Source organism: Adiantum capillus-veneris, chromosome 13 (assembly GCF_014529385.1).
Source record: "Adiantum capillus-veneris isolate H3 chromosome 13, ASM1452938v2, whole genome shotgun sequence".
Classification (NCBI taxonomy): domain Eukaryota; kingdom Viridiplantae; phylum Streptophyta; class Polypodiopsida; order Polypodiales; family Pteridaceae; genus Adiantum; species Adiantum capillus-veneris.
Window position 1 is genome coordinate 56236282 of NC_140943.1, and position 72089 is coordinate 56308370.

The 72089-nt window shown below is 42.3% G+C and overlaps 1 protein-coding gene across 1 annotated transcript; it reads right to left on the reverse strand.

Annotated features, from left to right (window-relative positions):
* Positions 1-27139: 27139 nt before the first annotated feature.
* LOC147444043 (uncharacterized) lies at positions 27140-33578 on the reverse strand. Its single transcript, XM_086526785.1, has 4 exons — positions 32782-33578; positions 31784-32152; positions 29778-31689; positions 27140-29697 (listed from the first exon to the last, which is right to left on the reverse strand). Exons 1-4 carry the CDS (start codon positions 32890-32892, stop codon positions 27350-27352), a joined length of 4740 nt encoding a protein of 1579 aa, XP_086382911.1. The 5' UTR covers positions 32893-33578; the 3' UTR covers positions 27140-27349.
* Positions 33579-72089: the final 38511 nt, after the last annotated feature.

Consider the following 72089-nt stretch of genomic DNA (forward strand, 5'->3'; position numbering starts at 1 on the left):
AAATAGTTTTGAAAAGAAACTAAATACTTTTAGTTTGCAATCTTTTGCAAGCCTTCCTGAAACGTTTGAATCACAATAATAGGTGTAACATTGATCACTTCTAGATACAGACAATAAAACTTTTTCATTAACAGCTTATAGCCTTTCTATATGTATAAACAACCATCTGTAATGTTGTTTAGCAGTACTTGTATCTCAACAAGTCATTCTAAGTATCCGACAATTTCTAGCTACAAAATTGCTCCTGATACGTATTGTTAAAAATGGTCTAGAAAACAGATGTGACCAGCACTTAGGGACTTTGTCGTGGCACATAATTGACATAATGGCGCCAGTGTCAGTCCAAAGACTCATATTCTCCACATGTGGAATGTGTCTCGTATAAGGATGTGTGAAAAGTAACATCCTTCAAGTACAAGACGTACTTGTGTGTGGAGATAACTACAGACACTCTACGACGGGAGTGAGAGGGACTTTGCAACCTAAGCCCGTGAATTAGAGTCTACGTAGTCAAATCCCTTGATAAGACTTCATTGTAGAAACTGCTCAAGTAGGAGATAACGGTAACCAACATAGTTAACCGTGTACCGATTGAGTGGAACCAATTTAAATAGTGTGTTCGTCTGCGTGGTAGATTGCGGAATTCTTTCCTTGAAAGTAGAACTGGGAGAGATCAACTGTGATCCTTAATGCAGATCAAACTGTGATCCGTAATGCCTATGGGGTGATGTAGCAAGTTCTCACTGGGTCTTACCCCAAAACCGTATGTCCATAGATACTTTGTAGTGCTATAGAGAGAGCAGGAGACGCACTCGAGTAATCTACCGATCCCTTACAACCATGTTGTCACCCCTGATTGCTGCGTCTGTACTCCGTGGTAGAGATCAGCCTTAAACATCCGTAATGATATCTGTAATGACAAGATGCTTGCTTGTCAATTAACGTCAATGTGTACACCACTGGGTAGAGCTGTTCGATCTTGAGAACAATCATCCAAGGAATACCAACAAGTGGATCTTATCCTAGATTTTAGCAATGGCCCGTAGCCAGCTTGCGTGGTTCATAGCCCGTATGGCAATGAGTGTTCAATCAATAAACCGATGAAATAAATGTGAATGGCACCTTGCCCAATTTGTAGCTGATAATTGTAGAGCATCGTGGATCAGGAGAAAACATGAAACAAACTTCATAGAAAATTTTCATGTTGTACCTTAGAAAAAGAGGTGAATAACGAACAGAAGAGCATGCTGAGCTGAGGGACTTTCCTGAAATGTCTAGTTTGTGTGTGCCCAGAGCTTGTGCGCTTAGACATCTTATGCCTGACTGGCAGCTTATCCTATAAGCATGCAACTATCTGACTGTATGATGCTCGCCTCGCAAGAGGGAACACAAGTCAGATGTTGATTGTCTACCGTGTATGGGTTGTGAATCCAGTAAAAGTTTTGAGGTTGTTTTGTGTGCCTGGATAGAAACCGAAAATTAGGGGAAACGATGCATAACTAATAGTGTCCTTGACAGAGTGATTTGTAAGAGCGTACTGAATACCATCTGCGTAGCATGCCTTGCATACAAAAACAAAAGCCCATGGCTACCGTGATAACCGTTGAAGTCAACATCCTAAGTGCCTTGCACCGGTTAGACTAGTAAGGATTCAATGAGATGATATCCTGAATAATGTAGGTGCCCCAAACTTGGTTGCCAACTGCTCTTGTCGTCGAGGTAATCGGAGTACGAAGGAAAAGCCTTATGGCATGTAAAGTGGGTCAAGCATTTGGTTTTTCATAATACTATCCAAGTAAATGTGAAGCGCAAGTTGTAGGACACGTGTATCATATACACCCTAATTTAGTGATCTTGCATGCATCTCAGAATGTTTTCGGCAGATCATATAAGCCGAGATGATGTGACTAGTCATACCCAAAATGACTGTGGCAGAAAACAATTGGGGTTTAACAGTACCCAATTCAAAAAAAACGTACAATATGCTGAATATTCCATATTGAAGTATGAGAAAATGGCTACACCTAACATATTCAAAAAGCCATATAACTACCGTGCCGTGCACCAAATCTAGAGTTTAAGTCAAAGCACAAACTCATGCATCATGCTAAAGTTTTCCAACATGTGGGCACTGCTTTTTTTGATGTGTTCCTAAGCAAATAAAGCATAATTTTTGACTTTTTGCACATTGAAATTCAGATGGTGATAGGCGCTTCTTGACCACGTTGGTCATGCCCCGATTTGTTCCGACAACCGAAGTATTGTGGACATGTTGGACCTCTTTGGTCATAACTGGTAAATTGGCAACCCCAGCAACCCCTTGGGTTGCTAGCAAGTGGAGAGCTGATTCTGGTAGCATTCTATAAATTAGTTGTGTAAGATTTTCTACTTGTGTAACCAAGATTTGAACCCTGACAGCGAGCTTGCGAAATCGGGCATCAAAAGTTTTCCAGTCCTGTCGAGTGAAAAACTCCCTGGCATCTAGCAATTGACTATCATCCTCTAGAATATCCAACACGCTTTGTGGAGGAGGGGTTGACAAACGAGGAGACAGAGATGGATCACCTGGGTTCGCACCATCCATCCCTGTTGCTACAAGGGTACTCTCCGTGAGAGTATCCGGCCCCATGACATCCACAGGTGGAGCCCATTCGATATATTCAAAGTCAAACATGTGTTGATCGTCAATTTCCGCACTCATGGAAAATCTGTGTTGTGCGAATAAACGAGAAAATAGTACCTTGGAATGCAATAAAAACTCGTAACCGTATCGAACACAAAGATAGTTAGCCATGCTAACCTCGCTTTGATTTCCAAAAAATACTCCCGTAGTCGTAGTTTGCACTATAGTCGACAATTAGCCGTGCTAATTTCGTTGGTCGGCGAAGCTTTGAGCAATCTGTAACTCCGTGAGGTTGGATATTGTTTGAAACTTACAAGCTGTCGTCGTCAAACCTTGACGTCCTTCAACGAAGCTATGGTTACCGTGTCCGATTGCAAGAATTACAGCACTGTAGTAAATTATGCTTGGCTTGCTCGAGTTGCTCGGCTTTTTGAATTTTTCTGGCTCGAGTTGCTTGGATTGCTCGAGTTGCTCGGCTTGCATCACCGTAGTTTCGCCGGCAAACGAAGGCTGGCTTGTCTGTGGGAAGGGCCGCCTGTAGCGGCCAAGGCCTTCAAGTAGTGGCCAAAGGGCCTATCTAATGTGAAAATAGCGTAAAATTTGAAGCTCCCAAACGCAAGCAGCGGGTCGACGCCTACGGGCTTGAGCAAGACGATGGTGGGGCTCGCCCCTGCTGGCTATGGCTGCAAGATGGTAGCGCACCCTTCTGCTGTTGCATGGCGCACCCCTCAAGTCCGGAACCTCTCTGTTTCCTGCACCATAGAGTGGTTTCCAAAACGGGAAGAACTGCCCGATTTGGCAAAGGAGCCCGGCTAAAATTGGAAAAGGGCTTAAAAAGCAGCGGTTTTCACAAAAGGGGCATGCTTTTAGGGGCCAAAGATGACCACGCCTAGAGAGAGGGTGGAAGAGAGTCCCAAGCTCTGATACCAGTGTAAGAAACTAGGCAACTAGGCTCTCCTGGATCCTCCTCCCAACCTCCCTTTATAGGTGGCTCCTAGCCCCTTGCCCTAGACGGATCCCCTGTCCACACTGCCTAGCCCGTCCCTTGGCCTTAGTCCTTGCCTAGTTTCTTAGGGTACAGGACCCGTGTCCTGACAGCAAGTTTTTTTTATACAATGCTTAACATCATGAGCTTTTGCTCAAGAGGCACTCCATACCTAGCTAGGTACGATTGGGGGCGGGGGACCACCGGGCCAGCGGTCCCCTGCCCTCAATCGTAGCTAGCCCTATGGTCCCTTGCCCCCCATCGTACCTAGCTAGGTATGTGGTGCCTCTCTCACAGAAGCTCATGATGTTAGAGGTAAGTCGCAATTAGTACTAGTTCACGCACGACCATGCAACATGGGGCATAGTATGCATTGCATGATATCCTTAATCCCAACTATTTCTCTAACCACCAGCATTAAGCCAATCTTTACTTTAGTAGTCAAACACAATAGAGCCTCAAGGGATCCACTATACAATCATGGTAATATACCACATGAGTTCAATAGGACTTGTTGTTTAAGATCTTTAAAATCTATTAATTCATCAAAAAAAGAGAATTCAATCTTTTAATGTCTATATTTTAACGGAGGGGTTTTGTATGTTTGGAGAAGAGGTCTATTACATTCATGGTCAATGCCTATATTTGTGGGTAAGAGAAATCTACACACCCACGTCTACATGATAGTGCTTGTAGTGGACAAAACCCCTTTGCCTCTTCTCTAGCTGTAGCATTTCACAGCATCTTAACATCTTTGCACAATAGATCTTTGTTCGAGGGATTACTTAGCACATTACATGTTGGCCTCCATCTGAATATCATGCCGTTGAAATCTCTCCAGCTTAAGGTCGCATCCGTAGAGAGGAAGAGAGGGATCACCGTCGTCTAACTCTAGTTTTTTTACCGTAATCTCGAAGGTAGACTCTAATATAAAAACTCAATCCAAAATCTAATCTTAAATCTAACATAATTGAACATGTGGTGATTCGCGGCTAATTGAATATGGTTAGTGTCCGTAGCGACTTTTCACGTTTAACCGTCGCACTGCAAACATTGCTAATGTGAAGTACCTCTTGTAGTGGTTATAGTTTGATGGAACAAATGTTGCCAAAAGATCACCACATGCCTCCAGATCTTTGACAAGCTAGATTGTATGTCACTGCACTTGGAATGGAGTATGAGTGCATCCACGTGTGCATCAATGATTGCATGATATACCACAATGAGCACGCACATGCTACCTCATGTCCCATGTGCAAGGAAGCACGATACAAGACCTGAGTGAGCGGGGTGCATCTACCCCACAAGGTATTGATACCCCATTGAGACACTTCCCTTTAATTCCTCCCATTCAACACATGTTTAAAAGCAGATCTATCGTGGAGCTTCTTAAGTGGCAAGCCAACCATCGCTCAAATGATGGAATGATGTGTGTCCCTTCCGATTCACCTGCATGGAGGCACATCGAAACTCAATGGCCAGAGTTTGGGTTGGAGCCTCGACACTTGAGGCATGGGTTAGCAAGTGATGGTGTCAACCCCTTTGGCACTAAGTCTATTTCATGGAGCACTTGGCATGTGGTGATAGTCAATTACAATATTCCACCATGGGAGACAACCAAGAAGGGAAATATACTTCTTTCCTTGCTTGTGCCAAGGCAGTACAAAGTGTCAAATATTGACGTCTACTTCGATCCCTCATCGAGGAGTTGGAGGAGTTATGGAGAGGCATTCTTGTTGTAGATGTCTCACTTGCAAAGGGGGGGAGAGAAGCCATTGTGAGGGGAATCCTTATGTGGACTATGGACGACTATCCTGGGCTTGGAGAGATTTTTGGTATATCCTTTCTCCTCTCTCTCTCTCTCTCTATCTCTCTCTCCCTTTAGCCCTCCATTAGGAAATTTTGAAGGTCATTTGGAGGGCCTTCTAAGAAAAATAGAATTTTGACTTTCTCTCTCTAAAAATAGGTGTGGTAAAAGCAATTGTAAACTTGGAATAACCATTCAAAAAGTGCACTTACAAGTAGATTCTTGCTACAGTGTCATAACAGCCGCGATGATTGAAGAATAAATCATTTTCAGTTGCATTTAATGAACGTCCTAGAATTGGAGGGAGTTTCCTGTACATGGAATGTATGACTAAAAGAAATAGGACATATCCTTCTAAACATGCTCTCTCCTTACTCTCTCACTGTTTGTGCACTGACCTCAAAGAAATCCTCCCTTTCTGGCCCTGTTGCATACATGGCTTCTTCTTCCACCCCCACAAATGTCCTCCTTAACACTAGTTCTGTAATCGGACACTCAAATGTCCTGAGACACTAAAGTGTCTTGTTTTTCTAGCAACTTGTCATAATTATTTGGTGAATCTAGGAAAACAAATCATACGTCAGTTCATATCTTAGGTCAACTATGAGGTGAAGAACATAGTCAAATTTTACTTTTGCCAAAATTTATACCAAATTCAGATTATAATGATAAGTTTTAAGATGAAATAATCACAGAAATTGAGTGCAATTTTAACAAAAGTTTCATAAATTGAATATAACTTCTCATTAAAATAAGATTTTGCATCGATTTCAAGGTGTATGGATAGCATAAAACTTATTTTAGCAAGAAACTGAGCTTCATAACCTAGTTATGGGACTAAATTTTTGTTATAATCAAAAGACCAAAATATTGAAAATGCTGACAAAGAGGAAAATTTTGGTCTTTCAAGGCCTCTTTCATTAACATGATGAGGTTATGGAAGAAAACCTAAGGTGTATAATGTTTGAATAGGTCAATACCCATCAACTAAGCATTTTTCAAGGGTTCAAACTCATAGGCATCTTGTAATTGAAGCTCATTTTAAAAAAATTATAGTGCGTAATTTCTTGCAAAAGAAACATTACTATGAAAAACTAATGAAAGTGTGTATATAAATCTCCCAATTGTGTCCATATGAGGTATTTCTATAGAAATAAGTGAAATGAATGAAAAAATCCAAAAGTGAACTTTATTTTAAGGCTTTTCTTTAATAAATAAAAAATCATAATTGCAACATGCACAGTTTTTGGATATGTCATAAATCACCTGATGTGGCTTGCATAACCATTAAAAAGTATCACCTTATGTAATGGAGTCATAGATCTAGTATATATGCATCATAAAACATTGTAAATTTAGATGAACTAAATGTTTTTTGTGATTGTTGATTGAATTTGTGAACATTGCATATTTGACCCACAGGACTTTCTATATTTAATTCTAGTTACGAAGAATTTTTTTTTCACATGACAATTGCAAAAATATCAAACACATATATAAGTAGTTACCACGGATTATTGCATGCACCCTGCTCATCTTTTTCTTAGGCTAGAGTAGGAGTTTTAATAAAGCATTGAATGTTGTTTTGCATAGGTTCTTTTCATGAGTGTAGTTACTATTGAGGTTATGATCAAATGTCAGGACACCGGCAAGGCCGGACTAGACAAGGGCAGGGCCGGGCTAGGCGGTGTGGAATGGGGAGTCCAACTAGGGCAAAGGGCCATGTCAGGACACCGGCAAGGCCGGAATAGACAAGGGCAGGGCCGGGCTAGGCGGTGTGGAACGGGGAGTCCAACTAGGGCAAAGGACCAGGGGCTTGCCTATTAAAAGGGTGGTTGGGTGGTGGAATCTCAGACCCTAGTTTCCCTTGCTCTTACACTAGTATCAGAGCTAGGGGAGAAGGAGCCATGGAGGAAGGGGGGAGGTTGCATGAAAGCATGTTGGTTCTCTCTCTCTCTCTCTCTCTCTCTCTCTCTCTCTCTCTCTCTCTCTCTCTCTCTCTCTCTCTCTCTCTCTCTCTCTCTCTCTCTCTCTCTCTCTCTATCGAAGGCATCTCTCTCTCCTTCGTTTTCAGCAGCAAAAGAAACGTGCATGGACTTGCCCGCAAGCCATGGGGTGCAAACGGCTATGCAAGAAGGCGATTGTGCAAGTAGTCGGGGCCGAGGCACCCCTGCGTGTGCAGATGCCCTTGCTAGGCGAGAAGTTCGAGGCCATAAGCACCACGTGCAAGCCCGCTTAGCGGGAGGAAGGGGAGTCGACCTCCACCATCTTGAGCGCAGATGGGGTCTCTGGCTTTGCACTGAGCTGCTGAAGAAAACCCGTAACGGGCGCGCGGCTGGGGGAGCAACACAGCAAGCGACGACAGCCTTACCTGCTTAGCGCAGGCGGCCACCATTGCTGCAGGTAATGTTGTGTGTATTCTTTCTTTTTTGTTGTTGTTTTTGCATGCGGATGCCCATGGGCGACCCTAGGGACACCCTAAGCGGTCCATCCCATGGTACGAAGTGGGAATCCTTGTCGTTGTCGATTTTGGTTGAGCACATGGTGCAGAACTTCATGGTCGACAGCGGAGAGGGAGCTGATGTTACAGAAAATTAGCTCCAATAGTGGCCATGCCGCAGATTTATTAAAAAAAAACCACCATACTCGTGCCATGCAAGGGCTTGCAGCTAAGGGCATGCAGGTCGTGCTATGGAGGCACACTCTGATCAACCACGGATCTTGTCGAGGTTACCTTGAAAGAACTCAGCGGGGGATGAACAGTTTAACACAAACCATGTGGAGTATCCACAATCATGCACAACATGCAAAGCACAGTTTGCAAGGCATGTAAGGATGCACATCAGCTAGAGGACATCCGACAAACTGTCGATGCTAACACCATGTCTTTTGGTATGGGGCACTTTTGGTCTGAAGGATGCTCGAAAACACAGGCACTGTGGCTGATACGACAAATTTCTCGAAGGCATTTAGCAGGTAAATAATACGAGGTAAATAAAAGATTTCAATACCGCTTTGTTTTCCTCAAGCACATGTTGCATCAAGACACGAGCAAGGCTTCTGCAAACTGAGTTGTTATCAAATTTTCTTGCACGCATGGCTTATCCAAGGCATGAAAACCTCGCACGGTTGGATCATGTCAAGGGTGGCGTTTAGCAAACTTTGGTGGTCCAAAGACCAATGATTGTTTTGATGACCAAAATCAAGCAAGGCTTGAGTAAGAAATGCTCTCGTTTCACAGTAAGGCTTCTGTCCATGCCTACCAAAGGTTAGGGCATGGTAGTGCTAGGGAATCTCATGGAGATCAGCACGGTCTGTTGCTAATTTGGATGAAGGAGGCAGGAGGTGCTCAACAAGACCAACCATTAACGACCATTTCAAGATGCTGTCACGCAAATTGTTAGGGCTTGTTTTTCTCGACATCACTCGAGCAAGGCTTTGTCTCCGTAATCAAGCCCAGTAGGCACGAGGACATTTGTCTATGAGCAAGAGTATCTGTAGCTCCGAGGCATGGTAGCATCCAAAGTGGGTATTCTAAACAGTATCAGGCAAAGACAAGACTTCCATGTTTGACCTCTGCTATGAGCATACAAACTTGGGACGGACTTGACAATATGCCAGCAAGTTATTTCATGAGAAACAGACGAGTGTATATGATACAAAAAACATATCACACTCGTGTAGCAGATATGGCTATGAGCCATTATTTAAGCGAGTTATCTTCCACAGAATATCGGGCCAACTGGACACGGCAACGACCAGGTTAGCCAAGTTTAAGTTTTTCTTGTTTTTTCCTGTTTATACTTTACTTGGCAATTATTGCCATTGTGCAAAGCAAAGTGCTTTGGCAATTTTATAGGAAACAGGGATTCAGGGAACTGGCACAATAGGGAATATCAACTTACAGTATCCCTACCAGCCTAACCTGTGCAAGGCACTTCAGAAACCCTACCAGTCTAAACTGTGCAAGGCACTTCAGAATCCTTACCAGTCTAAACTGTGCAAGGCACTTTAAAATCCCTACCAGTCTACACTGTGCAAGGCTTATAGTTTTGGTTCTCACAGTTGAGGCCATCACTCTCCACAAGGGCTTACAATTCTGCATGCAAGGCATGCTAGGGTGATGGATTCAATTCTACCGCTTCATGCATTACACTTCCGCTATCACACTCACAACATTGTCAAGGACAGACTAAGGATGGATTATTACTATGATTGTTGGTTGCTATCAACACACAACAACACTAAAAAGAACCTAATATTTCGACTTATTTCACAGGCAAAGTGCCATTTCAAGTCATTTTTCTAAAGTCACGACCCCATACATGGTAAGAGGGTCAAGCTGTGGCTTATGTTTTTTGTTCCCTCTCTCGATGAGAGTGGTATACAGGCAGATTGTTGCATGCTTATAGGATAAGCTGCAAGTCCGGCATAAGATGCATCAGAGGACACAGATTGGGCACAACATATACAAACTCGTCACTTAAGGAAAGTTCCTCAGCCCAACATCTTCTCTCTCTTTCTTATTTCTCTCCATGAATAATGAAAACTTTCTACGTAGTTTTTGATACCTTTTTTGTTTGGGCGTCAGCATGAGCCAAGGTGCTTTAACTCTTAGCTAGAAATTGGGCATGACGCCCTCTACATTAGTCTTTATCGTTGCGTCAATTGAACACTAATAGCCATAAGGGCTATGAGCCACACACGCTGACTAAGAGTCGTTGTCAGATCTCGGGTATGACCCAACGGTTGGCATTCCTTGGGGGATTGTTCTTAAGACCGAACAGATCTACCCATTGGACTACACAAGGACGTTAATGGACAAGCAAGCATCTTGTCATTCCAGAGGTTTATGGTGTCATTTCTGCACGACATAGTTTCAATGAGACACTCAAGTCGAGTCTTTGATAACCACAAACTCAACTCGTGTGATTTCTACCACGGATTTTATATGCAACATACTGTTGCGACAGCATGGCTGCCCATAAGAGCTAGACTTCCACTTGTGTGGATCTCCTGCTCTCTCTATAGCACTCCGAGTGTCTATGGACGCATGGTTTTGGGGTACGATCCCGTGGGTGCTTACAAAATCACCCCATAATCATGGAGGATCACAGTTGATCTATTTTTGTTATACTTTCAAGGAAATAAGTCCACACTATACCACGCGGTAGCAGACGAATTCACCTTCTCAAGTTGATTCCAAATCATTCTGTACACGGTTGACTATGCTGGTTACCATTACCTACTCATCGAGAAGTTCCTACAAAGGGTCTTACCAAAGGGTTTGATTACGTAGATTTTAATCAAAGGGTTTGGATTGCAATGGCAACACCCAGGGTTTCCGGTGCAATGTTGCTTGTTTTTTCCACATGTGGATGACGTGTTCCTCTGTATTTCAATACGGGTAAGTGAACATTCATTTTAATCTCCAGGTACGCATCTATTGATTTGGTGTTATTCCAGTTTTTAGTATGCATTGCTTGGTTTTTTCAAGTCGTTTAAATACGTTTGAACAAGCACGTAGATATATATACATACTAGTAGACCTAAGTAGAGGCTAGTAGTGCCAAAGGTCAAGTGGCACCTCTTTAGATATCATCACAGTCTCAATCTTAGTAAAACCAAAGGTACGTTACGGTAATCCATGCATGAGTGGATCAATGACCACAAAGCCACGATTAAAAAAAGGACTATACCCAAGAGGAATCGTCTAACCTTTGGGTGCTATGCTCCCGTACTTAGTGCCTACATACATGCATAAACAAATATATATGTACACACAAATATATATACAATTACGTAGATGTAGCCATCATTTTGAGTAGAGATAAAGAGTTATGGTTGTAAATGTAACCCCCATGTAGCCATCATTTTGTGTTGTGCGTAGTGCGAGAGTGCTCCTACTTCTGTAGAGTGTTGTGAAGAAGAGATTCTTTATTGTGCTTCTTGCACAGTATCTCTTCACAGCAGCTCCTTGTTCGAGGGATTACTTTGCACATTGCATGCCTGCCTCCATTCTGAGGTACCGTACCGTTGAAAGCTGTCCAACCTAATCCCTATTTCGAGGAGAAAGAGATAGGAAGAGAGAGAGAAAGATAGAGAAGCTAAGGAGAAGAGAGTAGAAAGTAATTTTTGAATTCCATGGCTTCACATAAAGAAGGTCTTTTTCATAGCACTCTACAGAAGCAGAAGCATACCCGCACTGCGCACACCACAAAATGGTTGCTTTGCCTACAACCATTGCTCTTTATCTCCCTATTTCTCCCTCTATTTTCTCTCTCTCTCTCTCTCTCTCTCTCTCTCTCTCTCTCTCTCTCTCTCTCTCTCTCTCTCTCTATCTATCTATCTATCTCTTTATATATATCTCTCTCTCCCTCTTTATCTCTCTCTATTTCTCTCTCTCTCCCTCTTTCTCTATTTCTCTCTCTCTTTCCCTCTACCTACAACCATTTCTCTTTATCTCCCTATTTTTTTATCTTCCTCTCTCTCTCTTTCTCTCTCTCTCTCTCTCTCTCTCTCTCTCTCTCTCTCCCCATGGATATCTCTATTTCTCTCGCTCCCTCTATCCGTCATTTTTGAACTCCATCTTGGGGACGTAAAAAATATCTTTTTCAAAGCACTCTACAGAAGCCTCTGCACTCTCACATTGTGCATCCCACAAAATGGTTGCTTCGCTTACAATCATTGCTCTTTACTAACTTGCAAGGTCACATGCACAAACGGCTTGTCCGCGAGCCGTTTGCACATGTGAGTTTGCAAGCAACTACATACCTAAACTCATGTGAGCTACATGCAAACTACTCCGAACATAACCATAAACCTAATTCTAAATTTAAACCATAATCTTGAAGCTAAACTTAAATATAATAACTTATAAATCCAAAATCTAATCTTAAATCTAAACCTAAGCTCTAATTACTAACTATCTTCAAGTATCCTTAACTATGCTCTAAACCTTAAATATACAGTTAAATCCTAAACCTAAACCCAAAGCTCTAACATTAAATCTAAACCTAAACTCTAACTTTAATATAAAAACTAAATCCATACCTATGACTCTCTCTCTCTCTCTCTCTCTCTCTCTCTCTCTCTCTCTCTCTCTCTCTCTCTCTCTCTCTCTCTATATATATATATATATATATATGTGTGTGTGTGTGTGTGTGTGTGTGTGTGTGTGTGTGTTTCTCTATCTCTCATTCTCTCTCTTTTTGTCTCCTTCTCTCTCTCAATGTATGTGTGTTTGTGTCTACGTGTGTATCTCTCTCTCTCTCTCTCTCTCTCTCTCTCTCTCTCTCTCTCTCTCTCTCTCTCATACTGAAGATATATTAATTAGTTGACAAAGCCATTGAGCTTGGGAGAGCTAGATGTCCACGACATTGATCGAGGCTCCATCAGAGGATCGGGACTGATCTAGCGCAATATGGGAGACGTCCAGTATGTCTATTTACAAAGGTGGACATTGACGAAGCTCTTGAGTCTTCACTGACCGATGCACTGCTTTCTCAGACAACGCAGACATTAGATTAGATCCACAAGAATTTCATCGGATTGGTCTCATAAATCATTTTTGTATTTTGAAGACGTGTAATATAACATTTCATTTTATTTCTCTCTCTCTCTCTCTCTCTCTCTCTCTCTCTCTCTCTCTCTCTCTCTCTCATTTCTTTCTTTAATTTATTTATCTCTCTCTCTTTATTTCTCTATGTCTCTCTTTATTTATCTCTCTCTCTCTCTCTCTCTCTCTCTCTCTCTCTCTCTCACATACACACACACACACACAATGTTTGTGTGTGTGTGTGTGTGTGTGTGGGGGGGGGGAGAGAGAGAGAGAGAGAGAGAGAGAGAGAGAAAGAGGGGAAGGGAACATGAGAGAGAGGAGAGGGAGGGAGCATACTTGGCTCTCCCTCCTCTCCTCGTGTGTGTGTGTGTGTGAGAGAGAGGGGGGGGGGGGGATTACCTGTTTCACAGAGAGCGTCAAAACTCAGATCTACAAATCTAAATTTTTGGCGCTCTCGAAGTACTTTTACAGGGTCGGCGTCGCTATATAACAAAGACTATAGCAACGCCGAGACTTTTCCACATTTATCGCACTATGAGCATCCCTACGTTGAAGAACCTTGCCGTCACCTAAATCATTGGCAACACAAAAAATTTATCAGTATAAGAGAATCTTATGGTTTTCAATAAGGAAACTCACAAGATATAGGCTACCACTTGAGGTTGGAAATTTTAAAGGACAACCACCATCGAGGAAAAAATAAGCACAAGAACTATATAAAGGAAAAAAGTATGGTTGTTTTTGTTGTAAGCAATCAAATGCTCATTACACAAGAGAGAAATTGCATGTAATCTCCACCAAATGATTTATCTATTGTGAAAGTATCACCTTGAGGAGAGAGATAAAAAAAAGTGTCCCTGGTGAAAAGTGTTCGGCCTTAGTGAAAAGTGTCCTAGTAGCGTCTCAGAGGAGAGAAAAATCACAATGACATGTAGGAGTATTAATGCAATCTAAAGCTTGATAGCTTGAGCCAGAGGTGGATGGAAATTACAAAATTTCAAAGCTAGAACAACGTAGATAAAGAAAGAAAAAGTATCAATGCCAAAAAGAGAGGATCAAAGCTTACCGCTTCCCTTCATATTCAACCACCTTGTCTCTAATAGGGATGACCCAACTCTATTGCTAATTTGCTAGCATAGGGAGTATACATCTTCAAGTCCCAATAACATTGACTACAAACTCTACTACAAGGAAAATGCATAATTGGGCATGCGAGAAGATATGCAACACTTGACGTCAAGACAAACATATTATCAAAAATCAACTCGCATGTTTAGTACATACGCAACACACGTGACGTCTTCAAGCCAAAATAATTGCATCAAAGCTTGCCACATAAATCATTGGTAGCACAAAAAATTTATCAGTGTAAGAGAAGCTTGTGGTTGTCAAAGAGGAAACTCACAAGATATAGGCTACCACTTGAGGTTGGAAATTTTAAAGGACAACCACCATCAAGGCAAAAATACCCACAAGCACTATACACAAAGAAGCAAAGAAGTACAAAGGAAAAAAGTATGGTTGTTTTTGTCGTAAGCAATCAAATGCTCATTACACAAGAGAGAAATTGCATGTGATCTCCACCAAATGATGTACCTATTGTGAAAGTATCACCTTGAGGAGAGAGGTCGTATGGAAAAGTGCAAGTGTAACCGTCACATTCAAAAATACCACAGGCTATGGTTAGATCATGCATTAGCAGCTTCCTTCCCTTTTTGTTCATAGACTCATCAACTGGCACTTTCAAGGATTTTAAGCCGAGCATATCATTTTGCACTTCAAGGGTCGATATGGTTATCTTCCCTCTCTTCCAAAGCTCTCGGTTGGAATTTTTCAAGAATATCGAAAGAGATGTACCAATGGCAAGGAAAGATGGTGAGATGGATTCAAAGGAAAATTGTGAGTGGGATCACCAATGTGTATTGAAATGACCTCGGCACATGGAAATCCATGGAACCCACGTTTTGGTATGTTTGCTCGTAGTAGAGGATGTAACCTTTTAGAGTGGATATAGCACATAGCTGTTGATTAACGACAGCCACACTTGGTTTCCTTGCATCCATCTTGAATAATTCCGATGGCCAAAGCTCAGGTGCTAGCTTCCATTCTATATGTTCTGTGAGTGGATCCCATACCTCCCCTGAATATTGGGGATCATCCATGCCCATGCTTCGAAAGCCCTGCGACCAATGGAGCAAGGGACACGAGACCCCACCCAAAACATAGATTTTGTCGTCCAAGGCTACAAGAGAAGCGTAATGGCGCTCTTTCTGTAGAGGTGGTAGACTCTCCCATTCAAGTTTGGTAGGTGCGCACGTATCATATTTCTCAACACTATCGACCTTTGCTCGTGAGCAGCTGGTCTTCCTTACAGCTTCACCAAAGTTGAGCCTGCTTGCTTGTCTTTTGGGTCCAATCAAGTACCAGTATGATCTGTCCAATGTAATCCCAGCAGCACAGCTATTAAAGACCTCATCGCCCAACATATCGAGAGGGGCCACGTCCCATCGATGCCATTGGCCGGTGACCAGGTTGAAGCATTGCAATACTATGGACCTGCAGGCTTGATAAAAGGGGATGGAGGAGGGACCAGGGGTCTCATGCAACACCAGGATATGGACATCATTTGTTTCTACTAATTTCGTTGGGAGAACGTACTTTATCTGCTGAAAAGACTGCACGACAAAGTCGTTTGGCACATGCTGGAAAGGGGCCGGGAGGTAGAGGAGAGAGGATCCACCAACGCTAATCTCATGACTCCCTCGGAGCTCGGGGTGTCGCGTACAAGTAAAAGGGGCTGGCAAACACCAATCGATGCTCTGAGAGCGATGATGGACTGTAAGCCAGACGGCGAGCGCAAGGCGCGGCTGACAGCCCCGAGAAGGGGAATCTTCCACAAGGGAAGCCTTGCTAAGACGGTGAGAGCAAGCTCCTCCGGCAAGCCCGGCAGCAACGTCGTCGTCAGCTGCTCCCTGACCCTAAGATTTCTTCGTTTATCGTTTTATACGCAGACCTTGGCCAATTTTAGCGTGATCATTATTTATTGATACACCGTGTTTTGCACAAAGCATGGGTTTTAATCGCCACCGCCCATGTCACCTATGTTGGGACATGGATTTCTTCGCACTGTAACTCTGCCAAAAGAGACGGACCTACAAAAACCCCCACCATGTTCTTGTGTTTTAGCAGCTAGAAGACGAATCTGCTAGCGTCACCTCAACCCCATCCTTGCAGAGTGCGAAACGTCTCTAAAAGGATGTGAGTGCTAGAATGGAATTGCTGAGCAAAGTTATAGAGCCAACGAGGTTAGGGCTAGGAAGCTTGACTTGAAGGCTTGGAAAAGTTCTTGACAAGTTTCGTGTCCAAGATGCCATGTCATGGAGTGCATTGATTGCAAGATATGCCGAGCATTAGAAGATTTTGACAATCACCATGTGCGGGATGTCGTCTCATGGATTGCAAGATATGCAAGACAAGGTGGTCAACATGTATGCCATGTGTGGTGTACTTTTGAAAGCACAAGTTCTTCACAGAATCACATATGTTGTTTGTTGCGATGCATTATGCACAACAAGGCGAATGGGGAGCAAGGATTTCACTCAGTTAGACTCACTCTCTATAACTTTCATCCCTCCTTAACTTAAAATTTAGCAGGACTTGGTGCCTCCTCACCTTGTTGTCCATGTGTAAGACCATAGATCCCTTGGAACAGAGTCAACGGTGAACACTACAAAATAATTAGCAATTTAGCATTGCTTCATAAGAACAACACTATACTAGCATGGCTTCTCCTTTTGGGTGTTTAATGGTTTTGACAAACCTACAAATAGGTGGGGCAAATGCTTCAATTATACGGTATCTTTATAAGATATCTTTGATATTAGAAATGAAAGTTGAATGAAATGCACATTTGGAACACTTGGTGTGAAAACCCCAAATTCACACACAAACTATGGCTTGATGAGAAGCCAAATAACACGTGGTGTGCCAACACTACCTGGTAGGTGCAGTTCACAGAGCCCCTTGACTGACAGAGCACGAGTCCGGGCGGACCAAAGTAGTGTTTTTTTTACATATGTGTGTGCTTGCACTCGCAAAACAAGAACCAACTCACATTGGCCTGGTTAGCTTAGAAGGTCGAATCTGAGCGACGACATCAGGAGATCGAGTTTGGTTGCTCGTGAATGGTCCTTTTCCTTGAAAAGATGGGACCTTTGAGATGGAATCTATGGAGATTCGGGCTATTAGAAATGGACTAGAGAAAGTAGAGCCAAATAAATATGTAGCTATGATATGTAGGAGAATATCCTTTAATTTGTTTTTTCTCTTTTGGTGCTTTTCAAAAAATGGAAAATTGTGACATTTATGCTAATGACAATATTTATGCTAGAAGAAACCACAAACATTGAATGCATAGGAGTAAAAAATGAGGATTGCAACACGGACCCGTGTGGAGTGGATTGGCTAGATCATATGAGTCACTACTGGAAGCCTAGTGATGGGTACGATTCGTAGGAAATTTTAGTCTCATAGGATTGACATCCAAGCAGCCTGGGGAATCTGAGGATGAACCAAAACTGCTCTAAGGCAATCACCACAAGCATCACATTCGACCTCAAATGGGTTTGAGAGATCCGAAAGCATGAGGACTGGCTGGGAGGTAAGCTTCTCTTTGAGCTTGTCAAAAGCATTTTGCTCCTTAGCAGTTCATAAATAGTTAGCGTTCTTCTTAGTTAAGTCATATAGTGGTCCTCCTATTTGAGAAAATTTTGCTATGAAGCGTCTATCGTATGCACACATATAATAAAGCTTCTTAGCTCATGTAGATTCCTTGGATTAGGCCATGCTTCTATTACCTCTAACGTTCGATGGATCCATACGGATACCATCTTGAGAGATAATATGACCTAGGTATTGAATCTCTTGAAGGAAAAAATCGTTTTTCTTTTGGTTGAGAAAAAGTTTGTTCTCTCTTAGTGCTTGAAAAAACACTTGGAGATGTTGCTTATGTTCCTCCAAAGACTTGGAGTAGATGATGATGTCATCGAAGAACACTCCAGGGAATTTGCGGTAGGGTCTAAAGATTTTCTCCATTAGAAGATTGAACCTAGCTGGTGCATTAGTCAAGCCAAAAGGCATGACTAGATATTCATAAAGACCAAACATTGTGCAAAACGTGGTCTTTAGGATATCTTCATCCACTATCCTTATTTGATGATACCCACTTTTAAGGTCAATCCTACTGAAGTAGGTAGAGCCTTGTAGCTTATCAAATAGATCTTCTACCCGAGGCACGAAAAATTTGTTTTTGATAGTGATATGGTTTAGTGCTCGATAGTCCACACACATACGGTATGTACCATCTTTCTTTTGCACTAAAAGGAGTGGAGAACAAAAGGAAAAGGAGCTAGGCCTCACCATCCCTTTGTCAACCAATTATTGTACTTGCCTCGTGATCTCCTCTTGTTGAGCTTGAGAAACTCAATAAGGAGGCTTGTTAGGCGGTGAGCTTCTTAGCAGGAGCTCAATTTGATGGTTATCATCCCCTCGTTTTGGAGGTGAGTCCGTAGGTATATCATCAATGAACACATCTTGGAATCCTTTTAGAAAATTAGACAAGTCTAACTCTTCTTGATTTCTACCATTTATATTTGATGAAACATTAGGAACTTTTAGAGACTCTTTGAAAAATCATGTATAGAAAAACTAATCTCTTCATTGATTTATCAAAAGCAGGAGGATTTACAAGTGGGATAGTACGACCACACTCACTAGCATCTATATACATGTCCTTTCTCCTGTAGGTGAAGTGGATTCTCCTTTCAGGGAACTTCATGTTGCAGCCATGCGATCAAACCATGGCGCCCCTAGGATAGCATCCTCATGTTGGAGAGGAGAGATCAAAAAGTCTTCTTTTTCAACATAGATTTGGACATGAAGCCTCGACTTCCCAATCAAGCTATCCCTTGAAAGTTGTGTCAACCATTACAATATCCCCCATCTCAAAAGCTTGAACGCCCTACTTGGCGGCCAACTCTGTTGATATGAAGTTGTCAGTAGAGCCAGGGTCAAACAGGATGAGGCATCATGCTCCCTTACCTTTCCCCAAGCATAGGAGCACCATAGGAGAGAGATGATCCTTTGCAATGAGCATCCTCTTTTGGATCTTCGATGGTGGAAGCCCTAGGAGTCTCATTTCGAGCATTTTTCTTGAAACAAGAACGATAGCCATGTCCTTTCTCCCCACACTTAAAACACTTATGGTCCTTGCAAAAAGCTTCAAGATCTTCAGGAGAGTTTGTTTTTGCCTTTGTATACCCCCTTCTCCTTGGACTGATTGTTGTTGTTGTTGTTGTTGGAAGTACCTTGGGAAGAATTTTGGGCATTGGTTTTTCCCTTTGCATCCTTTTTGTCTTTGTTTTTCATGGGCTTGACATTTCGTCGAGCCCCTTGTTGGAATTTGATGTGTGAAGCAACCATGGTGTGATGGATTACTTCGGTGATAGAACTGGGCCGTTGAGAGTTGACGTATTCGGTCATCTCTTCAGGTAATCCCGCACAAAATTGTTGCTTTTGCTTGGCGAAGTCTATCTTTTGGAAGACAGTAGCCTTGAGATGTAAATCCCAAAACTTTTCTTCGTATTTGTGGATAGACTCATGAGAGAGAAGCTTCAAACTGCGCCATTTGGTAAGCACTTTGTCCTTTGCATTGCTTGCAAGGAATTGCTTCATGATGGAAACTCGTTGAGTTTTCCATGTCTTTGGGGCTTCGTCGTTTGCCACGAAGGCTAACCCACCATTGATGAGCCAATTTCTGGAAGTGTATAGCTACATGGCATAGCTTGGAGGACTTCATGAAGCCCTCGTCTCCAAAGGCCGCATCAAATTGTTGGATGAAGGCCAATATTTTGTCAGTGGCACCAAAGGTGCCATCATAGGTAAGAAAAGAGATACTCTTTCCTCCCTCTTTGAACTTCTTGAGCTTTTGTGACCTTCGCCATGCAGGGTATGTATATGGTTAAGAAAGGATTGGAAGATTTTGTATCAATTATGAAAAATGATAAGCACAAACGTTATGTATGGCTGAAAATTATGACACCAAAAAGAGAACTCATTGTTTTTAGCCAATTGCTACATTCCTCACGATTCCCTCGTTTATGATTGCATAGATAGAGATCAGTCATTTTTTTCTTTAGAGGAGGATACTGCTTATTTTAAATGCAAAGGTGATGTTATTCCCTTTGGGGATATGTAAAATCACACAAAAACATTGCAACATGATACTCAACAATTTGATATGCCATACATTTCAAGGGAGTTGAAGGAAGTTCACTTATATGATCGCACCTCAATGGATGAGAAAGAGTTGGATCACTATGGAAAGCTACTTTTACACATGTGTAATAGCATGGGTATGCTCATTGCCAATGGTGTATCTTTGTGGAGTGGAACCAAGGGATTTACATGTAGAAAATATAATGGGGATAGTGTGATTGACTATATGATACTCTCCAAAGCCATCATATATCACATAAAAAAGAGTTTTATGCTTGGCCAATGGGCCCCGGAATCGGAGCATCGATCCTTATGTATTGACCTTGCATTTGGAGAAGCAACTAAGCATGATAATCTCAGTCAAAGGGAAGAGAAGTTATCACTATGTATGGATTTCAAACAGGCACCTATGTACATTGAAATGGTTGAGCAAAAGTTATGGATGACAAAGATTCAACATGACGCACCATTGGAAAGTAAATGGGAAGCTTTCAAGAAAGTTATTTGTTCTTACGTCAAAGCATTTTCCATGATATCAACAAAGATAGATCACGCAAAAGGTGGTTTGATAAAGAATGCCAAGATGATTGAAAGTCAATGATAAAGCTCGATGCAACTATGGACAAAGAAAACTATCAAAGTCATTTGCATATATATAAGGAATTGATTCAAAAGAAGAGAAGAAGATGGGAAGTAAAGCAACAATTGTTTCAAGTCTAAGAAAAGGCACATGCATGTGGAATATTCTTTAGAAGCTTGAGGGGCAAGCGGGTTTAGAGTTTTGGTAACTTGAGTCTTGTGGATATGTACACACATTGTAGGCAACTATATGAGCAACCAAATGCTAGAAAAAATCCATTTTATGGTTCGCTCCAATGTATGCCCTCTTTTTTTACTATTGAGGATGTGTGCGATGGGCTCAAAAAGTTGGCCACTTGCAAAGCGGGAGATCTTTAAGGTATCAAGCCGAAAATGATTAAATGGACAGGAGATTTTACACATGAGTGGATGTGTGAATGTTAAACCTTGCACTTCAACATGGTATGCCTTATGATTGGAGTACTAATTGGGTCAAACCTTTGCATAAAGGAGGGGATGTAAAGAATGTAATTAGCTACCGAACTATAATGAATAAGTCTCTTATGGCAAAGTTATATGGATGCATAATGGAGCTAAAATTGAGTGATTGGATTGAAGAGAATGGCATGCATGCAAAAGGACAAAAGCGTTTTTGTCAACGCCATAGCACCATTGATCATCTTGTCACTCTTCGTGTTCTCATGGAGGAAATTCGTTTGAAAGACAAGCGATTGTATTCTTGCTTTGTGGACTTTAAGAAAGCCTTTGATATGATTCCACGTAAAAATTTGTGGAGAATGATGGAAGAACTCCAAGTACCAAGTGAGTTTATGCTTTTGGTTTCTCGAATCTATGAGAAGGTGATGTGTCAATTGCGCATGGAAAGAGGAATTTTAGAAACTTTTGCAAGCACTATTGGGGTTAAACAAGGATGTCCGTTGTCACTAACTCTTTTTGGTCTATGCATCGATCCATTGGAACAAATTGTTCTTGACTTTATGCAAGAAGAAGGCATTGAAGAGGTCATTTGCAATGCGGTAATCATGCTTTTGTTGTATGCGGATGATGTAGTGCTTCTAGCACACATTTTAGAGGACGCACAAAAGCTTATGGCTGTCCTTGAGAACTTTTTCTTGCGTAGTGGGTTGATTGTGAATAAATCCAAAACAAAGGTTATGCTTGTGAAAATCAACCATAAGGAGAAGCCATGCATTGTGTACAACAATGAGACACTTGAAGTTGTTGAGAGCTTTAACTACCTTGGCCTTGAGGTTCCGGCCAATCACAAGTGCATGTGTGCTATGCATCATTTGGAAGCGGGAAAGAGAGTGTACTATGCATTTGAGAACATGTGTAATGCAGGAAACATCAAGTGTTGGGTTCCCAAGAAGTACCTTTTTGACACATTAGTGACACCGGTTCTTCTTTATGGAGCGGGAGCATCTCAAAGTGTACTTGGAAAGACTTTGAGAATGTCCAAAGGCATTTTCTTACAAATTTTCTCCAAGTTAAGACACAAACACCACATATGCTCATACTTCTTGAGTCGGGATCTCTTCCAATTGAGGTTATGGGCATGGAAAGGGTTGTGGAGTATATGATAAAGATGCGTCAAAACCCATCACATCGACTTTCTACAATTGCATAGGAAGCAAGCAAAAAAGTTCAAAAGACACATAAAAGCAAAATCTTGAGCACGGGATGGATGCAAGACATAAAGATGTGGTTTGGGAGATGGGGTGCAATACACTTGCTACATGATGCCTTAATTGACTCCAAGTGAATGAAGCATTTCTACAACACCAATGTATTATGGCTTGGGAGAAATCCGGTGGGTTACGCTTCATACATTACACCACCCATATTGCCCCCAACTATAAAACCATGTTCTTCACTGAAAGAGGAAACCGTACATGCTTGAGCCTATCCCCTTGTCAACAATACGCACTATCATAGCCATTCGGCTTAGCTCCCACTCCCTTCGATGCGAAACAAGGTATTGGGGCAATGGAGAAGAGTCAAATCGATTGTGCATATTATGCTCACTACAAGTTCGAGAGTCTGAGTACCACACACTACTAGAATGCTCAGGTTTTGTTCACATCTGAACTTGCCTCCCTCACATAATATGCCATGACTTAGACCTACACACTTTCCTCTCCCAACCACAGTGTGGGCTCTCCATTGAGACTCTCATCACCACAATTTAGGAGCATTGAGAGTCACTCATCATCCATACACATACTACATCACATGTAACTTCGTTCCCATAGGTCATAATTGACCTCCGAGGACGACAATAAAATCTCTCTCTCTCTCTCTCTCTCTCTCTCTCTCTCTCTCTCTCTCTCTTCATAATCCATCACTTGGCAAGAGAGGAAACAAAACACTTACTAAATAAAAAGGACCACTTATAATTAAAATGGTGACCCTTCTTCAATAACAAATTGTCATCGGCTAGCTCCTCCTTTATCTCATCTAGACCAGGATGTTGTCGCCTTTTAGTTCAAGCTACCTATGGAGTCCATCATATCTCCTACCTCTTCCTACGCCCTAATATGTAGCCCCTTCTCTCAAGCGGCCCATCATCCACAGTAGCTCCTTGCCCATGGCCTCCTCACCAGCTCACCATCTCCTTGGTAGCTTTCAGGCCTTGAGAAGCCCTCGTCCTTGTATCTCACCCTCGGAGAGCAGCTCTTTCTTAAAATACTCAGCTTCTCATGTGGATCCTTTCAGCAAGCTCGCTCTCTCTCTCTCTCTCTCTCTCTCTCTCTCTCACACACACACACACACACACACACACACACACATTGTACAGGTTATGCTAGTTCATTCACGTGCCTGGAGTGGCCCCTCTTTCTAAAATTTCCATTTGCTCAATGTTGCTCAACCTTTTCCTCCAGGGTTTTTGGATACATACAAGCGTCCATAGAGCCGCTCGTTCAGGAGTGAGCTACATTGCTAGGCTTTTGGCAGTTTATGTATACTATATGTGGTTTTTCTACTAAGACATTGTCTGTTCATGGTTTATGCAATTTTGTGAGATTTTTGAAATTTTTCTCAAGATTCGAGGGAAACTTTGTCAAATTTTGCTCAAGATTTCAGGGAAACTCTGCCAGATTTTTGCCATGCTTTGTATATATCTACTCTCTTATGATTTAAAGGTTGAGCGTGACTCCCACGTTGACAGTGATCCAGTTTTTTATTCACTTTGACATGTTTTGTCAATTTGGACACAGAAGTGTTCTTGCATCCACTCTCACAAGAGTGAGTTGAGTATATTAGTGTGACTACAGATTACAAGCAGTCACACGCTTTACAAGTTCTACAGGTTCTTGAACCATCGTCAGATTTTTGCAAACAATTTTCTTGTGAGATGCATTTTGAGCACTATGTTTGCTCACTTCTTGCGTATATAGTTATGCACTTTATGCTCTGTTGAGCTATTTGTCCCAAATTGGTCTCACTTGGTTTAGTGACACTATTTATGCTTACATATTGTGGAGTCGTTTTATGCAAGCATTGGTTTTGATGTAGTTGATCATGGTTGTGATCGTGTAGTTGTCAAGTGATCTCCCACTTTGTTGCCATTTTGGCATGGTTTACGGATGAGATTTTTGATGAGATTTTTCTTGAGTTTCTACTCCATTTATAGGGGAGACTGTCAAATTTACAACGGGGTCTCGTAGTTACCGATATATATGGTGCTGGCATTGTGGTCACACAGGGCACATTAGGTGCCAGTGTTTCAAATGTATGAGATAGCAATAGAGATGTATGCGTGATGAAGATGAGGTATTGACACACGCTAGAGCGGTGGCTTGTGTGGTGTCTAAACCAAGAGTTGCAACATAAAACTCATCTTCATCTCGTGCTTCATCTCTTCGCCATTCTCTGTCCTCACATTGGTCCTCATCTCCAACCATGTCTTCATCTACAACTCCATCTCTTGTAAGTCTTAACTTTAATTGATGCCCATAGTCCCGAATGGCCGATGTAGTTGAAGAATGTTTTAAAAGTGGTTCTACTTTTTTTAATGAGCCAGTGTGTGACACCTTGAAGCTTCAACTCTCATCATTTTCTCAAGCTCCATATAAAGAGTACTCGATTTGCTTCAAACCTTAACAAATGGGACCTCAACAATGCAAAGTATTTATATCTTATTGTTTCATGTTAAGGGAAACTCATCTCTGTCAAGCTCTTATCGAATACTCTACATGTAATTGTGCATCTACCTTTAGATGAGTCCACCTTCTAATCATGTGTTTTCCTACTTACAAAAGACAATGTTTCTTTTGTCTTTTGTGTTCTATTTTTATTTGCAATCATTCTATTTGATACGAGTGGCCCAAAAAATACTACTATTACACACAATTAATTAAATAAAAATTTTCGGCACAAGTCTCTCTTTATAAAACACTCGAAGTTGGGTCATTCATGTAGCATATATACCTATTGTCTAAAATGTTCCATGTTCACAATGACTACAAAAATGCTTTGGCATGTATAGTTTGCTCTCTCAAGAGGATGCACCTATATTCCCAAAGAAATATTTCATCACCATGAGTCAAAGACACCTTTTGGAATACGCAAGTCTATTTTACACTTTGTATCTTTTGTGCAAAATAGTAAATTTGTGATTCGAGACAACAATCAAGCACAAAAATACTTGCGAGTCTCTCAGACGAATGTGCCCATTGTGCAAAAATCTGAAATCCATTATTATTGGAAATATTTCTTGTTAAGAGTAGTCAAACCACCCCCTCCCCCCTCTCTCTCTGTTTCTCTCACTCAAAGTCAAAGCTAGTCAAGTCAAAGTACAAAACCCGTTGGATAGATCTATGAGATCTCTTAAGATGGTTCCTCAAAATCTCTCCTCCCTCTCTCTCTCTCTCTCTCTCTCTCTCTCAAGCAGGTGACAGATTACTTCCAAAACATCACCCCTCAATAGAACAAAGGACATGTCACTTTTAAGTACATAGGACTTATAGATCAAATTACATGCCTTGACTTGAACCAGCAATCACAGACGAATATATCCCAAAGATCAGGACATCTTCAAATAAATACACCAATATATGACCAAGTACACTAGAGATAGTGGCTGTTCCGGACTTGCCATAATGTATCTGAGAGCTCAAACATTGTTATTGTGCAGACTTGGCCAAAGACACGATAGCTTCAGCAGCTGGTCCATGCCAGGGATGCCTGCCAAGGGAATTCCCATATCAATGCTTGTGATGCACATTCCAAAGGAAACCCATGATTGTTTCTAGTTTTCTTCCAAAACAGTTTAGGTGCACCTGCCTGACTCTAAACCATAAGTCGAATACAGACCCTTTCAAGTAAACCCTTACCCAAATCAAGCAAGAACATCGTGAACAGCAAAGAAATACAAATCAATTAAAATTGTGCAAGGCTGCATTCATTAGTCAGTTAATGCAATGACAAACATCTTTTGGGAAACCACCAGATGACCTGCCAAAAACAATACAAAACCCTGTTCAATACTTGAGAGTACGAAGTTCCGACTCCTACCTTGATCTTGTGGCACCTGAAATGCACTCCAACAACAGAGAAGGCTTTCCTTCTACAAGGCAATAGCAAGCAACAGATGACTTAAATGTGGCCACTTTGTTCAGCTATTCAACCAGAGAAATTGACCCTGGCATGTCACTAAGAAAAGGTTTTCAACCAGAGAAATAAACCCTGCACATAACAAAGAAATCCAGGCATCATGCCTCCTAGGATTGCCATTCATACAAAGTGACCAACTTTGGGACTTACCAGCCCTTTCTTATCCACTCAGATTCAGATCAGGTAAATACATCCTTAAGCATTGAGCTACAACTAGCAGCAACAGTATACTTGAGTAACCAACCGCTCAAATAACGAGCTCACGACTCATTATGTCGACTACTATAGAATTAAACCAGCTTTACATGTGAATCACACACACACCACTTCAATCCAATTCCTTCCGTCTCTGCTTTCTCATTTACAGAGAAGCTCTGTTACAAGATTTTCACAAGTTTTAACAGTGTTAAGAGCTGTTTCCCAAGCAGCCTGACACGCTGCCTTGTCTACTTCTTGCCCCCGCTGTGAGAAAACGCCTTGAGAGGGCAGGGGTAGAAGCAACTCTGTTAAGGGGCAGGGGTAAGCTGATGTGAGCAGGGATGGGGTTAACCCCAACTGTGCAAAATGTACCTTACTTAGCTTGTCCCCAGGCTGCATTGACGATGAGATTAGAGAGGGGGGGAGGGGGGGGGGGGGGGGGGGGCTAGGGCTTCCGAGCCACATGCACGCACATCAAAAAATGTAACCTGCAATTTTAACATTTACAGTGAGATTACATACCTAACAACAACTATAACCACCACCTAGGTAGGTATCCAGAAACGTGTGTTGCTCTTTACTAGAGCAATGAGGAATAGGCTATCCTGAATCTGTAATGGAAGCCCTATCCAGAGGTCAATTTGGCGCTTATAATAACAGCAAAATACAACCATGAGGAAAAGGTCATTCCCGCCATGCCATCTGTTTGAAGTTGGATCTGAAAGCATCAAATCCACCCTCAGGCTCTTTTCTTTTAACAGGCCCACTCAAAGTCCCAACCTGTTGATATTGTAAATGCCCAAAACTGGGCCCTGTGCCATACCCTTCATCCTTGGAATCTAAATCTGCCATCAAATCTGCATTCAAGTCGAGAGTAGATCTTGCCCGAGAGACCATCACATCGCTTCCAGGAGCCTCTGCAATGCTGCCCCCAAGGTAAGGTCTTCCAAAGGGTGACATGACAGCCCCAGCACTTACCAACTGCGAAGGAGAGGTGGTTGGAAAAGGAAGGGTATTGTTCAGAGGAGCATTGGACGCAGAGCTTATGTTGTATGAGGTAGAAGTGAAAGGAGGGAAACCTCCTCCAAATGGGTATCCTGCATGTGGAAAAGTGGGTGGAGGATACCCGACATTTGAGCAAGATATGGGTGCCCCCCCTTGATATGAATTACCACCAAATTGGCTGAAGCTATGACTGGTGGTAATTGCAGATTTCACACCTGGTGCTGCTACCACAGGATATGGTAAGTCTGGCCTACTAGTTGGAAATGCTGGAATCATCATTGCCGCAGGCATAGTAGAACTTGTGGAAGTATACCATGGAAACACATTTACAAAGTCTTGTGGTGGCCTTGTCTCTGCAAATACAGGCAAGCTTGACTTCATGGGATTCTTATTGCGCGAAGAATCCTCTTCAACTCCAGCCTCTTCGCATCCAAGCCCATCATTCAAATCAAAGTCTAGCATAGCACGGGGAGCCACAACTGGCAACCTTCCATTACTTTGTGGAAGCACAGGGCTCTCATCACTTTCATCCACCCTGTTTAAATCCAATTCTGGCCTTGATGCTGCTGGTCCATTACTTACAACATCAGCTTCACCTACTGAAGCTAGATTTGTTTCCTCCATTACTCTGTAATCTGCCACATTCAAGTCTATATCCAATATGCGTGTTTGCCTCCCATCTTGATCATTTACAACCATAGATTCCATGGCACCAGTTGTATCAAAAGCTGGTTGCATCGTGTCAGCCAAGCGGCGTGGTTCAGCAGGTCTGAAAGCACTAGTAGCAGCAGAGCCTTTCCAGCCGGCCTCCACTTTTGGTCTAGAGATATTGGAGGGAGGAATGAATGAACCTTTCGTTGCAGAAACAACAGCAACTGGAGCTGCCAACGAGCTTGAATGACCAGGAAAACCTGTACGATCAGGCAGAGGCGCAGAAGGACCAGACACAGGCACAGGAGCTTGTGCCACACGATCATGAAATCCTTCCTCCGTTGCAAGACCTTCGTTTAAATCAAAAACCGGCCACTCAAAAACTTCCTTATTCCTATCTTTGGGCAAAAGAGGTTCCTTTTCTGCTCCACTTGCTTCAATTGGTACTGAGCTTGCCTTCGCATCTACAGAAAGCTGACCATCAACTTCTAATTTGCCCACATCACTGACACTAGCAAGCGTGTCAGCTTCAATCTCTGAATCTGGTTTTCTATTTGCATCATCCTTCGGACAGTTATACGACACATCCAACAAATCTTTCTTCACTGGAATAATACCATCTAAATCCCTCTCTTCCTTGCCTGCCTCTGCACTGCCTTCTGAAGGAATAGGATCCTCAATCGATATCTTCCCAGTCCCATCTTTCGCGATTTCACCACCAGCATCGTTTTCTTTACACTTCAGAACTTCATCAACACTGAGGTTTGGATCTTTCTTGTCTGGAGACAAAGAGGCTCCGTGTGCTTCATGATGACCATATTGCTGAACTTCTTGCTCAACTTCTTTTGCAACCTGCCTTGCTACTTCAAGCGCATCCTCCCCATAAAATTCTGAGACTACATCTCCAACATTTGCAGAAGATGGAGACACCTTCAGGGTACCCGGGCTAGGAAGATCCTTGCTTCCATTCTCCGAGCCTTCTTGCAAAGAAGCAACATTATCTAAGGCACTAGGAGTACTTACTTCGCAATCATCGGGGAATTCAGAAGCTGAAACACCGACTGAAGGTCTGAAATCGCCTTCATGCTGGAAGGCACTGGCATTACTCGCAGCTTCCATTGTTGCAATGTTTGCATCCTGGGTCGTGACAGTAGTTTCAAGCATGCTTCGAGAAGCTTTTCCATCCATGATAACCGATTCCATGGCCTTATCTGTTAAAATTGCTCCTTTCTCTTTCCCAGGCATTGATACACTAGGAACGCCTTCTAGAACCTCAGTGACCACGGCATTGCCTTCAGTACGATCAGATTCTCTGATAGATGCTGAAGGCGGCACACATTCAGCCTTTGATCCACCATCATTTTTCTGCTTCTCACCTGGACCAAGAAAAGTTGGTTGGTCATAATCCACTTTGCATAGACAAGTAGCATAAATCATAGCTAAAATACAATCATACCAGCTTCACAGGCTCCACAATTGCCATCTCGTTCCTGTAAAACCCTACCTTGATCCTCAGAGTCTCTACTAGTTTCTGTGGTGGGAGGATGATGGTACCCTTCACCACCAGTGCTCTCACTGAAACTCTTTTCAGCCTCTGCACCTTCACATGCTGCTACACTTGCTAGCAAATCTATCCCAACTTCGACTGTTTCTACAGCGGGTCCAGTTGGATTAATGTTCCTAGATCCTGGAGTAGTAGTTACTACAGATTGGTTAGTAATTTTCTTGGCAATAGTCACATGTGCAGCTGGTGGGAACTTGCTGGCAGGAAAGCCCCTAGATCTATTCTTGATATCTGCACTCTTATAGTCAGCATCATCAACAGAAGCAATGCAAGATCTGTTGATGTCCTCCTTACAGTCGGTTCCTATTTTCCCACCTTTGGTTGCACTGTTGCCACATTTAGTGTCCCCACTTGTATCTGGAGAGTGCATTTCAGGAGCTCTGCTACTTGCATTTAAAGAGTCATGTTTTTCTGTGATACCAGAGGAAAATCCCTTATTGTTTGATACGCTACCATCAATCAAACAGCCGCCGCTTGCGCTATGAGCAGGGCTTCGTCCTGGATTGGGGAGTCGAACAATCAACCTTTGGCTGCTGTGATTGGCTACCTCATTTCCCTTCTTGTCTGACAATGTTGTGTTATTCACTTTCTCCAACCCGGATGTCTTGTGCTTTCCTGTCAAATCTCTCTGTAAGCCAGGTGAGGTAGTAGTGCCCACTGGGTAGTGGCCTTTGCTATGGCTGCGCAAGGCTGTCCCTGTTGGCTTGTTGCCAAATGAAACTACAGAAGGTGCCTTACCCTCTTCCTTCCAAGACCCGACACCTTTCCCTGAGCCACTACACCATGACTGACTATTATTTTGCGACTGACTAGAACTGCAGCTTTTCTCCTCCTTAACAGCAGCTACGTCACTCACCCCACTGGCATGTGCCTTAAGAGAGTTATTTTTAGAAAGAGCTGCCTCGGTAAGATCCTTGTAGTTACTAATAGAGGCTGCTTCTCCACTAGGACCTGGCCCATTTATAGCCAGTTGGGCAGATGCACTGTTTTTCAATCCACCTGTAAAACAGCTTTGAGAGTTGAGGGCCTCAACCCCAGGTCTAGACGACCAAGTCGTCGTGCTATTCACTCCAGATTTGGCCTCATCTAATAAATTCATCTCTGCATTGACACGTTTCTTCCAAGTGTCAACAAGCTTCCTTGCTTTCTTCTGTACCTCAAAGTTTTTGTGGCTCTTAAGCAAGTTAACCGACTTTCCCACATTACAGGTTTTCAATGCATCCAGGTCCACAGGCAATCTCTCCAATGCTCGAAGCAATATCAACAAAAGTTCCTCTAGAATTTTGTCGCTATCTTTGTAGTGTCCATCTCCGAGCCTTCCCTTGTGCGCATCTTGTAGCCAATCATCAAGCACAGGAAGGCCACCAAACCGAACAAATTGGGCAAGACAATCCTCCTTATCTGTTGCAGCTACTAGGCCAACAAGTAGAATCCTGTGGGGGACAACATCAACAGGATTCTTTGACCCGTCAATTCGCTCCTGAGTCATTACTTGCACAAGCTGATCCACAACAGAGGTACTTGTAAGACCCCCCTCCTTGCCAGCAATGGCAGCAAAGTCCTCATACCTCATAGCCCGCTCTCGCTTTGGTTCCATGTCCTCCTCTTTGCAGTGCCTCTCACGCTTAATGGAATCCAAACTCTGATCGTTCCTCTCCCTCTTCTTGCTTTTTCCTTGAGCTGCATTCACAGCCTCACACTTAAGTTCACTTAAAGATCTGTGAGAGGGCTTCTCTGACTGACCAGCGACATGCATTTCGTGCTTGGTTTTTTTCAGTAAGCGATCTACCTCTCCCTGGTGCTCCTGCCAGGTGTCAAGACGTGACAAAGTATGAAGAAACAGCAATGATTTGCTGCATATATCAAGCTACAGTTATCATGAAATGAGAATTACTTACATCAGCATAATCTTGGTCTGTGAGCCAGTATAAGCACTTCCTTGAAGTATCATAGACCCGTCTACAAACGAGCGAAAAAACTCCAGGGGGAAGGTCAACACCCTTCGGAAGAAATGCAACTTTACAGGGATGAAGCAATGATGCTGCAGATATAACATCCTTGTGGAAAGAATAGAAAACTTCATTCGGGGACGAGTCTAAAGACACTCCTTTTACAAGCTCAATATCACCAGGCCTATAGAGCCAATTCACACGAAGCTTCAGTGACCCCTCTTTCTCTGCAATCAACTTCCTTATTATCCCAATAAAAGGAAGTGCATTTCCTGCTTGAAAGAGTGCAGTGTCTCCAACAGAAATCTTGCGACCGCCCTATTCATCAATACAAATAAACAACAATGATAATCACCACCAAGTGTCATACGAATTCACACCAAAAATGTGCACAAGGTGTCGACTGAGAAACCAAGCTTTCAATACCGATCACAAAACGTCAAATTGGATACAAACAATAAAGATCGATGATTAGAAAATGTGTCACATTGTATTTGTAATCTCATCAATCACTCCCTGCTGACTGACAAAATTTTCGCTTGAAAAGGACAATAAAACTTGTCCAAAATACCACTATAGAATGACAAACAGCAGGTTAAAACTGCAATAATTCCATGACTGTCATGTGAATGTATCCAACAAGCCCAGGCCTTCAAAAATGTATGCAGCTTCTTTTCTGTGTCCAACATATCAAACACAAGTTTGTGATAGCACCTTTAAGTGACGTCCCAATTAAGTATGGCCTGTACAAATGATTCACAACCATTCCAAAACATTAATTCAATGCTTCTATAAAGGCCTCCACCTTCATTTAGAGTGTTTGCTATGATGCTTGGCAATTCTAAATTTTACCAATAAAAATACAATGGATGCCCAGCAATAGTGCATTAATAAACACGGAAAAAAAATGAAAACGCCTCTTACATCCTTCAGGAAACAGTAACCACCTGATTAAACCACTTCAGATGAGCCAAATCAACATCGGTGCCAGTAATCTGTGATGGCTCAGACCACATGTGCCGCTTCTGCTTCGCATCCTCGCGATGTTGTCCATGCATGTCATTCCCCAAGCACCGATTATCAATATTCACTTGGCATGACGAAAGAGCTCGGTGAGACCTTCAAGTACATAAATATGGCGTGCTTCTGTGTCTGCTGCAAAGGGTGTTGGAAAGCAGGGAAATGAGGGATTGCTGGTTATACCGGTGTCAGGTAACAAGGAGTCAATAAATCTGGGGTAAGAGAGTCAGGATCCAGAGACTGCAGAGAGCGCAACAACCCAACGAATGCTCAACACAAGAAACAAACTCCTGCAAAACTGTTTTTTCAAGTGTCCACCAAAGAATTAGAGGAAGCCCCTGGCGGTAGAATTTTCTGTGGCTTTGCAGTAGGATGAAGGGCACAATCTGCGCTTAGAAAACCTGCTGTGTCCTTATGGAAAAGCGGATCTGCGAGCGCCTCGTTCTCTCACAAGAAGGAAATCGAACCTGTAAAACAAGGAGCGCATTCGCCAGTAAATCCACCTGCTGCGGCACATTGATCACTTGGAGATCCCACCAGCACCAAGCAGAACGACGAAAGGAGATGTAGAAACAGAGAACGCCTAACTAGGGTAGGCAGGAGCTCTGCAGAGCTAGATTTGAACGGGAAAGTAAGCAATGAACCAGAAATGGAGGGCGTAAGAAGAGAGATAAGAGACTCTTACGATGCGCACACTATGCATCAGGGCGTTACACTATGCATGTGCGCATCGTAAGAGAGAGAGAGAGAGAGGGAGGGGTCATTAGGAGGAGAAAAGTAAAGGCTTTTTGAAGCCGGTATAAACATTATTCGGTTCCAAGTTCCCAACACCACGATGATGAAATTATAACCTGCACCCTCATAATCTATATACTAATAGATAATGGGGGAGGGGATTCCGGCTCCCCCCCCCCCCCCCCCCCCGACACGCGTCATCAGCAGCATGCTCCGGCAACTTCAGGCGATCTGCTGCGAGAGGCTACAAGAAACTTTAGGCGGTGTGCCCTGGCGCCCGGTAGTGGACACAGACTGCACGAAGAGAGAGAGTTTGAGAGAGAGACTGCACGAAGCACGAAGTCCCGCCGCGCTAGTGTGCAGCCCTCAGTGCCGGCCCGTGCCAGTGTGCAGCGCTCAGTCCCGGCGAGCGTCTCGCTCAGTACTCACTACTCACACAAGCACTGCAGAGGCAATAGTGCGCAGGGCGCAGTCACCTCGCGCTTCAGTTATGGGCATCGGGCAGCCTGGCGTGTGGCCCTGTGGGCATTAATTATGAGCTTGCTGGGACCGCATGGCGGCGACAGCCTCCCATACGGAGTGCCGCCATCGCAACTCACTGCCACCATTCTTGAGACTCGAGAGATGAGAGAGAGAGAGAGAGAGAGAGAGAGAGAGAGAGGCGCGGCAATATCGCTGCCACACCTGGGCCATCGCTGCTCACTGCCAAACCAAATCAGACCTGCATGGCCATCGCTGCCATTTCACCGCCATCGTTGCCAAAACAAAACCAAACCTCACTGCCATCCTTGCCATCGTTGCAACCTCACCTCACCGCTAATCACCGCCAAGCTGCGCCAGCGCTAAGGTGTGCTCGATAGTGGAAGGATTGATAGGGCGATGCTCACCGATTATTGCCTAATGCTACCTGCAAAATATTGTGTATGGCCAGTATTTCCAAGATTTGGGTAAGGAAGCTGCAGCGTACCTATATAGTTATGGTGAATGGAAGGCAAGTTAGAAGGCGAGGCTAGGATTAGCCACTACTTAAATTCGGCACGCAGATTAGACACAAAGGAATTAGCATTTAGAAGGGGTGAAGAATTGGGGGCGGTAGTAGACGCATCAGGAATATAATAGGCTCTGAGATTAAAGCGCTTACCAGCATATGGGACATAGACGTGCTCGGAATCTTTAATGTTGTGGGGAAGATTAAGAGGTGCAGAAGAGGGCAGTAAGTTTGGAGTGTAGGCATGCAGCATATTGTATTGAAGGCTTGATCTAGGTGTAGAGGGGGTATAATCTCTGAAGTGCACAGCTGGTGCTTGCAGCTCATGCCTCAGCTCAGTACTGTAGTGGGGGAGGTAGAGCCAAGTAGGGAAATTGGTGTGCGCGCTCTCAGGACCCCGCATCGCAATTGTTGCACGATCATCCGCAAATGCAGCTTCCAGCACGGTCTCGAATGTGCCTAGCCACTTGCGCTCTTTGGTGACGGGGTTTTGAATCTGTGTCGCAAATCGGCCCCACCGCCATTGTCGCACTCGACGATACCCCGTGCCGGTGCACACTTGCATTCTTTTGATGTTGCTCATACTATGCTTGTCGTAAGCACTCTGCACCAGATCTTGATCTCTACCAGCTGCCCCACTGAATCGCTGGATTAGAACATGTGTGTAAAGAAAACCTTATTGGGAGTGTATTGGAGGAGGAAAGAGAGAGAGACAAAGTGCAATCTCCACTGGGGCTGAGAGAATGAGAGCAATAACATCATTTCCAAACACATGTATATGTTGACAGCAATATTCTTGCAGATGCATCCCACGACTATAGGTACTATGCATCTGACAGAGCGCCATCTGCACTGGGGGCTGAGAGAAAGGGAGAGACAGCGTGCCATCTCCATTGAGGACAGTCACTGCCGGGAGAGAGACAATGCGCCATCATTGGGGGTAGCCACTGCTGTCATTGTTGCTGCCGAGATTGAGATAGAAGATCAATGCCAGAGTCTTGCCATTCGAAGCGGAAGTTCATGAGATTATAAGGTAATGAAATTAGAAGCTAATGAGACGAGAGGCAAGAAGCAACCCAGTAGTAATTTGAGGCAGCCGAGGAGGCTCGATGCCTTCAGCAACATGAGCAAGAGTGGGAAACTCTGAGGTTGTTGTAAACCTTCCCCATCATTTTCAGCCAGACAATGGCAAAACCATTGTTGGAAGCACATGCATTCTCAGTTTCATCTATACTAATAGATAATGGGGGAGGGGATTCCAGCTCCCCCCCCCTGACATGCGTCATCAGCAGAATGCTCCGGCAACTTCAGGCGATCTGCTGCGAGAGGCTACGAGAAACTTTAGGCGGTGTGCCTTGGCGCCCGGTAGTGGACACAGACTGCACGAAGAGAGAGAGAGAGTTTGAGAGAGAGACTGCACGAAGCACGAAGTCCCGTCGCGCCAGTGTGCAGCCCTCAGTGCCGGCCCGTGCCAGTGTGCAGCGCTCAGTCCCGGCCAGTGTCTCGCTCAGTGCTCACTGCTCACACAAGCACTGTAGAGGCAATAGTGCACAGGGCGCAGTCACCTCGCGCTTCAGATATGGGAATCGGGCAGCCTGGTGTGTGGCCCTGTGGGCATTAATTATGAGCTTGCTGGGACCGCATGGCGGCGACAGCCTCCCATACGGAGTGCCGCCATCGCAGCTCACTGCCACCATTCTTGAGACTCGAGAGATGAGAGAGAGAGAGAGAGAGAGAGAGGCGCGGCAATATCGCTACCACACCTGGGCCAGCGCTGCTCACTGCCAAACCAAATCAGACCTGCATGGCCATCGCTGCCATTTCACCGCCATCGCTGCTGTAATGGAATTTGCCTATTCAATTTGAGAGTAGCGGAATTTAATGAGAGTACTTTCAAGAAATGATTTTGTGAGCATAGCGGGTTGACATAATTGAAGATAGCAACATAATCATATCAATTAGTTAACTTGGCATAGACAATACTTTTGCAAGAGAGAGAATTTAGAGAACATGACAACAGTTGAGGACCGGATTTATGTGGAGCCGGTCCCCCCTCCAATAGGCATTTGTATTATGATTTCTCCCATAAAGAGAGACTTGTTACAATACATTCTTTGTGTTCCTTGTGACCTAGGTGAAGCAATGAAGATGGAAAGCTTCATGCATCACCATCATAGCATAACCTAAACTTGAAGAAAGCTTTAACTATACCAAGCTTCAGTCCCAAGACCTCAAACACCTTCGAAGGTGGAGAGAGCTAGCAGGGAATGAGGGTAGGGAAGAGGAAGAAGAAACATTTCATACGAGAAAGAGTTAGTTCCTCACTTATCATAACTCTTGTGCTAGCATACATAATAGCATAGTAATGAAGAAGAAATAGATGGCAAGCTCAAGCATTGAAGCATGGCTCTTGGATGGATTTGCACTCCATAGCCAAGAGTGTTGGTGCAGGCTCTCAACCTCTACTTGCTTGGAGAAAGAGAGGGAGCTCTTGCACTTTGCCTAGTACACAATGAGAGTGTTTGTGAGTATGTGTGGGTGAGTATACCCCCTAAGCACCCCCCTAGCTTGCTTGGGTCGACCCCCCCTTGTAGCTCATGCTTGAAGCTCATTGGACCCCTCCAGACCTAGCCAATCACAAGCAGGAGCCATTACAAGCAACATGGGTAGCCTTGGGACAAGTGTCCCCCTTTCCCCTTTGAGAGAGAGGACTTGATAAATGCAAAAACAATTAGATAATTCAAGTAATTTATCATTGGACCCCTTTGAAGCCTAGCCAATAGGCTTCAAGCAACACATGAAGGTAACATGGGTAGGGACCTGACATGTGTCCTTGCTGCCTCTTCAAGCTAAGGCTTCCCTTGTGAGTGTGAGTGTGTGTTCTCTCTCTAATCCCTAGGAAAAGGGCTCGCCCCCCCTCTTGTAGGGATGCTTTTGACTTTAGGAGCTCAAGCACCTTAGTCATCAAGAATGACAAAGCACTTGGACTAGGGGGTATTCCCACAAGCATCTCAGGCAAGCATGTCAAGGCACCTCAAGCACCTTAATCAAGCGACAAGTCAAGCACCTCAAGCATGGAGTAAGTCAAGCACCTCAAGCACCTTAATCAAGCACCTCAAGCAGGACAAACACCTCAAGCACGACAAGCACCTCAAGCAGGTCAAGCACCTCGAGTTTGGGCCGGGTTCCCACCTCAAGCTCAGCCCTAGCTTACCTAAGGTCAAAGGACTTTTACACACATTATTGGAGGTCTTCAATGAAGCTAACCCTAAGGTTTTATGCTCCATTGGTTAGCCTTGCTCTTGATAGACCATCTCCCATTTGGGCCCCTTTACTATTGGGCCCGTGTTGAGATAGATCTATAAGCACATATCTATATCTTAACACTTGTTCCCATTTATTCTCCCACATTAAGTGATCAATTTAATATGAGAAAATCATTTGGGTTGGTTAGATATTAGATTTTATGACAGCTGCCAAAACAAAACCAAACCTCACTGCCATCGTTGCAACCTCACCTCACCGCTAATCACCGCCAAGTTGCGCCAGCGCTAAGGTGTGCTCGATAGTGGAAGGATTGATAGGGCGATGCTCACCGATTATTGCCTAATGCTACCTGCAAAATATTGTGTATGGCCAGTATTTCCAAGATTTGGGTAAGGAAGCTGCAGCGTACCTATATAGTTATGGTGAACGGAAGGCAAGTTAGAAGGCGAGGCTGGGATTAGCCACTACTTAAATTCGGCACGCAGATTAGACACAAAGGAATTAGCATTTAGAAGGGGTGAAGAATTGGGGGCGGCAGTAGACGCATCAGGAATATACTAGGCTCTGAGATTAAAGCGCTTACCAGCATATGGGACATAGACGTGCTAGGAATCTTTAATGTTGTGGGGAAGATTAAGAGGTGCAGAAGAGGGCAGTAAGTTTGGAGTGTAGGCATGCAGCATATTGTACTAAAGGCTCGATCTAGGTGTAGAGGGGGTATAATCTCTGAAGTGCACAGCTGGTGCTTGCAGCTCATGCCTCAGCTCAGTACTATAGTGGGGGAGGTAGAGCCAAGTAGGGAAATTGGTGCGCGCGCTCTCAGGACCCCGCATCACAATTGCTGCACGATCATCCGCACATGCAGCTTCCAGCACGGTCTCGAATGTGGCTAGCCACTTGCGCTCTTTGGTGACGGGGTTTTGAATCTGTGTCGCAAATCGGCCCCACCGCCATTGTCGCACCCGACGATACCCCGTGCCGGTGCACACTTGCATTCTTTTGATGTTGCTCATACTATGCCTATCGTAAGCACTCTGCACCAGCTCTTGATCTCTACCAGCTGCCCCACTGAATCGCTGGATTAGAACATGTGTGTAAAGAAAACCTTATTGGGAGTGTATTGGAGGAGGAAAGAGAGAGAGACAGAGTGCAATCTCCACTGGGGCTGAGAGAATGAGAGCAATAACATCATTTCCAAACACATGTATATGTTGACAGCAATATTCTTGCAGATGCATCCCACGACTATAGGTACTATGCATCTGACAGAGCGCCATCTGCACTGGGGGCTGAGAGAAAGGGAGAGACAGCGTGCTATCTCCATTGAGGACAGCCACTGCCGGGAGAGAGACGACGCGCCATCATTGGGGGCAGCCACTGTTGTCATTGTTGCTGCCGAGATTGAGATAGAAGATCAATGCCAGAGTCTTGCCATTCGAAGCGGAAGTTCATGAGATTATAAGGTAATGAAATTAGAAGCTAATGAGACTAGAGGCAAGAGGCAACCGAGTAGTAATTTGAGGCAGCCGAGGAGGCTCGATGCCTTCAGCAACATGAGCAAGAGTGGGAAACTCTGAGGTTGTTGTAAACCAGCCCCATCATTTTCAGCCAGACAATGGCAAAACCATTGTTGGAAGCATATGCATTCTCAGTTTCATAGAAATGGAAAACCATGGAGTACTTATAAGGAAGGCTGCCAAGCATTGAGACCATCTTTGTGTGTGTGTGGAGTATCGTAAGTAGGAGACGAACCTAATCAGGCTGAAGCGGGAGGCCAAGCTGAAGGGAGGCTTCTATGTTGATCTTGAAGCAAAGTTACTGTCATTCGGATCCTAGGTATCAATGATATGCAGCCCAAGACACGAAAGATCTTACAGCTTCTTTGATTGAGATAGATCTTCAATGTCGTGTTCTTGAAAGTGAATAAGGCAACCATCAGCATGCTTAGAAGGGTGGAGCCCTATGTTACGTATGGGTATCCTAACTTGAAGAGCGTAAAAGAGTTGATTTACAAGAGAGGGTTTGGGAAGTTGACAAGCAAAGAATTCCTCTGACAGATAACTCTAATATTGAGCAGGCACTTGGGAAAAATGGAATTATTTGCATTGAGGATATCATTCATGAGATCACTGTTGGTCCTCATTTCAAAACAAAGTAGCTAGGATGGAGTCCATGTAGATCATGGATTAAATGAGTTGAATGCCATTTTGCTTGGGACTTTTGTAGTCTTTCTGTCATAATTTTGGATGTTAGTGATTTCAGAGAGAGAGAGAGAGAGAGAGAGAGAGAGAGAGAGAGAGTGGCTCTTTGCTAGCTGGGTCGTCACCGGCGGTTGCTTCGTCCTCGGTTCTTTCATCCCCCCCACAGCTCCACCAGTGCCATGGTGAATACTTTAGAGAATAAGACAAAGGGATAATCCAAGAGTGAGAAAGTTAGAATAGAGAAAGAGGGGTAGAGAGTAAGAGAGAGAGAGGGGTACATAGAGAGGAAGAGTATAGAGAGACTTATTCTCTATCTATCTCTCTTAGAGCCGAGTCACTCCCTGTGTCAGTGGGGGCAGCATGGGGAAGCAAGTAGCCAATTATGGAAATGCCGAGCTTTGTTGCGGAATTACAGAAGCGTTGTTGTGGTTCTGTTAGCACGTTGAAAAAGCAAGGTATTAAGCTATAAACCAAGGAATGTAAGCATCTCCGTATTTGCTGGCAAAATTCCTCCAATCAGAAACGTAGCTTCTCTGACAAACTTTATACAAGTTTCGCTTCTCCATTTCTACGCATGCAGGTGCGACCAGTGAGTACATTTTTCCCGAACACTGTATGAACGTCTTCATGCTTTAGGGTAGGTTGAAAGAGGAGGTACTCTCAAAATAATCGACTTGCACTCCGCAGTCTCAAAGTTTGGACTTGCATGCACGGTAAAGATCTAGCCGATGAGAGAGTTGAACTCAAGACCTATTAGTCAAGAAGAAGAGAGAGAGAGAGAGATAGATAGATAGATAGATAGATTTTATTATCGTCCTCGGAGGTCAAATATGACCTATGGGACCAAAGTTACATGTGATGTAGTATGTGTATGGCTGATGAGTGACTCTCGATGCTCCAAAATTGTAGTGATGAGAGTCGCAATGGAGAGCCCACGCTTTGGCTGGGAGAGGAAAGTGTGTAGGTCTAAGTTATGGCTGAAAATGTGAGAGAAGCAAGTTCGGATGTGATCAAAAGCTGAGCACTCTAGTAGTGTGTGGTACTCAGACTTTCGAACTTGCAGTGAGCATAATGTGCACAATCGATTTGACTCTTCTCCATTGCCCCAACGCCCTATCTCGCATCGAAGGAAATGGGAGCTAAGCCGAATTGCTGCGATAGTGCGTATCGCGGACAAGGGAATAGGCTCAAGCATGTAAGTGTGAGTACGGTTTCCTCTCTCAGCGAAGAACATGGTTTTGTAGTTGGGGGCAATATAGGTGGTGTAATGTATGAAGCATGACCCACCGGATTTCTCCCAAGCCGTAATACATTGGCGTTGTAGAAAAGCTTCATTCACTTGAGAGTCAATTGAAGCATCATGTAGCAAGTGTAATGCATCCCATCTCCCAAACCACTTCTTTATGTCTTGCATCCATCCCGTGCTCAAGATCTTGCTTTTATGCGTCTTTTGAACTTTTTTGCTTGCTTCCCATGCAATTGTAGGAAGTCGATGTGAGGGGTTTTGACGCATCTTTATCATGTACTCCACAACCCTTTCCATGCCCATAACCTCAATTGGAAGAGATCCCGACTCAAGACGTAGGAGCATATATGGTGTTTGTGTCTTAACTTGGAGAAAGTTTGTAAGAAAACGCTTTTGGACATTCTCAAACTCTTTCCAAGTAGACTTTGAGATGCTCCCGCCCCACACTTCAACTCCATAAAGAAGAACCGGTGTCACCAATGCATCAAAAAGATACTTCTTGAGAACCCAACACTTGATGTTTCCCGCATTACACATGTTTTCAAATGCATAATATGCTCTCTTTCCCGCTTCCAAACGATGCATAGCACATTCATGCCACTTGTGATTGGATGGAACCTCAAGGCCAAGGTACTTAAAGCTCTCAACAACTTCAAGTGTCTCGTTGTTGTACACAATGCATGGCTTCTCCTTATGGTTGGTTTTCACAAGCATAACCTTTGTTTTGGATTCATTTACAATCAGCCCACTATGCAAGCAAAAGTTCTCAAGGACAACCATAAGCTTTTGTGCATCTTCTAAAGTGTGTGCTAAAAGCACTACATCATCCGCATACAACAAAAGCATGATTACCGCATTGCAAATAGTGACCTCTTCAATGCCTTCTTCTTGCATAAAGTCAAGTACCATTTGTTCCAATTGATCGATGCATAGACCAAAGAGAGTTGGTGACAATGGACATCCTTGTTTAACCCCAATAGTGCTTACAAAAATTCTGAAATTTCTCTTCCCATGCGCAATTGACAAATCACCTTCTCATAGATTCGAGAAACCGCAAGCATAAACTCACTTGGCACTTGGAGTTCTTCCATCCTTCTCCACAAATTGTTACGTGGAATCATATCAAAGGCTTTCTTAAAGTCCACAAAACAACAATACAATCGCTTGCCTTTCAACCGACTTTCCTCCATGAGAACATGAAGAGTGACAAGATGATCAATGGTGCTATGGCATCGACGAAAACCAGCCTGTCCCTTTGCACGCTTGTCATTCTCTTCAGCCCAATCACTCAATTTCATCTCCATTATGCACCCAAACAACTTTGCCATAAGAGACCCAATCATTATAGTCCGGTAGCTGCTTACATTCTTTACATCCCCTCCTTTATGCAAAGGCTTAACCCAATTAGTACTCCAATCATAAGGCATACCATGTTGAAGTGCAAGGTTGAACATATCACACATCCACTCATGGGTAAAATCTCCCGTCCATTTGATCATCTCCGGCTTGATACCTTGAAGATCTCCCGCTTTGCGAGTGGCCAACTTTTCAAGCCCACCGCATACATCCTCAATAGTAAAAAAAGATGGCATACATGGGAGTGAACCATAAAATGGCATTTTTTCAGTATTTGCTTGCTCATATAATTGCCTACAATGTGTGTACATATCCACTAGACTCAAGTTACCAAAATTCTCAACCCGCTTGCCTCTCAAGTTTCTCCAAAATCTTCCACATGCATGTGCCTTTTCTTGGACTTGAAATTCTTGTTGCTTTACTTCCCATCTTCTTCTCTTCTTTTGAATCAATGCCTTGTATGTATGCAAATGACTTTGATAGTTGTCTTTGTCCATAGTTGCATCAAGCTTTATCGAGGACTTTCGAGCATCTTGACATTCTTTATCAAACCACCTTTTGCGTGATCTATCTTTGTTGATACCATGGAGATGCTTTATGGCAAAGCATTCTTCCGCACAAGAACAAATAGATTTCTTGAAAGCTTCCCATTTAGTTTCCAATGGTGCATCACATTGAAGCTTTGACTGAGATTATCATGCTTAGTTGCTTCTCCACATGAAAGGTCAATACATAAGGTGCGATGGTCGGATTCCGGGGTCCATTGACCAAACATAAAACTCTTTATGCGATACATGATGGCTTCAAAGAGTAGCATATAGTCAATCACACTATCCCCATTATGTCTCCTACATGTAAATCCATTGGTTCCACTCCACAAAGATACACCATTGGCAATGAGCATACCCGTGCTATTACACATGTGTAAAAGTAACTTTCCATAGTGATTCGGATCTTTCTCATCCATTGAAGTACGATCATACAAGTGAACTTCCTCCAACTCCCTTGAGATGTATGGCATATCAAATTGTTGAGTATCATGTTGCAATGTTTTTGTGCGAGCATTCATATCCTCAAATACAATAACATCACCTTCACCTTTGAAATAAGCAATGTCCTCTTCCAAATCAGAAAATGGTTGATCTCTATCCATGCAAGCATAAAAAGGGAGAATCATGATGAGGAATGTAGCAACCGGCTACAAAAATGGGTGCTCTTTTTGGTGTCATAATTTTCAGCCATACATAACGTTTGTACTTGTCATCTTTCACAATTGATACAAAATCTTCCAATCCTTTCTTAACCATACATGCTAACCCTCCTTGTCCTCTTCGTTGCTTGAGATTCTTTGACCACATCAATGAATGTACATTGTAATCCTCCAAGCCGTTAATCCTTTGTGTATCATGCTCCCAAGTTTCAACAAGAAGTACAACATTGGCTTTGCTTGTTAGTTCATCAATGCCAACCCCCGCATTCCATGGGTATCCATTACAATTCCAAAAGCATATTTTCAATTGTAACTCGGTCTCATAGGTCACGCATCCCTATTTGCTTGAGAGAATTGCCTCCTACTTGGGCACATTTTCTTCATGAGAGATATCCTTGTTTTTATTATTCTTTTCCTCATATGCCTTGCGACGCATATTTTGTTGCTTAATAGTGCGATCTTCACATACACAACATTTTGTATCCCTCAAATAGATCCAACTATTATCAAGGATAATCTTTCACTTGGTCTCATCCGGCATGGTGCATACAATTGGCCGTTCTCCCGAGCGAGGAGCTCCTTGCTTCCCCAGTCTATGTGCTCCATAGACCATAACTCCGGACATGCCAAAGTGGGTTTTGAAAAAATCTTCAATAACAATGGCAAGAGAAGGAGGTGTCTCTAACTTCTCTTCGGGAATTCCACGAATAACAATGTTCTTGGAACGTCGCTCCCGTTCCTTCAACTCCTCCACATCCACATTCTCAACATTCTTTGTTTGAACCATAGCTTGCATGAGTGAGGAATTAGAAACCACATTGCTACCACATACATCAGCCCAAGACTTGTTTGTGCATACATTTTTCATGTCGCATACATCCCGGCTCATAGTGTCAAATTTCTCCTCTTTCAATACATGGTCATGCTCTACTTTGCTCATCCGCTCCTTCAAAGCATTCAAGTCCACAAGAGAGCGTTTACATTCCTTGACTTCCTCTTCAAGTTGCATCAAACGTGTTGTTTGCATCTCAAGTGTCCTCTTGAGATTCTCATTCTCAACCACAAGTACCCTTAGTGTGCCATTCTCCATTGCAAGTGCTCGTAAGTCTTCGCCTTGTTTGTTTACGGTCTTTTGCAATGATACCAAGTACGCCATGATCATGGTTTCCGATGTCGTTGGTTGGGTGGTTGTGTTGCTATCTCCACACTTAGGAGATTTTGGATCATTTTCCACAATGGTTGTGGACCTTGTTGAAGAAGAAGAACCCTTGCGAGTGCCGGAAGACATTGTATGTAAAATAGGAGATGAGAATCAATTTTGTTGAACCTGTTCACTTCGGAAGAGAGAGAGAGAGAGAGAGAGAGAGAGAGAGAGAGAGAGAGAGAGAGATTCCGGAGAAGAAGAGAGACACACATTTGGGGGAGTGCAAAGAGAAAGCGAGACATCTATACAATTATAATGGGGGAAGGGATTCCGGCCCCCTCCCTCGGACACGTGTCCAAAGCTCTGCATTCTGGCGCCTTCAGGGAGTGTACTCTGAGCGAAACAATGAGTGAGAGTGAGAGAGAGAAACTGCGTGGATTTCGTCGCACAAGGCCTAAGCGAGGAAAAAGGTTGCCTGGCTAGACTTCCTCACGCCGGTTCACGAAGAGAGAGAGAGAGAGAGAGAGAGAGAGAGAGAGAGAGAGAGAGAGAGAGAGAGAGAGAGAAGAACTGGCGCAAGCCTGAATGTCTGCAGGTTTAATTTTCGTAGCCTCAAAACTATGTGTGTGTGTGTGAGAGAGAGAGAGATAGAGAGATGTCGATTGTGTCTGGCAAAGAGAGAGAAAAAAAAGGTTGCCTGGCTGGACTTCCTCACGCCGGCTCACACACACACACACACACACAGAAGAAGAACTGGTGCAAGCAACCTTCTGTCTCTTTGATCATTCAAGCTGCAATGATTTATCCAATCATTACGCCTAATCACTAGGCTTCAAGATGATATCTCATGGGTCATGAGTGGTGGCATCCGCTTCTTCCTTCATGGGCGGTAGGTTCCAGTGATGCGTGTGCAACCATGAAGCTTGAAGAAGGCTTGGCGGAAAGGCTGCCTCAGAAGCTGACAGCTTTTCGAAATCTACTTCAGCATTTCTGGATCCAAAAGTGGTTGCTTCTGTATGCACAACCTACAATATTTCGATGTCGTTGTAGGTGATGATGACGAGATCGGAATTGGATCTTCGCCTATAGAATAGGGGGACTTGGGTGTTTATAGGTGACTTGAAACCTGTAGTTTCGACATTGTATTTGTCTACATCAATATATCGAGGTAGGATTAGCATCCTTCATCAGTAAGAGGGAGAGATTGTGATTTTTGTGGGTGGGTCGGTGTGGGTGGGGGGGGAGATAGAGCTCATACGACCTGACGATTGTGTGTGTGTGTGTGTGAGAGAGAGAGAGAGAGAGAGAGAGAGAGAGAGGAGAGAGAGAGGCCGCCGGAGGCGGCCGGCCATACTAGTTTTAGAAATTATTGGTGTCGATACTCACACACGCCTTAGTGATCGAGTAAACACGAAGGGTGGGTTCAGACGAGCTGGCGGAAGACAAATGAAAAGGAGTGTGGTTATTGGCCCAAAACAAAAATGCAAATTTTTGGACCCGGCAAGCATACCCCCCCCCCCCCAAAAAAAAAGAACACCATTACCACCCGCTTTGCACGTGGTTTGGAGATCTTGCAGATCAAACTCCAGACAGCGGCTACAAGCTATGGAGCTCGACCATTACGCTACTGCTAATTGGACGAAGCAGGACTCGAAAATAAAAGTGATATTCCTACCTCCACCTCTTGTGAACGAGGGGAGAGGCAGCAATGAGGTTCCTGCCGCCACGTAGTCAAAAACCAACCTAACCTAGCCCGGCTTGCCTCCACATAGGCCTTCCAAAATGGATGGCCTTCTGGATTGAATAGATGATTTAGAGAATGTCTTTCGCTTATATCGGCTAACCTGTCGCAAGTGGATGTGTGGGCAAACATTTCAAGGCCCATATAAAGACAAAAAAGAACCTTTTGACTAGAGATGAAAGGTGTCTTGACTTATTCAAGTAGTTTGCTTCTCACTTAGCCCTCCAAGATCTAGAGGGTGGAGGCAAGACCCTCTAAATTGGAGCTACTTCTAAACAAGTGCATTGTAGTGGATGGAGTGACAAAAGCATATCTGTCGACATTTTCCCATTTGGAAAGCCCTCTAAAAGTCTTGCTACATGGCCTATTTGTGGAGCTTCAAGGAAGCTATGCACAAAGTTGGATGAACATACACGGTTCCACAAAAAAGTACTTTTGGGTAGATTGTGTCTAGGTTGAGAGAGTGAGCAAATGAAGATAATTTGAGAAGGAGCACCAACTGAAAAAGAATTACTCAATCTCATGTACATTATTTGATCAAATTCCTCTCGTCTTGTATGACATATTTGATTCATGAGATATATGGCACTTAAATAACGGTTTGCACTAATGTTATTGAAGCTTGTAGTTTGTAAGAGAAAGGGGTGAGAACCAGATTTTATAGACCGAAAGGATTGGAGAGAGAGAGAGAGAGAGAGAGAGAGAGAGAGAGAGAGAGAGAGAGAGATCGTAAAACTGTAAACGAGAATGTTCCACGAGAACCACGGTCTAGGAAATGTCCATGTTGTGTACACGATCAAGGCTTTGGATGTGACCTTTGAAGCCTATTGCCGCATTCCTAAGAAATAATGTGGTAAGCTTGACCATAGTTCTTGGATATGGTAAATCTGACAAAATGGATAGGTCTATTGTATCCAAAGGCTAGAAAATCCTCCACAGTTAATATGATTTTTGAATAAGACAAGGTATATAAGAAGCTTGTTGGCGAATTGACTGAGCGGACGCCCACCTAGCTGGACACCACATTTGTACTCTATTATTTTTTCGAGCTAGTGTAGCTACACCGTGTGTAAATTCTGGTTCGAAAGTAGCAAGTCGATTCCCATGTGAGCCCACTACTAGCCATTTAGAAAGTCCTTGGTATAACAGTTAATAACTTTAATGTGAAAGGGAGGCTTATATTTTGAAGAAGAAGGAGCTCTTTTGTACAACACTGAAGCGACTTCTCAGCTCATATGTGCAATCAACATAACTAATGATTGCATAATTTGTTTTCGGTTTTGAAACTTGCATTGTGTTCCTCTTTCCATTCTCTTTCATTCAAGTGTAAGCATTGTCAGTTCTGTTGTGGTTCACGACTACGCGTTAGTGAGCTTAATCTTCAAATTTGAGTGCTTAAATGACGTTTTGACCGTAAGGAGAGTGTTCCTAGACCATAGGGCAACCTTTCTTGATAATTTTGTTGCACTTTTCAGGACCTTGATCATCATGGATCGTGATTTTGATACCTTGTCGGATTGTGGCCGGATTGTGGCCAGACTTGGTAGGATAGTGCCCCTAAAAATCTTCGACCTCCTCCTCGGGGAAATTTTAGGCGAGCACTTTTTGGCGAGCGCTTTTTTGGAATCAGGCGAGCAGATTCCATAAGAGATTTTCTCTATCTATCCCTCTCAATGCTCACTCACCCTTATGGAGGCTTCTTCTCTTGCTCTCTTCATATGGCATTCCATATCTCATCCTCCGTTCAAATTTTCCGATCTCTTACTCACTTCTTCTCAGCTTCCATTAATAATAGAAAACATTACATTCCATATTACTAGCAGTACATAAGGCATCACTTTATATGGTGCACCCACAACATTACATTTCAAATTACTTGTAGTACATAAGGCAGTACTGTATATGGTGCAACCGCCTTCATTTTTTGGAAGGCCCGGTGTTTGTAGGAGTGCTACCCTCTATAGGCAAGAGAGAGTTCACCACGCACCCTAGCTGCTCCTTGAGTCTCCCCTCATCCTCCTCTGTGATGATTCCAACTTTCTTCCAGCAACAACCGAAAGCAAATTGCCCCCTCTCGTTCAAGCTTAGCAACGAGCGCATGTTGATTTTTGTGCAGCATCGATAAAGGCGATACACAGTTGTTGTTGCCTTGAGAGCCTCTTGAAACCATTCTTTTCCATATATTGCCCCTCCATTGGGGATGGCCTCCATTGCATCCCAAGTTGACTTGATGTTGTTCTCAAGATCCTCAGGGAGTAGTAGAAAAGTGCTCTATAATAGTTTTTGGGAGATTACACGAAAAATTTGAAGCGAATTCCAATAGTATAGCATTTGGGAGACTGTTAAATTAATATTCACTACTTTATTATTGATGTGACACCTCAACAGTAAGTTACCCTTTCACACAATCAACAAAATAACTGTAAAACAGTACACCATAATGTGCTAATTATGTGGTCATATCCAAAATTGGTAGTAGGGTCAACTTCCTAATCATGCTTACAAAAAAATGGAAACGGCAAATGCTACGAATTGATGGTTGGATAGGTTTTGCCCCGGCTAAGTGTGTTATATATATAAGCATCAGAAAGAACAGGCTGTTGGATAAACATGTTCTCATTTTGATTGAGCTATAGTACACACAAAAAAATAAAATAGATGTGTTTGCCTGCAAGATATGGTTTTTGCTTTGTCACCCAATCCATGAAGTCTGGGCATGTGCATGATGGCTCCTTGCAAATACAAACATTGTAAAACCCAACATGACCATCTTCGCCGTGGGACTCTACTTTGAATACCTCATGAACAGTATCTACCCCACATATCTCCTCTACCACCTTTGCCTTCAGCACTAGCGCTAGGTTGATCTTGCGTGTAGCATCTTTGAAAATGGAAGATTGATACCGTGCGCGCACACCGTCCCACATTGTGGCTCGTGCACTACCTCGAGGAGTGGCTATATCATCGCACTTGATAGGAATGTTCCTCTTGTTTTGAGCAACAGCAATTGCCATATGAGGAGAGTTTCCTTCATTGCTAAACTCCACTTGATACCCCTCTTCAAACAATATTTGCACCTCACTGGTTAGGGTGGTGCCCACATGCACAAGCCAAATGTGTGGTGGCCGTTGAGATTGTGGCTCTATGTTTCATTCTACTATGTAGCAATGTAATATATGATCTGGACAAAACCAAAACCAATGGCAAACCACACCTTTGGGATGCTTTTGATATCCTTCAAAAGATGGGGCCCGTACACCAAGGCTTGAACCTGCAATATTCTGCCCACACCTTTGTCCTCCTCTTGGTGTGCCACTGCACCTGACTCTGCTACCTTGTGGTGTTCAGCGTATAGCCCATATTGCTTCATTTACCTTGCATTCCATTACACAATTTCCACCTAAGTATGTCCTACATTCTGGGGTTTGTGATGTGCTTTCCTGTGCAAAGTCAATCTTACGAGGCCTTCCACACTTCTTACGATCTTTGATAACCAAGTTGTACTCTGGTCTGTGTGGTGCATATCTTCCACATTAATAACTTCACTTGGTCTTCACTTCCTCCCTGACGTCTCCTTATCCCCTACCTTGCTTTGTACATCGGAGTGCCCTTAGTAGCTTTGTTCACCGTCCTTATTACTTGACTGGGATGACTTCCATGGCATTCGGCAAGCTTTTGTATCGATAACCCCTTTCCAAAAAAAAAATCACGGCTGTACGAAATGGCCTTGGTGCTCTGTAGAAATATAATTTTCTAGGTCAGTTGTACATGCATCATATAACGAGATGCGTCTACGAAAACCCTCCCCTGCTCTAGCAGCTACCATACTTTCTCTCCGCGAGGTTTGTCCGTGGAGTGTCTGGTCCATCAAAGTTTCTTTCTACACATGTCATAATGCCACCCCAATGTGCAATATAAATTTCCCCACCAACTGAGCGATGAATCCATGTGCGGAATGTTGCGGTCCATGCAATGATCGTTGCACCACCATTGGTATATCAGGAGAGCCTCTATTACTGTAGCTTCCTTTGTTGGTGCCTGCCTCCACTTTACACACATTTCTTTGTGAATGTGTTGAGAAGTTGGCACCACATACTTTTTTGTATGTTGATTCAAGCTTTGCTTCCAATGGAAAAGGAAATATAGCTCTCGTCCAGTCATCATGTTATTCTTGTTGTCGCCATTGAAGACAATTCAGATTGCATGAGCTTCGTCCGCCATGAATCCAAAGAAGTTAGCTCTTTCACACCCATCTGATATCATTACCTCGTTGAGGCACTTCCAAAACAAACATTGAGACTCCATGCCTTCCTCCTTCATTTCACAAGTTGCAATAGTGAGAAGGTCGTGCATGTTGCAAACAAACTATTAGAGGATGTGTCATATGTGACCTACATTGTTGCCAAGGTTTCCCACATACATTGGAGCATAGACATGACAGGCCATGGTGACCCAATCGTAATGTGTCTAGTGTGATTGAATTGAGTCCACGTACGTCAAAAATTGTCGTCCCCATCTTGTCTCATTTGGTTCACCATGTCCACACCGGATGCTAGACCTACTTTGGACATTTTGAAGACAAAACATTTCTCTCCTTCCTTTCCTTGAACAAGAAACCTACTACCGTGGAAAAATTTATATGTACAGTCTTGCTTTAATTTGAGGAGTGCATCAATGCCAAAAGAGTCTTTGGCACCACCTCCCTATGCAGTGGACATTGACCTTCGAAACCTGCCAACCCCAAACTGTTAGGACTAAAAATACACAAGAGTTGAGTTCTGCATTGAAACACGCTAATGAAAAACACCAATTATCTTGCACCAAGGGTCCCAAATCTTTTGTAATTTCAAATAGTTGTTGCTTACCTAAACTTTTGTCCTTAGTATCGTTGCGAAGAAGTGTTGTACTAATAATTTCCTTCGTTAAGCGCATTTGAACCTTCCTGGCTCCTGCATGTGGGTCCACGGTCAAAATCCTTTGCACCATCATTTTTGATCTATCCATCAGTGTCTTGGATGCACTGCTATGCACATCATGTCTATCTGTGCCACAATGAATCATGAGTCGGGTGGTTGTCTCGTCCGTTTGCATGGCATAGTACACTACACACTCACATGATGCAATGCAAAAAGAAATTGCCTTACAAAAGTGGCATGTAAGGCTCTTATTTGCCATCTCACAGTATTGCCCAGGCATAGGGCCTTTCATAGGTGGTCGCTAAAATGGCTTGTATTGGCAATATGATAATTGACCAAGCAGGTACATTTTTCATTCATGCACTTCAAAGACTCCAGACAATGACTGAGACATACCACTCTAGGGAAAACTATAGTGGATGTTTGAGGCTTTGACCACAAATGAGGATCATACGTATGCTCCATTTCATCCATATGGTGCATCTTCCCCATGGTAGGAGGAAATTCTAAAACAAAGTCTCCATTGTAGGCTCTTGAAATCTCTGAGACATACTCCACCCGTTGTATTTGCATTAAAAGCTTTGTTAATGTGCTCATTTTCTTGGCTTGGAGAAGTTTTTGCAAGGTACTTCTCTTGAAGCTACTAGATAAAGAAACTTGAGGCGGACTATTCAAATCTATGATCTCCGTTTGATCAGCTCGATGGGAATGGGATTGTGCTAGCTAAGGTGGATGATAGAGAAACAATATGTACACAAGTGAATGTGTGTAGGCTAGATTGTTAAGCGAATTAGGTTCCAAGATAGATTAACTTGGACTTATAAACACGATCTGGTTGGCTAACCCATCATAAGCTCACCATAGACAGGAGACATGTAATGCAAACTTGGAATGATTGTTTATTCATGAAAGGAACTTTATGTAGCTTTACAACCTCACACCTTTACATGTGGGATAATTCCACCTCTTCTCTCATTCATTCACATTGTATTGACTCTAGGACAAAGCCCATACCTTACAATCTTCCCCTTAGGGTTTGTACTAGGACAATACATCGAAGATTTTATATCCACTAAGGATGACACATAATATCCACACAAGATGTCAATACATATCCACAAAGGATGACAAAAGAAGTCATCCCCTTGAAGTAGAGAGGCTACAATCTTCATATTTGATTCTTGAAACACATCTATCCTCCCCTCTTTTTCTTCATTTCATTCTTGGAGTCTTCTATCCGCACCATGTTGATGGTGCCAATGATGTCGATGTCACAGAGCCTTCTCTTGAGCTTTATTGAAAACAAGTACAATGCTAAAAACCATTGATGCAAAAACTACTAACGCGTATGGGAATGCTATTTCTTCCTTTTTCCCTCCCCTTGAGGTGGAATTCCCAAATTCCCCCATGGTGCCTTGGAGCGGTTTTTTGCACTTGGAGACTCTCTAAGGCCAGTGTCCTGTATTTTTTTTTTTCATAAGAGAGCTTCATGTCTCATCCATAGAAGTGCAATCATTTCATGCCCAAGATTCTTCACAACTTCATAAGGTGTAATCATGAGAAGAGCAGTTGATTCTAACACCTTGAGTTCATATTGCAGATACCTTTGAGTGAAGGATCATGCGCTTTTGAGATCCACCATTGAATTCCTTCTCTGGCAGTTTCGAGAACTTATGTATCGACTGAATCTTCAAAATTAGGCCATGTTGTTTCTATGCTAGTATTGGGCATCTCGTTATGTGGAAAATCCTATGCCATTTTTCCTTGTTCTGTTGTTTGAGAGACTCCTATAGGAGTTGGCTGGGCATGCATGACCTTAATTGATAGATCTTTATGTTGTAATTCTGCCTAATGTGTTGCGCTTTGAGCAGCTAGGTTTTTGTTTGCTTTGGCCAGTTGTTGTTGGAGCTGTTCAATATCCTCATCTTTGGATTTTTGTATTGCTCTATGCCCTATTGTTAAGATTTTTTGTCATACTACTCTTGAGCTAGGGCAACCTTTAGATCCTTGAGCTCTTGTGTCAGTGAAGGTGGTTGTGCTGACCTACTTGCCGATGTTGGTATGTCTTGCATGGTTAAGAGCTGTGTAAGTGTTTTGCTCACCATTGCATATGATTCTCCAAGTTTAGCATTCTTTTGTTTTTCTTTGGCTAACTCTTCTTCTAGGTGCTACTACTCTACCTGCAAATTTGTATTTACCTCATTGAAAGCTTGAACTTCCTTGTAGTAATATGCAACATTTTCTTGTTCTCTCTGTAGTTTTGATTGGAGTTGGGTTTGCATTGTTTGTAATCCTTCGATCTTTTGTTGCAATTTTAGATCATCCCTAACTACATTAGCTACCTCTTTCTTGGTATCCTCCAGCTCCAACTCATGCAGGTTGTAGATTGCTCTTTGACATTGAAACTGTAACTTGATTTGTTTCAAATGTGCGTCAATGTGTCAAAGGACTTGATCAATTGTGCTCCTTCATCTACCACGGCATGTGAGTGAGGTAACCTGGGCCTTTGTTGTGTTTCTTGAGGTTGGTCAAAGGTGCCAACTTCTATTGTGTTTTTATCTTCCGCTATCTTACCTTTATAATGTTGTGCTTCAGGATCAATTGGAGTTTGTTTGATCTCGGGATCTTCGTCTTTCTCCTTTTGAGTTGTACGTGTTGTTGGAAACACTTTATCTGTTGTTTGTTTGGGCATATCCGTTGTGTGCTCCTCCTGTTTGTAACATTTAATGCACTAGTAACTTGTGTGTAGCGGAAATTGATAAAATAGTGAGCATTTCATTAAGAACAAGTTCCTAATGAGCACAGAGAGAGTACTTAATTTGAGAAAGCAATATAGCAATTTACACCTAGCTAATTTGGCATAGACAATACTTGAAAAGAGAGAGAAATAGAACAATTGACAACAGTTGAGGACCGGATTTACATGGAGCCGGTCCCCCCTCCATAAAGGCTTTCTATTATAGCTTCTCCCATCAAAGGAGACTTTTGTACAATACAATTCTTGTGTTCCTTGACAAAACTTGTTGGTGCAATGAACATGGAAGCTTCATGCACCAATTTATGCTTGAAGGAGCATTGTCCCTTGATTTGCTACCTTGAGATCGATTTGGGTTGGTGTTAGAGGTTCCATGGCCATTCTCAAGAATGTCAAGACTGATCATTTAATGTGGGAGAATACATGGGAACAAGGGTTAGAATATAGACATGTCCTTACGAGTCTAATCTCAACACGAGGCAATGGTAAAGGGGTCCAAATGAGAGATGATCTGTCAAAGAGCAAGGTTAGCTAATGGAGCTTAAAGACCTTAGGGTTAGCTTCATTAAAGACCTCCAAAGGTTAGTGTTAAAAGTTCTTTGACCTTAGGTAAGCTAGGGGTGTGCTCCGACCCAAGCTTGAGGTGCTTGCTGACTAAGGTTCTTGAGGTGCTTAATGAATAAGGTGCTAAGGTGCTCCATGACTAAGGTGCTTTAAGGGGTGCGGGTTCAAAAAGTCAATGCATGATCCCTACTCATGAGGGGGCGAGCCCTCTTTGTAGGGGCTAGAGAGAGAACACATACACCCTCACACAAGGAATCTTTGGTACAAAGAAAGTAGCATGGACACTTGTCAACCTCCTCTTCATGTACTACCCTTGTTGATTGATATGCACTAGGCATGTGATTGGCCAAGCTTGAGGAGGTCCAATCAAATGCCAAGGAGTGCTAGAAGAGGGGGTCGACCAAAGCAAGAAGGGGGCTAGCTTGGGGGGTATACTCTCCCACACACACACACTCTCTCATTGTGTGATGTGTAAAGTGCATGAACTCCATCTCCTTCTCCAAGCTAGTAGGGAAGTTGAGAGCCTACACCGACACTCTTGGCGATGGAATGCGGATCCAACCAAGAGCCATGCTTCCATGCTTAAGATTTCCCTCTTCTCCATCTTCATTACTATGCTATTATGTATGCTAGCAAGAAGAGTGATGATAAGTGAGGAACTATTTATTTCTCCTATGAATGTTTCTTCTTCCTCTTTCCTATCATCATTCCCTGCTAGCTTCTGACCCTTTGAAGGTGTTTGAGGCCTTGGGACTGAGGCTGGGGATAGTTAATGGTTTTTACAAAGTCTATGTTATGCTCGTGATGCATGGAGCTTTCCATCTTCATTGCATCACCTAGGTCATAAGGAACACAAAGATTGTATTGTACCAAGTCTCTCTTGATGGGAGAACTTATAATACAAAAGCCTATTGGAGGGGGGAGAGGCTCCACATAAATCCGGTCCTCAATTGTTGTCAAGTTCTCTAAACTCCCTCTCTTGCAAAAGTATTGTTCATGCCAAGTTAATTAAGTACTATGATTATGTTGCTACCATCAATTAAGTTCACCCTCTATGTTCTCAAAGTAGTCTCACAAAATGCTCTCTTTCATTCTCCTAATTCCGCTACTCGTTTTTTTCGCTAAGGTCTCTCATAGAGATCTCATCCACTATGCGCCTGCAATCTGTAACTCTCTCCAGGTTGGGTTCTTCTGATCCCAATTCCAAATCCAAGATAATGCTCGTCATCTGGAATGGAAGTATATAATATCCTTCCTCATCATAGAATTTGGTTAGTATCACCTCATTCACACACACATCAAGGGTGGCCAGTATTTGTTGCCATCCAAATGGTTCGAACATCTCTTCCGAAAAAGGCTTTGGTACATATGCGTCATCCCTTACTGGTCGGTAGAGAATGTAATCTTCTTTCCTCAGACTTCCACACTCCGAAGCTTCGCACATCCAAGCATGTGCTTTGGTTTGTAGCCATGCAGGTATCTCCCCTTCTTGTTCAGTTGTGGAGTTTAACTCTTCCCCAGGAGTTTGCTTGACATCTCTATAACTATGATCTTTGACACTAATCTTCGTAGTGACCTCCTTGTGTCTTAAGTAGATATAGTCATAGCCCCAGTCTTGTACCATTTTGAGTTGACGCATGAATGGTCTTCCCAATATGAGCAAAATTGTTACTCTTGTCAAATTTCATTATAGCAAAGGTGTGTTCATACGCAATACCACAAGAGGATACAACAATTTGTTCTAATATGCCGATCGGTCTCTACATGTATCCATCCACTACTTGCATTTTCATTCGGGTTTTCCTTAGAGCAGACTTTCCCCATTTTTTTCCACATCCCCTTGGTTGCTATGGCAATTCCAACCCCACTAAGGCTAATATTGCAACCGTCTTTACTCCTTTGTATTCCACCTGTAAGATAGTGTTTCCTTCTTCTCCCTTGCAGTAGTCTCCCACTTTATTTATAGCACACATTGTGCTTTAATCTATTCTGGTGTTTGATTGTTTGATGTTTTTGAAGGAATGATTTGTTGCGAAACCATCAGCCCTATTTTCTCCAAAAAAAAAATCGGTCTAATCTACAGTAACTCGGATAGAGTTAGCGTACAATGGATAGGAGACGACATCAACTCATGAAGAGTCTTAGAGTCCATCATCTTAGGATCAGATTTCCATTGAGATGGTACTTTCCTAATTTTTGATCTTGTTTCATGGTCACCAATGAACGAAGGTAAAGTCTTTAAAGTCTGAGGTTTGCTGTCTTTCGACATCTCTATCCCTCCATCTCCATATAGCGATCGGATATCGCTGGGGTAGAACTCATGGTTTAGATTGATCTCAGTGAGATAGGGGCTGAATCAAGGGTCATAGTTCCATCCTTTTTGTTTTTGATATCCTCCCATAGATCCTATGACCATGGTCCTTCTACTTTTGAAATTGGCATAACTGCTGTGAGCCCAACCCATCTGCGATATTGGCTACTTCCCTCGTATCTAATGGTGCCTCAACTTCCGGCTCTTTTTGGCCTTTGTTTTCAAGGCCTCCGTTCTCCATTTCCTGGATTTTTTTGTGGATTAGCACCTTAGTTTTTGGAGCATCCGAGATATGTGGTTCCGTAAGAGCTTGGGCCGCCTCGATGAGCTCTTTGCACATCTGCAACCTCTCTTTCTCATAACTTGGATGAGGATACGTTAACCATCTATGCTCTTGGGTTTGATTGGGCTTTAGCCTAGCTTCATAAGCCTTCAAAATTGCATCTAAAGGATGGAAGACTTGTCTACTAAGACTGAACCTCTCGATGGTATTTCTGGTGGTTTTGCTACAATAGTTTTTTCCTTATGGTCCCGTTCCAATCTCAATTGTTCTTTGGCTTGCTGCAATTTGGTTTCTAATGCCGATTTTTCTTTAGTCCTTTTGGTTGTCATCTTGTCCCTTTTTGCTTTCCAAGATTTTTTGGGGTCCTATCTGACAAATTCTCTATTTCAGTTTGACTGGGTGGGGTTTTTTTGTCTCTCATAGGCATATTCCTTGAGGCTTCCTGGGTTTGTACTCTTGTTACTGCATTTATTAGAATTTTTGGTTCCGTTTTTAATCCACTTGAGTTTGATACAACTCCGATTTTGTTTATGGTAGCTTTCTTCTTGTTATCAAGATTTTTTGAACAATGTGGAATTAGATGTTCATTTGTACATCCCTCACAGTACCCAAACTTTTAAAAGCGTTCTCTTTTGTGTGGAAAACTTCTTGCCCAATGATCACCTCCACATTTATAGCACGGTCCTATTGGTGGTGGGGAAGCTTGTGGAGCTCCCACAGGATGGACATATAGTAGAGCGTAGATTTTTGAGAGATTGACAACCGCTTGTAGCCTTCATGAACTAGTCAAGTTGACTCTATCCCATGGTATGAAATTTATGCTCATGGTTCTCACTATCACTACAATAAGACAGCGAGGCTTGGCATTCGGAGAGCGTCGCAAAGACTTGGTAGGGCTGGTGAAAAATGAAAGCTGATGGATACTAGGGAGTGTCAAGTGAATGCTAGTGGAAAGTTGCGGCCAATGTGTGAATGTGATAAGGCTTGAGGCAAGAGCCATTGACTAATAGTAGAAATTCCCTAGACATGGTGTGCAGCTAGACATCACCTTGAGAATGTTGATGACCAAATGGTTCTTACCACACTAGAAGTAGCTTCTTTGATTATTAAGTATTTGGTATGATATAAAAGAACTAATGAGCCTTTGCCAAACTTCGTGGTCTTTAGGTGCCAATCATGCCAAGCCTTCCATCTTTGTTTCTCTCTTTCCAAAGCCTTGGCTGCTAAGAGCCACTTCTTCCAATTTGGTGAACCGACTTGCCATGGTAGAGTGTTGTTCTTTGGGATAGTCTGCTTTGACTGTTGTGACCCTGGGCGAGCCAAAGTGAAACTCAAAGGGTGCCACCACCTCTAGGCCAAAGGCCACTTGCAACAATGGAGAGTGTTGAGTTGTGGCTTTAAAAGAAGTCCTATATGCCAATGTAGCACCCAAAACTCCTGTTGGCCAAGATGTCGGGTGAGGGTGGTAGGTTTTTCAAAGCAAGGATAGATGGACTTTATTAGTGCTTTTTGCTTGGCTAGTGGCCCTAGGATAGTAAGAGCATGACTTCTTGTGAAACATTTTGTACCTCTCAAAAAGGTTGACCAACATGTCATTGACGAAGTGGGTGCCTTGATCTCTAGTGATCTCTAAAGGGCAGCCAAACCTACAGAAGATGTTTTCATACAAAATTTTTTCCACCGTGGCTGAGGCGCAATCAAGAGTTGCCGCCACCTCTGCCCACTTGGTGGCTACCAAAAGATACCTTTTATTCCCATGTTGTCCAACCGGTTTGATTGGCTAATAAAATTTATACTCACCTTTCAAAGGGTAGCCAAGCCAAAGATAATTGCAAGGGATGGTTAGCTGGCGAGTTGGTTTTAGAGCACACAATTGGCACGAGTCACAAGGTTTAGCATATTTCACGGCATTGCAAAACATGTATGGCAACCACAACCTAATGTGTAGAATGCAATTGGTTGTGATGTGCCCTAGGTAGTTGCCACCTATGATACCCGAGTGAGCATCTTCCAACTAGCTTGGACGTCATGTGGCAAGACACAATGTCAAAGAATCCCATCCAAACCACTTTTGTAGAGCATGTGTCCAATCATGGTGTAGGTCTTACTTTTGATAAGAAATCTCCTAATTTGCAAGCTTGGTAGCTCTGGTGGATAAGAACCTATGCACAGAACATACATAACATCCGAGTACCACTCTGTGATAGTGTCCACCTTAAAAAGAAAACTATCAGGGAAACCACACAAAGTATGCACCAGACATTTTGGCATACCTCTAGCCTGCTCATTCTCATCCCTTTCCTCATCAAGTACATCATGTACATTTGCATCAGTAATATGTTGATCTGTAATATTTTTAGAAACCCCCATAGGCTATACATTTGCCTCATTGGAATTTACATTCAAACTTTCACCACTAAAAAGAGGCAACAAAGTGTCATAAATGTCTTGTGGGCTTACATTACTGTCTCTGGTACATTACAGCAAAGGCTGAACATAATCTTCCACAAACACATCCTGTGAGACCAAGATACGCTTTGTTTGCCGATGATACAACATGTAACCTTTGCTTTTATCACTATAACCAACAAAAACACATTTGATAGCCTTATCATCCAATTTTTTGTGTTGCGTTTGTGGCACTAAAGCATAAGCCAAACAACCAAAAACATGCATGTGCTCGATAGAAGGCTTTCTATCATGCCATGCTTCATAAGGAGTCATAGAGTGCAAAGATTTTATAGGACACCTATTAAGTACATAAGTGGCACACATGATGGCCTCAAGACAAAACAAATGAGCAAAGCTTGAATTTTGACCATACATCGTGCCATTTTTGTAAGTGACCTGTTTTTCCTCTCAGCAACACCATTTTGCTGAGGCGTATATGGCACTGTACATTGGTGTTTGATCCCATGACTAGCCAAAAATGAATTAAATTCATGAGACATACATTCCCCCCCCGATTGAAACGAAGGGTGCCCATAGTACAGTTCGAGACATTTTCAGCCATAACCAAAAATTGTTTGAAGCACCTAAACACTTTGGACTTCACTTTAAGCGGATGCACCCATACATGCCTAGACTAACCATCAATGAAAGTCACAAAGTAAAGGTAATTTCCCAAGGATGGAGTTTGCAAGATGCATAAACATCATTATGCACAATCTGCAACCTGCATGTGGCCCTAATTGAACCATCCTTTGGAAACTTCAAACGCTACAAAGGCCTACAAAGACATATGATGGTTAATAATAAACTAATTCACATGCCTACTTGTCTTCTTTAGTTTAGGATCTAATTCACAATGTTATGGAAGCTTATACTAATCCTCTTATGGGATGGTTCATTTCTATTTAGGTATGCAACACTGGATAAGGTATGGAGGCAAGGCTATGGCACATGCTAATAAAGAAAAGATTAAAACTTTAAAATTAATTATACATCATCTTGTACTATTTAAACTAGTCTGACATGTGTGGACATCTTGTTGAAGCATGGGGGAGATTCCTTTGGCTATGACTCTAGCCATTATTTTATTTAGAATTGCCATCATTGTAATTGTAATAGGTCTCCATTGAAACAAGTTCTAAGGAAAGAGTTTCTCGGGGATTCATGCATTGGGAAATCTCTGTAGCATTGATGAGAGGAGTGATGATATACTCTATTAGTACAATAGGTCATAATCAATTCATTGGAAAGACCACAATGCCCAGGGTTGTTGTCTTTACGTGGCTTAGAAAAAGCATGCTTTATCTCTTCTTATTCCTGTAACATTTAATGGGCTAGTAATTTGTGTGTAGCAGAAAATAGCATGAACATAGTGAGCATTTCATTAGAATAGATTCCTAATGAGCATAACAAGAGTGCTTGGGTGGAGAGAGCAACAAAAAGCATAACACCTAGTTAGATAGGCATGAACAATACTTCAAAAGAGAGAGAAATTAAGCTATTGACAACAATTGAGGACCGGATTTACATGGAGCCGGTCCCCCCTCCAAAAGACTTTGTATTATAGGTTTCCCCCATCAAGGGAGACATTTTACAATACAATTGTTTGTGTTTCTTCAATAACTAGCTAGTGCAATGAAGATGGAAGCTTCCAGCACTAAGCAAACACTTATAAAACACAACATCAATTCCCTCACAGTCTCAGACCCAAAACCTCACACACCTTCGAAGATGGTGAGAGCTAGCGGGGTATGAGAGTAGATTGAGAGGAAGAAGGAGTAGTCTTACGAGAAAGAAGTATCTCCTCACATAATTTCTCAAAATAGCTTAGCATATCTTACTAATTAGCATGGTAGAGGAGATGAGCATGCATTGAAGCTTGGCTCTTGGTTGGATTTGTATCACAAAGCCAAGAGTTGTTGGTGTAGGCCTCCCTTCTCACAAGCTTGGAGTAGATGATGAGCTTTCCATTAAAGCTTGAGAAGGAGAGAGAGAGAGAGAGAGAGAGAGAGAGAGAGTCTTCTTGCTTCACACATGAGATTGTGTGAGTGTGTGTGATAATGCCTTGCCAAAATCAGCCCCCTCTCTCTCTTGGTCGACCCCTCTTGAAATTTACTCATGCTGGCACCTCATTGGAACCTTCAAAGCTTAGCCAATGAAAATTAAGTAGCATAAGTGATAGCCTTGTGACATGTGTCCCTCTTTCCTTTGAGATCCCCAACCCGCCAATACCAAGATCGAGATGGGATCCTTGACAGGTCTCTAGGTTTGATAAAAATCAGAGTCTCTAAACAAGAAAAATCCAAGGAATAGACCTTTACCATTGACAATGGCTTGGGTCTATAGCCTTAGAAGAAGACCTAGTCCTGTCTCGCAGCGGAAACGGGACAACGTATTAAAAGTCCAAAAAACTATTTCGGCCCTATAACAGCCACAATTGGGCTAAGGTATCCTCAACCAATGCTTTTTTCCCCCTAACAGATCTGAGGGCACAGCCGCTGGTGGACTCCTCTTCCAAGTGAAGAAGTTTTAGTGCGCAGGATGGATAGCTACCTGACTAATCAGGTCCACCCGTCCATGATTGACAACCTTAGTCAATCCCCACTTACCACCCCGCACTCACACATGATTCTTTTATCTTACTATCACATTGTTTTAACATTTAAAATAATGGCTTCTTTTAACGTTCCATCACAGTAATTCCTTCAATCAATAATTAAAGACAGTATTGAAAACATTCTTTTAGAAAACAGACATTTTTAAACTTAAGGCAGGGTACGGTCAATCAAAACATTGTCCAACCATAATAACCATGACCAGTACTCTTCTTGTCTCAAGACCACTTAAGGGTGAAAAAACGGCACCCATTCCTTATTCACAATCCGGAGTGGATAAACCCCCACCCAAGGTTCCGGTTGCCCATACACCAAACCAGTTGCCCATACAACCGGGCGGCTCCCCTAGGATAAAAAATGATATCCTAACTTATGTAAAAACATCAAGACATGACACGAAGTAGAAACTCAACGTTCATGGGGGTAACCGACTTATCCGTGGGCTGAAAAGCCATCATTATTATCAAAATATACCAAGGAGTCGGAGGTGTCTTGAGACAAGCTGTTTTAAGGATGATCGATCATATCTTTCCTAATTCAACCAATTTTAACCCAAACAATTCTTTCCTACATTATAAACAATGCACGTTGGAAGTTACCCTTTGTTTTTGGTCAATTATTCCTTTTCTTATTCTTACTCACTCCTTACGTATGCAATGCTAACTTATAAAAGAACTTATACTATTTAAAGACTTAATTGAATAATGGGAAACCCACCTGGGATTGATTGGCCATCTGCTGCTGCGCTGGCGCTTGAAGACTCTCCTCTGTAGGCCTACTACTAGGCCCGGCTTCGTCGTCGTGCGACGCTCTAGTTCGTTTTGGAGCTATGTCCTCATCATCAGATGTAGGATTTGCTCGGGTCCTTTTAGGTGCCATAACTTCTTATCCTTATAAAAAGGACGTCTAATCATTAGGTAGATTATCCAAAAGCTAGATTTAACCTTTGTATCCAATTTTATCCAAATCTAGGTTAAATTTGTAGCCTTAATTTGTAAATTCTTGACCTAGTAATTTCTTCTTTGCTTAAAATAGGCATGATAACTTTTTCCACAGCTTCCCTTAGGGGTTTTTAGGCTATTCTATTTTTCTTATAATTTTTAATATCTTTTTCCTAATTTCTCCATCGAATCTTAAGCTTGGAATCTACTTATTTTGGGTTTAATATTTATTCTATTTATTTTCTCTCAAAGATTTCATTTCCTCAACTTTATACCACAGGTTTACACTTACTATAATTTTCCTAAAATCTTCTGACTGCAAAGTCTATTTATTTTAATTAATCTTTGGCAAAAAATAGGACTTTTAGTCAATTATAATTCTCTAAACTTACTAATAAATTATGGTATAATTATCACTAGTAGATAAGGATATTTTTGACGTCTAGTAATTATCTTATTATTTTTCAACTTAATTATATAATTTCCATCTTCAATTTGCTACTAAAATTAGTTAAACTAATTATTTGAGATTAATATAATTATCAAGGGTTTCCTAAGATGTATTTTTCCTCTGATAATTATCTCAAAGCATTTTGGATCAGTTTGCTCTTTCTCCCCTTTTAATTTCCCCTAAAAATAGTGTAATTATGCTGAGATAATTAGTTAAACTAATTATCTGAGATTAAAATAATTATCATGGGTTACATAAGATGTGATTTACCTTTGATAATTATTTCAAGATATTTTGAATCAATTTTCTATTTTCTCCCTTTGAATTTCCCTTGAAAACAATATAATTATGCTGAGATAATTAGTTAAACTGATTATTTGAGGTTAATATAATTATCATGGGTTTTATAGAATATTAGTTTTCTTTGATAATTATGTCAAAGCATTTTGGATCAATTTGCTATTTTCCCCCTTTTAATGTTTCCTAAAAACAGTGTAATTATACTGAGATAATTAGGTAAAGTAATGATTTGATGTTAAGATAATTATCTTAGGTTACATAAAATGTGATTTACCTTTGATAATTATCTCAAAGCATTTTGGGTCAATTTTCTATTTTCCCTCTTTTAATTTTTCCTAAAAATAGTGTAATTATACTAAAATACTTGATTAAACTAATTATCTGAAGTTAAGATAATTATTATGGATTTTATAAGATGTGATTTACCTCTGATAATTATCTCAAAGCATTTTGAATCAATTTGATATTTTTCCCTTTTTAATTTCCCTTAAAAATAGTGTAATTATGCTAAGATAATTAGTTAAACTAATTATCTGAGGTTAAAATAATTATCAGGGATTAAATAAAATATATTTTATCTCTGATAATTATCCCAAAGCATTTTGAATTACTTTGCTATCTTCCCCGTTTTGTCGGTGGAGTCAGCTTGACCTCACTCAGCTCGCGTGGTACAATCTTTTTCCAAAACACAGTGTAATTATGCTGAGATAATAAGTTAAACTAATTATCTGAGGATAAAATAATTATCACAAGTTTCATAAGATGTGATTTACCTTTGAAAATTATTTCAAAGCATTTTGGATCAATTTTCTATTTCCCCTCTTTTAACTTGTCCTAAAAACAGTGCAATTCTGCTAAGATAATTAGATAAAATAATTATCTGAGGTTAAGATAATTATCACGTGTTTTTTAAGATGTGATTTACCTCTGATAAATATCTCAAAGTATTTTGGATTAGTTTGATTATTTTCCCCTTTACGTTTTGCTCAAAAACAGTGTAAATCTGCCTAATCAGTTACAAAAATTACCTAAAAAATTACAAGATAATTTTCCTAGCATAATGACAGTCTAACACATCTCTGATAATTATCTCATTTTAATCTAAACTTAATTAGTATAATTTTCATTAATTTATGATTAAAATGAATAATTTCAGTCCTAATATGATATAATAATTAATTAGCTTAGTATCCTTAAGCTTAATCACAACAATCAGCACATAATTTTTAATTAAGAGAGGTTTTTTGAGTATACATAAGATTAATCTTCAATTAATTAAGAAAATTGTAAATAGGTTAATCTAGCTTTGCTAAGTAAGAAAGGTTAGTGCTAATTACCGTTAAGTAACCAACTAGAGCTTTGATCTCTAGTGATTTCTGCGTAGAGGTCTCTCTAGATGAGAGAGAATGTGCCAAGGCTCCGAGTCTGTCCGAAATTGTGAAGCAAGGGTCATATTTATAGGTTTCTGGGCACTGACAGGCTCTCATAGGCTGAAAAAAGCAGTTACTTGCAGGTCAAGTAGCCCCTCAGCTCCAGATGGTGCCCCCTACTGCTAAATGAGTCCTTGGCAGGTCAGTATGACCCTCCCATTACCTGCCAGTTTTAAAATATCAATTCTGCTATATTTTGATCTATTTTTGCTTAATTGGTAAATATCTTGTAAATATCTGGGAGGCCTTTAGTAAATTCTATGCTGAAATGATTACTGCAACCATTCAATTTTTCTTATTAATTTAATTTACATTGAATCTTTCGGAAGGACTAGCTGGGTCAGTTTTTGTCCGAATTTAAATCTGAAAATTTGTAGTCCGGTGTTTGTTGTGCTTAAGATTCCAAAAATACAATTTTTAAATGCTTTTGAAATAGTGCTTTACCTGTTTGTAAGTTCAATGCTTTCCCTAAAACTTTGAGTTTATTCCCGACAGCTAGATAGATGGAGACTTTACATTTCCCCTTTTGTGAGAGCTTTAGGTAATTAATTAATGCAACTAAACTCTCATTGGACCCCTTTTGTCTTCTGGCCAATAGGAATCAGGCAAGCCATTGGGCTGCTGAATGCTCATTGGACCCCTTGGGAGGCTGGCCAATAGTCTTCTAGAGAGCTTAATTCTTATTCATTCTTTTATCAAGTGTTTTTAAATGAATTAAATTAGATTTACTTTAGCCCAATTTTCATTGGTCCACCTCTATGGCCATCCAATAGGTTTTGAGTGCACCTTGTGGGCAATTGGCCTAGGGAGCTGACATGTGTCCCCTATTCCCTTTTTGTAAAGGGAGCATGTGAGTGTTATTGTGTGGTTCTCTCTCATCCCCTACTTACAGGGCTCACCCCCTCCTATGTAGGAGCCTGGAAGACTTTTTTGGCACACTCACAAAGCATCCAATTTTACTAAGCTTGACCATTGGACACAACCTTTGAATTTTGGAACCTTAGCATTTTGGAAGTCTTAAAGGGCTGAACCTTAGGGTCTTTAAAGCCCATTGTTGTACATTGCTCTTTTGCAGATGCCCCCCCCCCCCCCCCCCCCCCCCCCTTTGGATCCCCATTTTCCCTCCTTTGGATCCCTACTGTGGCCGGTCTGCCAGCTTAACCAATATTCTAGCTTTTTCTCCCCTGGCACTTCCCCATATTAAATGATAAGTTTAACATGAGAAAATCATTTAGCAGAATTAGATATTAGTTATTATGACATTACCTCTCTCTTGAAATCATAGTCATCCTTGACTATGGGGTAGAGAAGATAAAGCCTATTCATTAGTCCTTTTTCTAGTGGGTAGAGGATCCCTATCTTACTTTACGACATCGTTCCAGCATGGATGACTAGTCCATTTGGCACTTGAGAGCCTAAGCTGTCACAAGCATGTCTGCACATTAGTCCTATCAATATTTCATAGTAGAGTGACAAGCTCTACTTGGCGTTTGGAAGACGTCGTCTCCACAAACTTGATTCTAACCATGCATACTACTTAACATTTGTGCACAATAAAGAAAAAGAGAGTCTTATAAGACAAAAACTTTGTTCATTTTAAACATTTGTACATTTGCTTACTCTAGGGAAGTATTGTAAGCATTGACAAGGTTTAGGTTATTCTTTTATTGTATGCCTTGCATCCATCTAGCATCTTCAAAAGGATAATTCTTAAACTTAATAAGATACTGTCGGATAGTCTCACCGCCTCTTAATACCTTGTCTTCATGTCAGAGAATGGACTTGGGTTGCAACACCTCTTCTTGGCCCTCGATCTCCGATGGGTCTTCAATAGTTGGTTCTTGAGGTGGCTCTCCCTTGTAAGGCTTTAGTAGGCTCACATGGAAAGCATTGTGTATGAGCCAATGGTTGGGCAACTTGAGTTGATAGACCATCTCATTGATTGGTCAAAGAATCTGGAAGGGACCATAGTACCTTTTTGCTAACTTAGCATAGTACTTTTGGTGTCCTGTAGGATTCTTTCTCGTCATGTGCCTTAATCGAGCCTTGGGAAATTTAAGTAAGACCCAATCATTTTCTTTAAAGGCTTGGGCTCTTCTATGCTTATTAGCAGCAGCCTTTTGCCTTTGCTGTGAGATAGAGATAGTGTCCTTAATCTTTTGGAAAGATTCTTGTAGGTCTCGGCTCTACTCATCTGTAGCGAAGATCTTCCCGTGTACCTTAAGTAGTAGGGGAAATTTTGATCTTCCCTCAATTACCTTGAAAGGTGATTTTCCCGTGGAAGTATGTACAATGTTGTTGTAGGCATACTCCACTAAGGGTAAGTACTTCTCCCATTGGGACCTTTGATCTACTTCCGTTACATAGGCTTTTAGTAGAGCAAGAATTGTTAGGTTAGCTATTTTACTTTGGCCATCCGTTTGAGGGTGATAGGCCGAAGAGAAGTTTAGCCTTGTTCCTAAATTCTCAAAGAGACCCTTCCAGAAATTACTGGTCATTCTAGGATCTCTATTCGACACTATGGACATTGGCAAGCCATGGTACTTGAAGATTTGTGAAATGAAGAGGGTTGCCATTTGTTGGGCTTTGATAGTCTTTTTGATAGGTATAAAATGAGCTTGTTTGCTAAACCTATCTACTATCGTCCATATTCCCGTATTCCCATGGATAGACTTAGGCAATCCAAGATAAAATCCATGGATATTCTCTCCCATGGTGAATTAGGGATTGGCGAAGGTTGAAGCAATCCAAGTTGCTTCCCTCTATCAAACTTTGTCTTTTGGCATACCACACATTTATAAACATACTCTTGTATGTTTGCTTTCATGGTAGGCCAATAGAAATATGTTTCAATATCTTTTAGGGTAGACTGAAATCCCTCTATGCCCCGCATGAGGAGGAGCATGAGATTCATACATTATTTTCTCACGTAGTGAGTTAGTAACGCATAGTCTATTGCCATAGAGAAGATAACCATCTTGTAAAGTAAATGGTTCCTCTTTCTTCCCTAGTGCAAGGACTGAAATCACATCTCTAAAATCAAGATCAATAGCATACTCATCTATCGTAGAATATAGATCGTTGTGAGTTGCTATGGAAACCGCATTCACTCTCGGTCGTCTTAAGAGTACATTGGCTACTTGATTATGCTTGCCAGGAATGTGAGCAATATGAAAATGAAATTGCAAAAGGAAATTTGCACACCTCATTTGTTTGTTGGAGAGCTTGGTCTGTGTCATGAAGTACTTAAGGCTTTGGTGATTCGTCCGCAGAATGAAAGGAGTCCCCAATAGATAGTGCTTCCATGAGTCTAAGGCATGTAGAACTACGAGGAGTTCCTTTTCATATATGCCCAGAGCTTGCTCAATAGGGTTGAGCCTTCGACTTTCATAGGCTATGGCGTGCCCTTCTTGGAGCAGAACACCTCCAGGGAAATCACCACAAGCGTCACATTGGACCTCAAATGGCTTTGAGAGATCCGGTAGTGTAAGCACAGGTTGAGAGATAAGCTTTTCTTTAAGCAATTTGAAAGCATTGTTCTCCCTAGCAGACCATGTATACCAAACGTTTTTCTTTGTTAGGTAATGTAATGGTCCCGCGATTAGTGAGAACTTTTCTATGAAGCATCTATAGTATGCACGCATACCTATAAAGCTTCTTAGTTCATGAAGATTCCTTGGATTAGGCCTTGTGTTCGTCTAGTGAATTAGAGTGGATGATAATATCATCAAAGAACACTCCAGTACAGGTTCGGTGAGGGCTGAATAGCTTCTCCATCAAGCGGTTGAATGTGGTGACTGGTGCATTGGTCAAGCCAAAAGGCATGCCAGTGTACTCGTAAAGACCAAACATAGTGCAAAAAGTGGTCTTTACAATATCTTGATCAACTATAATTATTTGATGGTAGCCACTTTTTAGGTCAATCCTACTGAAGTAGGTGGACCCTTGTAGCTTATCAAATAGGTCTTCTACCCTGGAACGGGAAACTATTCTTGATAGTGATCCTATTTAGTGCTCTATAGTCGACACACAAACGATATGTGCCATCTTTCTTTTGCACTAATAACACGGGTGAGCAAAATGGAGATGAGCTAGGCCTAACCATGCCCTTCTCAACTAACTCATGCACTTGCCGCATAATCTCCTCTTGTTGAGCTTGAGAAAACCTATAAGGAGGTTTATTAGGTGGTGAACTTCCTGGAAGAAGTTCAATTGCATGGTCATCATTGCCTCATTTAGGAGGTAGTTCACAAGGGATGTCATCAATAAAGACATCTTGAAATCATGAGAAAATTGGATAGCTCTAATTCTTTGTGATTGTTTATGTTTTCTTTTGATAAAGCATTAGGTTCATTTTGAGAATCTTTAACAAAAATCATGTACACAGAAATAGAGCTCTTTATTGGCTTATTGAAAGCTTGCATGTGTACAATGGGTATGGTGTTACCCATCTCTTTGGCATCTATGTACATATCTTTTTCCTTGTACTTAAAGTAGATTTTCCTTTAAGGGAATTTAACATTGGCAGCCATGCAATCAAACCATGGTGTCGCTAGGATTACATCCTCGTGCTTGAGAGGAGAGATAAAGAAATCCTCTATGTCCACATAGCTTTGGACATGGAGCCTCAATTTTTCGATTAAGGGAATGACTGAAGCTTCTTGCCCCTTGAAAGCACCATCTGGGGGTAGGACATCTCCCATGTCATAGGCTTGGATGCCTGGCTTGGTGGCCAAATCTGTGGATATGAAATTGTCAGTAGAACCAGGGTCAAAGAGAATAAAAGCATCATGTTCTTACCTTTCCCCAAGCATGGCATAGAGGAGATCCTTTGTGGTGAGCTTCCTCTTCTTGGATTTCAACCAAGGTAGCTCTAGGAGGCTCATGGCGGGTGTTCTTTTGGGGACAAGAGTGGTACAAATACCCTTGCTTGCCGCACTTGAAACAACGGTTATCCTTGCGATAACGCTCAAGCTCTTCATGAGAGAGTTTATTTTTACCTTTGTGAACTCCCTTCTCCTTAGCTTTGTTGTTATTGGAATTGCCCTTAGGAGACTTTTGGGCATTCTCCTTCCCCTTAGGCTCATTGGAACCCTTGTTTTCCATGGGCTTAGGATTTATCTTAGCCCCTATTTGGAAATTGATTCGAGAAGCCACCATATTATGGTGTATAACCGCAGATATGGTGCATGGCCTTTGGGAGTTGACATACTCCGCCATAACTTCAGTTAAGCTCGCACAAAATTGTTGTTTTGCTCTCCAAAATCTATCTTCTTGAAGATAGTGGCTTTGAGATGTAAGTCCCAAAACTTGTCTACATATTTGTGAATGGATTCGTAGGGAGAGAGCTCACAAACTTTGCCATTTGGTGAGTACTTTGTCTTTGGCATCTGTGGCCACAAACTGCTTCATGATGGAAGCTCTTAAAGCTTTCCATGTTTGTGGAGCTTCACTGTTTGCCTGTAGGCTAGACCACCATTGCCTAGTGGACTTTTGAAAGTGCATAACTACATGACATAGCTTAGAGGACTCCGTGAAGCCCTCATCTCCAAACGTCGCATTGAATTGTTGGATAAAGGCCAGGACTTTGTTCGTAGCACCAAAGGTGCCATTGTAGGTAAGGAAAGAGATACTCTTTCCTCCCTCTTTGCACTGCTTGAGCTTGGACAACCTCTTCCATGCGGCATAGGATTTCCTATGGCCTCTTCTTTTTGATGGCTCAAAAGTTGCACCATCGTTTTCTTCAAAAGATGAAGAATTTGAGGAAGATGGAGACGAGGGTGACCTCTTTCTCGCCTTTTTCTTGCCTTGGTCTTCTTTGTCTGCAGCATCACTTTTTTCATAAGAGGAAGAGGATGAAGAAGATGGAGAAGAGGGTGACCTCTTTCTCGCCTTTTTCTTCTCTTGTTTTCTATCATCCCTCTTTGAATTATGGTGTGGAGAAGTGTGGGATGGTCTTCTCCGTTTATGAGAGCGTTTTGCCCGCCCTCTTTGTGGAGCCATCTCCACCGAGGTGGCAGCAAACTCACTTATTTCTCATTCTTTTGGTGGGGGCTCTTGAGTTCTCCTTTGGGAAGGAGATGCGTCATCAAGAAGAAAATTTTTGAGCCCTTTGTATGGATCCTCTTCTTCTTCCCAAATCGGAGAGAGGCCTCTTTTGGGAGTCTCGCAAGGAGGCTTCCTAGGTACTCTCTCGTCATGGTGGGGAGCTTGGAGAATCCTGAGAGCACGAAGCTGCCGTTGCACTTCACTTTGGAGGGATGGATTGCCCATGGCTTGTTGAAGCCTATAAACAAGGTAGTTAACAAGCATAGGGGCATCATTAGTAGC

What these genes read in the sequence shown, in the direction of transcription:
- LOC147444043 (XM_086526785.1), bottom strand. Translation starts at nt 32,892, where the DNA reads ATGCATGGACAACATCGCGAGGATGCGAAGCAGAAGCGGCACATGTGG. An exon ending in CAGACCAAGATTATGCTGAT is followed by an intron (nt 31,690 to 31,783) that starts GTAAGTAATTCT and finishes GACACCTGGCAG; the next exon opens with GAGCACCAGGGAGAGGTAGA. An exon ending in TTGTGGAGCCTGTGAAGCTG is followed by an intron (nt 29,698 to 29,777) that starts GTATGATTGTAT and finishes TTCTTGGTCCAG; the next exon opens with GTGAGAAGCAGAAAAATGAT.